Source organism: Henckelia pumila, chromosome 2 (genome assembly GCF_033568475.1).
Source record: "Henckelia pumila isolate YLH828 chromosome 2, ASM3356847v2, whole genome shotgun sequence".
Lineage (NCBI taxonomy): Eukaryota > Viridiplantae > Streptophyta > Magnoliopsida > Lamiales > Gesneriaceae > Henckelia > Henckelia pumila.
The window spans coordinates 70,375,423-70,447,511 of record NC_133121.1 but is presented as its reverse complement, the minus strand read 5'-3'; the positions used below and the strand labels follow the sequence as shown (position 1 = coordinate 70,447,511).

The following is a 72,089-nucleotide window of genomic DNA, read 5'->3' as shown; positions in this document are numbered from 1 at the left end:
TTGGTTGGTTCCATGACCCGGTGTACAGTGACACGACCACGGGTGCCTTGTTGCTCAAGCAAAAAGGAACCAAGGTCCTCAGTCATCCAAAGATCCCAAACAACCGTAACTGAGGAAATACCACATATACATCCGGGAGAAATAGTGGAAAGAGGATACATCATTGTCGAACGAGTTTCCCTCTGCAGACAATATCGCAGATCCGCTATACTAAGGCCCATGCCAGGACCCATTGTTTTGACAAACATCCGCGAAGCCCAATGGGTACACGTAGTAAGACTAGTTGGCAATAGTGACAAAGTGGGAGAATGATAAGAGTGGGGTGCCCAGTGAGCCAACTGTGTGGCTATGGGCACTTGATGAACACTTTGTCTAAAAACAATTACTTTTGTTTAAAATTAATTTACACACATTTATAAATGGCAATGACTTTAAAACTTACTTTTCATAGTTGGTTATAATTGTGATATACTAATTGTTGTTTTGATAAAGACCTAGAATAAACTAACAAGAGCAGATCCGCATATTACCCCCATGGGGATTTCTATCATGACACACCATCCCACCCACAACACACCCCATACACTAAAACGACCCCCCCGATCACACTACACCTCTATTGAGTCTCCGTCCGATAACCACCGGCACATTCACGCTCGAGTTAAATGCGAGCAAGCAATTCGCTGTCTGCGAACCACACAAATCATTGGTAGTTGGGCGAAACATGGAGATGTTCGAAGCACCTGCAAATGTGATATTCAATAGGATTAATAAATCGAAACTACCCTAATCCGGACTTTCCAAGTGGTTAACCACTTATCGCGTGGATAAAGTCCGCGGTTTTGGTTTGTACACCATTAGTCCTTACGACATGAAAACATCATGGAGACTCTATATGCTAGTGCTGTGCTTTGACTCGATTACCCCCCCCGACTCTATGGGGGTCCAATCAGTGGGTCCGAGATTGGGTACAGTTACGACAACATATAGAGGGGTCAATGCATTGATAGTCAAGGATTCACCACATACTTGCGAGTGTGGATATCCTATGCGATCTGAGGAGATATTAGTGTGACAAAATTTCTTGCCAGAGTAAATTATGTTATTTAAAGAAATGGTTACTTAGTAGCACAATGTCATTTCCACTAATTTTGATCTTCAAGATGTATTGCAAAATATAGTTATCGCGAATCTTGAGCGACTCCATCGAATTATACCAAATGGTTGTTGATTTCGATCGGGATATATGGATGAAGGGAACCCGTACTGGTACGTCAAACCCAAAATCTACTGGTTTCCTTGTAGGAACTATATCAGTGATACCTTAGGGAATCAAAAATGGGGCGATTTAGCTATGCGCTTTAACCATGGATTCTGTTGGGCAAAGTCGGAAAGTGTTGTAATTCCGAGTCTACAAGAGGAGTTGTGAGCCCACGGGCTAGCTGTATCCCACCTGAACCATTGAGGGTCACACAGTGTAATGGAGTTTTTAATACCCCGTTGAGATAGTATAAAGTTTAAAGAGTTAAATATAATGAACTAAGGAGTTGGACCATTTTACTTAAATAAGAGTTAAGGGAGTAGTATTACCTAAAATGACATAGGGATGGACAATTTTGGAAACCACTGAATTCGGATCCTCTCAGATGAAAATTTATTTTGACTTTAAAATGTGCCAGAAATGGTTTCATGTTGCACAATTGGGTGAAAATCATTACACTCAATCGCGAGTCACGATGAACTTTTATATAAATTACTGAGGACGAGCAGTAGGGCTTTGCTTGTTCGGGCCCCAGCTTTAATATGACTAATGGGCCCTAAGGTGGTTAGTGGCCCTGCATTTATAAATAAGTTATTTCAAGTACAGAAATTACAACACAACAAGGTCCTATAATTTTTTTTTTTGATTGAAGAGCAAAAATCGAAAACCCTAGTTCCTCTCAAAGATTGTTTTTCGGCCCGAACCCTCCCCATACTCTGCCCGAGATTTTCCGGTCTGTGATTTTGAATCGCAGTAAGGAATAACGAATCAGATTCGTTTATTCTCTTCGCAGAAAACTTCTGATAGATTTTCTAGTGCAATCTATCAGAGGGATTAAACCTCTGTTCGTGGACCTGATTGAAGGAGTTCATCGGTTCCAGGGAGAGACAACAAGAGCAGATAAAATCTGTTGGTGTCCAGTAATCTCGTTGCGAGATTGAAGGTAAAATTTAATAACTGTTATTTGAATTTTACACACACAATAATTCAATCGTTGAACGGTTGATACCCACACCATGGAATCGTTCCATGAGAAAATTTTTAAACTTCCGCTGCACCGGGTATCAATCGTGATTGATCTGACCGCCAGCCAGTTTTTCCAACACTGCGTCCATCGTCAGTCTGCTTATGAAAATTGCCTCAAAAACTAGGCCACAAGCTCCGCCTTGACGCTTGGATCGCTATGCCACTTCCGGATTCCCAATAGGATGCCTAGAACTCACTAGATCTGAGTTAGAAGGCTTAGGAATCAGAGAAGAAGAGAGGAAAAGGTGCACTTGAAAATGAAATTTCGGCCCCCTATTTATAGACGGAGTTCGGAGCCTCCGAACTCGGTTCGGAACGTCCGAACACGATCGGATCCTCCGATCCCATCTTCGGAGCATCCGATCGCCCAATATTACGTCAGTCATGACGTCACCTTGCTGACGTCAACGATGACTGATGAAACTTAAAATTTGTAATTATTTATATGTTTAAAAGTGTGTTTTAAAATTAAAGTTTCATTAAAATTATGATGTTGTATTATTTTGTGTTATGTGTTTATATTTAAATATTTTACTAAAAATGTTGTATTTTATGTTTTGCGCAGGTTTGGTAAAAATAAAATTACTCAAGATACAAAGGTCATATTGGAGTAATCTCAAATCCTGTAGAATTACAAAAGAGGCATCTTCAACTTTGTAGAAGACAAGAAATTCCAAAAACCTCATTAAGATGATCAAAATAATCAAAAATCAAAATGGAGACAGATTTACTTTTACTATGACCAGCTTATAGTAAAAATATCATAACTATTTCACCTTTTAACCCAAAAAGAGGTGAATTATATGTCCAAACACATCTTCAACAAAATATCCTACGTGTTATATGTTGAAAAGAAAGGCTGAATCTGTAAGGCCCGGGATTAATTAGAGATTAATCCGAAATTTAATTTGGTTTTAATCCGTGTATATTTAATTTGGAAATTTTAGAGTTTTGATTAAATTTTAATATTCTTAAATTATTTTATGATTGAAATTGAATTAAAAAGAGAATCGAGGGCTTAATTGTAATTTACGAAGTTGTCAGGGACTAAATTGCAATTTTATCTATAGCTATCTGATTTTTGCTATTTTTAGAAGCATGGATACGTGTACTTCATTCAGAAATCAGAATTAGAATACAGAGTGCCCGACTATCTTCAAATTTCTTTGAAATTGTGATTTTCGATTTGCTATATCTTTCGCTACGGTTGTCCGATTTCGATTCCGAAAAGTGTTCTGGAATCCTTACGACGAGGATTCGATCTCGTGTAAGTTTTTATGTTATGTTTTATGGATTTCGAAATTGATATGTGGCAAAGATCAGATCTGAAATTTTGGAATTGTGCTTGGTGTTTCTAATCGTTTGAATATGCATCACCGAAATTGATGAGCTTATGTTATTGTGTCCAATTATGATCTCCAGCTTATGATTGTAGATTATAGCTATTTCAATGAAGATTTGAATGAGTTATATCAGCTGGTTTGTGAAATATATCTGAAAGAGTGGGTGCCCGGATAGCCAACTTGTGGCTAAGGGCTTTTATGACTTTTTGTGTAAACAATCTTTGTTTAATATAATTTACACTTTTATTAATGGCAATGACTTTATCTTTCTTCATATTGTTATATTGTGATATACTATTGTTGTTTTTGATAAAGACCTTGAATATACTATAGTGTAATATGTGGTAGAACATGGAGATGTCTATCATGAAACACATCTTATAGTCACTGTATATTCTAAACTGTTCCTAGTCGATTGAGCCATCCAATAATAAGGATAAGAATCGCTCGAGTTTGAGACTAGCATTTGCGATGCAGAGTACCACGTTTCATTGGTAAGGAACATAGAGATGTTCGAAGCATGCAAATGGATATTCATATGATGAATGATCGAACTAACCCTAATCCGGACTTTCCAAGTGGTTATCACTTATCGAGTGGATATAGTCCGCAGTTTTGGTTGTACAACCATTAGTCCTTACTACTTGAGACATCATTGAGACTCTATATGCTAGTACTGTGCTTTGACTCGTTTACCGACTCTATTGGGGTCATCAGGTGTCGGGATTGGGTACAGTTACAACACATATAGGAGTCGATGCTTTGTTGTCAAGGATTCACCCATATACTTGCGAGTGTGGATATCCTATGCGATCTGAGGAGATATTAGTGTGACGAATCTCTGGCCAGAGTACATGATGTGATTTAAGAAATGGTTTCTTAGTAGCACATGCGATGTCACTATTTGATCTTCAAGATGTATTGCATAGTTATCGAATCTCAAGCGACTCTCGATATACCAATGGTTGTTGATTCGATCGGATATATGGATGAAGGGACCGTACTGTACGCTAACCAAAATCTACTGGTTCTTGTAGGCACTATCAGTGATACCTAGGGAATCATGGGGCGATGTTGCTAGGCGCTCATACATGATTCGATGGGCAAGTCGGAAATTGTTGTTCCGAGTCACAAGGAGTTTGTGAGCCCACGGCTAGCGGTATCCCTGAACCATTGAGGGTCACACAGAGTAATGGATTTTTAATCCCCGTTGAGATAGTTAAATTTAAAGAGTTAAATTTAATGAACAAAGAAGTTGGACTTCTTATTTAAGAGTAGAGGAGTAAGATTTCCTAAAATGACATAGGGATGGCATTTTTTGGAAACCACTGAATTCGGATTCAGAAAAATTTATCTTGACTTTAAAAGGTGCAGAAATGGTTTCTGTGCACATTGGTGAAATCGGTTTATCAATCAGAGTCACGATGAATTTTATATTAATTTCTGAACATGCGGCCTTTGCTTGTCGGGCTTGAACTTATGACTAATGGGCCCTAAGCTGTTAGCGGCCTGCATTATAAATATTATTGCAGTACAGAAATTACACACAACAGGTCACAAGGATTTTTCTAAAACCCCAGCTAATTTTTAAAGGGGGCCGGCCCCCCCCCCCCCCCCCCTCTCCCTCTGCTCGAGAAAAATACAGCCTGTGATTTTGAATTACAATCTGGTTTAACGGATCAAATTCGTTAATCTCTTCGTAGAAACTTCTGATAGATTTTCTAGTGCAATCTATCAGAGGGATTGAATATCCGTTCGTGGACCTGATTGAAGAACAGTTCGTCCATCAGTTCCAGGGATATAGAACAAGAGCAGAGAAATCTGTTGGTGTCCAAAATCTCGATTCGAGATTAAAGGTAAAAATTTTATAATTGTTATTTAATTTTTACACACACAATTTAATCGTAAGGTTGATACCCATTATGGAATCGTTCCATACAAAAATTTTAAACTTCCGCTGCACCGGGTATCAATCATAATTGATCTGAACACCGCGTTCTCCAACAATATCTATAAGTTTGAATGATATTGAAAAGAGAAATGATTTCGAAGTCGGGATTACGTCGGTTACCGATTTGGAATCGCTACGTCGTTTAATCGAGTTTTGGAACTGTTTTGATAGCCGAATTCTGAGTTGAAGTTGTTATTGAGATGTTATCAATGTTATAGTATTTTTATTGTTCAGTTTCAGTCAAGTTTGGAAGGCCAACAACACGAGACGCCGACTTTGAACAAACGAAGAAAGAGTTGAGGTTTGAAATGCGATTGATTGATGAATTCTTGATGGTTTTGACTCGTTTCTGAAATGATAGATTGGTATGAAGTTTGATATATGTATTTTGATTATATCTCGCAGATTTGAAGAGTTCAAAACCGAGATAAACGAAGGTATAATGACGACATCGCAAAGTAGGGACTTTGAAACTCAAGAACAATTATCTTTGAGTTGTCCCGCAAAAATCACATACTTGTTTATGTTTTGAATTAATTGTGGTGTTGTTGATCCATCTCAGGTAGTGGATCTTTATATTCGAGTTGATATGATGTTATATTGAATTGATTCTATGCCAAGGTTGCTGTTAACCTTATTTGCGAGTCGGTTACGAACTCGTTAGATGGATATCCATGTCAAGATCATTTATGAATCTTGATGGCTTCGAAGTTATGTGAATCAATTCGTATTTAAAGCGTTTGAGTACTCTATTTGTTGAGTCGAGTTTGAAATAGAGTTAATATGGTTTATTTAACGCTTTCGATATGTTGGTTATACTGAGAATTATATCTCACCGGAGTTTATCCGGCTGTTGTCTTGTTTTGTGTGTGTGCATGACAACAGAGAGGGCAGGAGCTGATCATCGACGTCATTGACAGCTGGGAGAGAGTCTAGCACGTGAGGGCTCGGGTTGAAGATGAGGTCTTAAACTTTAGAAGCATGAAACTTTGGTTTAGTTGGTTTTGGAATACATGTATCAAACTTGAGATAGTTTGTGTCGTTGTCGTTTATCGTTTCTTTAGTGACTTGTACGATGTAATAAATACATGTATAGATGCTTGAGACCTTGTTTATATTAATATGCATCATTGGATCTTTTATATCATGTTTTAGACTTGAGTTTGATGAATTGGAAGGAGTTGAAGGGATCAGATTTGTGGACAAAGAACAGGGTAAGTTTCTGCTCCAGGAGGCGCCCCGCGGTAGTTTTTGACGGCTCGCACGCAGCCTGGAGATTAGCCTACTGTTTTGGAAAAAAACAGGGGCGCCCCCGCGGTAGTTTTTGGCGGCGGGGGCGCACCCCTTTTTGAAAAAAAAAAAATTTTTTTTTTTTTAGATCCTTTCTTTCCTTATTAGTTTAATGATGCTTATTCATTAAATGCCCTTAAGATTTGAGATTAGCAACCCGAGGCCCCACAACAGGTGGTATCAGAGCGTTAAGTTTCTCGGACTAAGAATAGATGAGCGGGGTAGATCGAGTCTTTTACTCTGATTTAAGTATTCTTGAAGCATGTTTATTATCTGACTTGATTTACAGCTTTAAGAATTGCATGCTATCCGTTATCTGATATTATTGAAAGCATGTAATAATACGACTGAATCAGATTCGATCTTTTGAGAAGGCATTGAGGAACTGAAATATAAATGTGTTATGATATGATGAACTGTACACTAATCTGTTTGATTATCAGATATGCCTCCCCGACCAGCACCGAGAGTTAGGCAGACATTGGCTATGAATCAGCCTGAACAGACAAATGCTGCACAGGTCCCAGTGACAGTGTCTAAACATGGACAGGGTAGTACGTCTACTGATGAGTTCAGTGATGCTAATCCGATGGAGAAACTTTTGAAACGATTCCAGTCATTCAAACCACCGAAGTTGCAAGGAACGGAGAATGCTATAGAGCGTGAGAACTGGCTGGAAGATATTGAGCAGTTATTTGAGTCCATTGATTATACAGATGATCGTCGTGTGAGACTGGTAATTCATCAATTGCATGGCCTTGCCAAGAGTTGGTGGATAGCGATGAAGAGAGCACTGGAAAACCAAGGTACTGTTATTACCTGGTCTGTATTTCGAACTGCTTTCTATCAGCGTTTCTTTCTTGTGTCTTATCGCAAGGAAAAAGGAGCAGAGTTTGCAAGTTTGCAACAGGGACAGTTGAATATTGAAGAATATGTTGCCAAATTCACTAGCTTGTTGAAGTTTGCACCACATATCGCTGTTAGTGACGAAGCTCAAGCCGATCAATTTATCAATGGCTTGAATCCTGATGTGTTTACACTGGTGAATTCGGGAAGACCGAATACCTTTGCTGATGCTCTGAATCGAGCAAAGGGTGCAGAAGCAGGAATACTGAAACAACGAGGAGCACAGTTTGTGCCACAGCCAGTGAGACAACCACAAGAACAGCAACAGATTCCACAGCCACCTCGATTTGAAGCTGGAGGTAGCGGCAGTGGAAAGAAAAATTTCTTCAAGGGTAAGAGCAAACAGTTCAAGAGATCAGGTAGTGGTAGCTCTTCTAGTTCTAGTGAATCCCGACAGTCTAGAGCTGGACAGAAGTCTGATGTATATTGCACCAAATGTGGAGGTCGCCATACTGATGAACAATGTAGAGGGGTGTTTGGAAGCTGCCACATTTGCAACAAGATGGGACACTTTGCAAGAGTGTGTCCACAATGAGGATCTGAAGGTGCACAAGGTGCAGGAGCATCGAGACCGGTGGGTCAATCTACATCTTCTGTTCACTCTTTTCAACCACAGCCTGCAGCACCGAGTAGAGGAGGAGGTCAGACGGTGAATCAACCTCCAAGGCAACAAGCAAGGGTGTTTGCATTGACTGAGGAGCAAGCACAAGCGGCACCAGATGATGTGATTGCAGGTAACTGTTCTCTTTATGATTATCCTACTTATGTCTTATTCGATACTGGTGCGTCGCATACTTTTATATCTGAGCAGTTTGTTGCATTGCATTCATTACCTGTTGAGCCCTTAGCTACTGTTGTATCTATTTTATCACCTCTGGGTCGAGGTATTGTATCAGTGAAGTCTGTACGAAATTGTATATTACAGTGTGAGGGGCATGAGATTGAGCTTGATTGTATTGTACTCGTTTGTCTGATTTTGATTGCATAATCGGTATTGATATGCTAACCAAGTACAGAGCTACAGTAGACTGTTTTCAGAAGATTGTGAAGTTCAGACCTGATATGACTGATGAATGGAAATTTTATGGTTAGGGATCACGAGCTAGAATATCCTTTGATATCTGTTCTTTCTATGACTGACTTGTTACAGAAAGGGGCAGAAGGATTCCTTATTTATGCAGTCGATATACTGAAGACTAGTCCGAAATTGACTGATATACCGGTGGTGAGCGAGTTTGCAGATTTATTCCCTGATGAGATTCCAGGATTGCCACCATACAGAGAGGTAGATTTCAGTATTGAATTGATGCCAGGTACACAGCCGATATCAAAAGCACCTTACCGTATGGCACCGATTGAATTGAAAGAACTGAAAGACCAACTCAAAGATTTGTTGGCCAAGGGTTATATCAGACCGAGCGTCTCTCCTTGGAGTGCTCCAGTATTGTTTGCTAGAAAGAAGGACGGATCGATGAGACTATGTATTGACTACCGGCAATTGAACAAAGTAACGGTAAAGAATCGCTATCCTTTACCTCGTATCGATGATTTATTTGATCAATTGCAGGGATCGTTAGTATATTCAAAGATTGATTTGCGATCCGGATATCATCAACTGAGGGTTAGAGATGAAGATATTCCTAAGGCTGCATTTAGAACCAGGTATGGCCATTATGAATTCATAGTCATGCCTTTTGGTCTAACGAATGCACCAGCAGTTTTTATGGGATTGATGAATAGGGTATTTCAAAGATATCTAGATGATTTCGTGATCATATTTATCGATGATATCTTGATTTATTCTAAGAATATGTGTGAACATGCTAATCATCTCCGAATTGTATTGAGAACGTTACGGGAAGAAAAATTATATGCCAAGTTATCCAAATGTGAGTTTTGGTTGCAGCGAGTCGTGTTTCTTGGCCATATAATTTCAGGAGATGGTATATCAGTGGATCCAAGCAAAGTAGAAGCTGTGATCAGTTGGCAAAGACCGACGTCTGTGCCAGAAATTCAAAGTTTTATGGGCTTAGCTGGTTATTAATCGTCGATTCATTCGAGATTTTTCATCTATAGCGAAGCCTATTACACAGCTTACACAGAAGAATGCACCATTTGTTTGGTCTGAGGCATGTGAAAGGAGTTTTGTTGAACTGAAAAAGAGATTGACTACTGCGCCAGTGTTGACAATCCCTAAAGGTACTGGGGATTTTGTTGTTTATTGTGATGCTTCTCACCAAGGTTTGGGATGTATTTTAATGCAGAAAGGACATGTTGTTGCTTATGCTTCTCGACAACTGAAACCACATGAGGTTAGGTATCCAATTCATGATCTTGAATTGGCTGCTATCGTTTTTGCATTGAAAATCTGGAGACATTATTTATACGGCGAGAAGTTTGAAATCTTTTCTGATCATAAAAGTCTGAAGTATCTATTCTCACAGTCTGAATTGAATATGAGACAACGACGATGGCTTGATTTATTGAAAGATTTTGATTGTGAAATCAAATACTATCCGGGAAAATCTAACGCAGCAGCAGATGCCCTGAGTAGAAAAGTATGTGCTCTATCTTTATCTACTATAGGTGTATCTAATTTGATTGAGAATTGTTGTGTTTCTGGATATGTATTTGAGACAGATAGAAGGCCTATGAGAGTTTATGCAATCAGTGCTGAGCCAGAGTTGTTGATTCGTATCAAAGAAGCACAGAAAGCTGATCAGAATGTACAGAAATCGATTGAAATGATCAGATCAGGACATCAGTCTGAGTACAAGCTTAGTGACGATGATATCTTTTATGTGAATAACCGAATAGTTGTTCCCAATATTGCAGACTTGAGACAGAATATTCGGAAAGAAGCCCATTGTAGTCGCTTTAGTGTTCACCCTGGAGGCAGAAAGATGTACAACGACTTGAAAGAGTCAGTACTGGTGGAAACAAATGAAGTCTGATGTGACTGAATTTGTATCCAAATGTTTAAATTGCCAACAGGTGAAGGCTGAAAGAAAGAAACCGGGTGGCTTATTACAGAGTTTATCAATTCCTGAATGGAAATGGGATCACATTTCCATGGACTTTGTAACGAAGTTGCCACGATCATCTCGAGGATGCGATGCTGTTTGGGTGATCATTGACAGATTGACAAAATCTGCGTTCTTTATTCCTTATCGAATGACTTATCGTCATGATCAAATGGCGGATCTTTATATTCGAGAAGTGGTAAGACTTCATGGTGTGCCAAAGTCGATTGTATCTGACCGAGATCCGAGGTTTACTTCGCACTTTTGGCATAGCCTACAGGAAGCTCTAGGTACGCGTTTACATTTGAGTACTGCTTACCATCCTCAAACCGACGGTCAATCTGAATGAACTATTCAGACGCTTGAGGATATGCTTAGAGCTGTAGTACTTGATTTTGGTGTTACATGGCAAAATTCTATACCACTCGTGGAATTTTCTTATAACAACAGTTATCAGACGAGTATAGAGATGGCACCATTCGAAGCGTTATATGGAAAGAAGTGTCGATCACCTTTGTATTGGGATGATGTTTCTGAGGTACCTGAGTTAGGGCCAGATATGATCAGACAGATGACTGAAAAGGTGAAACTGAATACAGCAGAGAATGAGAACAGCACAGCACAGACAGACCAGATATGCGAATGTACGACGACGGCCGTTATCTTTTGATCAGGGAGATAGAGTGTTTCTGAAGATTTCACCGTTCAGAGGCACCGTTCGATTTGGTAAACGAGGGCAAATTATCTCCGAGGTATATTGGGCCGTATGAGATTCTCGAGAAGATAGGCAATCTAGCTTATCGACTCGCTCTTCCTATGTCTTTATCTGGAATACATGATGTCTTTCATGTATCGATGTTGAGAAAGTACATATCTGATGCATCTCATGTGATTCACTCCGATGAAGCTGAGTTGGATGATACTCTTAGCTATTTCGAGCAACCTATTCAAGTTCTTGATAGAAAGACGAAGCAACTCCGAACGAAAACCATTCCATTGGTGAAGATTCAATGGAGTAGACACGGAGTTGAAGAGGCAACTTGGGAAGTCGAAGAAGATATGAAGCAACGATTTCCTTACTTATTTCATTGATGTGAGTTCTTATTCAGTTTTCAGTTATTCTTTATTCTTATGAGCATGCGGACTGCATATCTATACTGTTTATGAATTCGAGGACGAACTCATGTCTTAGTGGGGGAGAAATGTAAGGCCCGGGATTAATTAGAGATTAATCCAAAATTTAATTTGATTTTAATCCGTGTATATTTAATTTGGGAATATTTAGAGTTTTGATTAAATTCTAATATTCTTAAATTATTTATGATTGAAATTGAATTAAAAAGAGAATCGAGGACTGAATTGCAATTTACGAGGTTGTCAGGGACTAAATTGAAATTTATCTATAGCTATCTGATTTTTGCTATTTTTAGAAGCATGGATACGTGTACTTCATTCAGAAATCAGAATTAGAATACAGAGTGCCCGACTTCTTCAAATTTCTTTGAAATTGTGATTTTCGATTTGCTATATCTTTCGCTACAGTTGTCCGATTTCGATTCCGAAAAGTGTTCTGAAATCCTTACGACGAGGGCTTCGATCTCGTGTAAGTTTTATGTTATGTTTTATGGATTTCGAAATTGATATGTGGCAAAGATCAGATTCTGAAATTTTGGAATTGTGCTTGGTGTTCTATCGTTTGAATATGCAACACCGGAATTGATGAGCTTATGTTATTGTGTCCAATTATGATCTCCAGCTTATGATTGTAGATTATAGCTATTTCAATGAAGATTTGAATGAGTTATATCAGCTGGTTTGTGAAATATATCTATAAGTTTGAATGATATTGAAAAGAGAAATGATTTCAAAGTCGGGATTACGTCGGTTACCGATTTGGAATCGCTACGTCGTTTAATCGAGTTTTGGAACTGTTTTGATAGCCGAATTCTGAGTTGAAGTTGTTATTGAGATGTTATCAATGTTATAGTATTTTTATTGTTCAGTTTCAGTCAAGTTTGGAAGGCCAACGACACGAGACGCCGACTTTGAACGAACGAAGAAAGAGTTGAGGTTTGAAATGCGATTGATTGATGAATTCTTGATGGTTTTGACTCGTTTCTGAAATGATAGATTGGTATGAAGTTTGATATATGTATTTTGATTATATCTCGCAGATTTGAAGAGTTCAGAACCGAGATAAATGAAGGTATAATGACGACATCGCGAAGTAGGGACTTTGAAACTCAAGAACGATTATCTTTGAGTTGGCCCGCAAAAATCACATACTTGTTTATGTTTTGAATTAATTGTGGTGTTGTTGATCCATCTCAGGTAGTGGATCTTTATATTCGAGTTGATATGATGTTATATTGAATTGATTCTATGCCAAGGTTGCTGTTAACCTTATTTGCGAGTCGGTTACGAACTCGTTAGATGGATATCCATGTCAAGATCATTTATGAATCTTGATGGCTTCGAAGTTATGTGAATCAATTCGTATTTAAAGTGTTTGAGTACTCTATTTGTTGAGTCGAGTTTGAAATAGAGTTAATATGATTTATTTAACGCTTTCGATATGTTGGTTATACTGAGAATTATATCTCACCGGAGTTTATCCGGCTGTTGTCTTGTTTTGTGTGTGTGCATGACAACAGAGAGGGCAGGAGCTGATCATCGACGTCATTGACAGCTGGGAGAGAGTCTAGCACGTGAGGGCTCGGGTTGTAGATGAGGTCTTAAACTTTAGAAGAATGAAACTTTGGTTTAGTTGGTTTTGGAATACATGTATCAAACTTGAGATAGTTTGTGTCGTTGTCGTTTATCGTTTCTTTAGTGACTTGTACGATGTAATAAATACATGTATAGATGCTTGAGACCTTGTTTATATTAATATGCATCATTGGATCTTTTATATCATGTTTTAGACTTGAGTTTGATGAATTGGAAGGAGTTGAAGGGATCAGATTTGTGGACAAAGAACAGGGTAAGTTTCTGCTCCAGGAGGCGCCCCGCGGTAGTTTTTGACGGCTCGCGCGCAGCCTGGAGATTAGCCTACTGTTTTGGAAAAAAACAGGGGCGCCCCCGCGGTAGTTTTTGGCGGCGGGGGCGCACCCCTTTTTGAAAAAAAAAAAAAAAAATTTTTTTTTTTAGATCCTTTCTTTCCTTATTAGTTTAATGATGCTTATTCATTAAATGCCCTTAAGATTTGAGATTAGCAACCCGAGGCCCCACAGAATCGGTGGTCTAAGGCATCAAACATGCCAATTAAAGTTGGGTCATGGTATTGACATTCAAGGAGACAAGCACCCACCAACTTTACTATTTCACATTTAATGAGCCTTGGACTCTTGCTCTCATTTGGCCTATAAATAGATGTGTTGTATAAGCTTTGTAGTATGCAAGAGTGTAGAGAATTCCTCATTTGTAAAATAAATATTGTGAGAATAAAAGTTTGAATGTGAATATTTCTCAAGTTCAAGTATGAAATTTATTTTGTCCTTATTCTTGAGTTTCATGTTCATGGCAAGCTAAATTTTTTTATGTCAAGGTGAAAAGGTTTCATTTTTGGTCAAGTATAATTTGGAAGATTTATTGTTATCTATTTACATCAAATACTTGGTACCTTGAATGTGGTTACCTTGATTTGTTGTCTAATATGATACAATAAATACTACAATAATTATATACTATAAATATATGTATTTATTTATAATAAAGTCATATATATTATTTAGACGATAGCGTGACACTGTTGGTTATTCTAAATAATATATTGTGATTTGAACTAACATTTATTTTCTCGCATCTAACTTTTACTTTCCGCAATTAACATTTACTTTCCGCTACTAACATTTACATTTTCGCAACTAACATAAAAAGTCATATATTTTATTTAGACGATAGCGTGGCTCTGCCGGTTGTTCTAAATGAAATATGGTGATTTGATCTAACATTTACTTTTATGTCAATTTATATTTATGCACTTATATATATATTATGGGTACCATATATTAATTATCGGTTAATCTGATATTAATATAGTGGGAACTATATTATATGATATATTTGTTTAAATATTTAATTGTTCTTTTATGTTTATTTTTATTTTAGTTTCTTTTATTTATTTTTGTTAAGCAATCTTAAATAAACCAACAATGAACCTTTGAAGCCTTGACAATTTTAAAATTTGTGAATTTGAAAGTTTATAATAATATTTCCATCTATAATATATCATTGCTAAAATTAAACTTACAGCATCCTCTCCGTGGATCGATCTCGTACTCACGAGTATATTACTTGCAGACAACCTACACTTGGGTGAATTAAAATTTAAGTTGTAGCAAGTTTTTGGCGCCGTTGCCGGGGAGGTATAAATTAAGTTTAATTTTTGTTATTAATGTTACTTATGTGAATAGTATGTTGTTTTTAATTGTATGATTTTTTGGAGTCGTAAACAAAGTGGTAGACTTGTTCGAGTATCTGAAAATATTTTAAACATGGAGGATAATTCTAATAATCAAGATGATAATAATAATAATAATAATAATAATAATCAAGAACATGAACAACCAAGAACACTTAGGCACCACATGAATCCAATAAGAACTAGTACACCATCTTGTTTAGTTTTTCCTCCTGCTGCGTCTAATTTCAATTTTAAACCTCAAATCATTCAACTTTTACCAAATTTTCATGGCCTAGATTCTGAAAATCCATATTTGCATTTAAGGGAATTTGAGGAGGTTTGCAACACTTGTAATGATCAAAATTGTAGCATGGATATTGTTCGATTAAAGCTTTTCCCTTTTTCTTTAAAAGATAAAGCTAAAACATGGTTACAAAATTTGAGATCAAGTTCAATAACATCATGGGAAGAAATGCAACAACAATTTCTAAAAAAGTTTTTCCCTTCCCATAGAACAAACTCTTTTAAAAGACAAATTACAACTTTTTCTCAAAAACAAGGGGAAACATTTTATCAATGTTGGGATAGATATAAAGAGTTACTTAATACATGCCCACATCATGGTTTTGAAATATGGAGAATAGTTTCTCACTTTTATGAAGGTTTAATACCTAAAGATAGGCAAATAATAGAATTCATGTGTAATGGAACTTTTGAAGATAAAAACCCAAATGAAGCTATGGAATATTTGGAGTCATTAGCAGAAAATGCTCAAAATTGGGATAATATAGGCTCAATTGAACCACCAAGTAAAACCAATAATTCAACAAATGGGGTTGGTATTTATCATCTTAAAGAAGATGTAGATATTCAAGCTAAACTTGCATCCTTAGCAAGAAAAATAGAGTCATTAGAAATGAAAAAGAGTGATCAATTAAAAAGTTTTCAAGAAATTGTCTGTCATATATGTGATACACATAGTCATCTCACAAAAAATTGTCCAACTTTGCCTTCATTTAAAGAATGTCTCCATGAACAAGCCAATTATGTTAACAATTTTAAAAAACCAACATTAGATCCTTTTTCACAAACATATAATCCTGGTTGGAGAAATTATCCTAATTTTAGTTGAAGGAACGATAATAATGCACAACCTTCACAACAACCTTTTCAAAATAACCAAAATCATCAAGGTTATGCTCCTTATATTCCACCTCCAAGAAAACATTTTGAAGATGAAATTCATGCATACATTCAAAAGCAAGAGTCTATCAATATTCAAAACATTCAATCTATGAATGATTTGAAAGAAACTCTTGCAAAATTTGCGTCTGCACTTAATATTCATGAAAAAGGAAAATTTTCATCTCAACCAAAACCTAATCCTATAAATCAAAATCAAGAAAAATTTGATCAAGTAAAATCTGTTATTACTCTTAGAAGTGGTAAAATAGTTAAAGATCCATATAGTGATGAAAACAAAGATCAGTCAAACTCAAAGATTAAGGATGAAAATCTTGACACTTTCGAGAAAGATGATACTTTGAGTCCTAAAATTAAGAAAGTTGATGATAATGTAATATGTGAGTCAAATAAACATGTTTCTTTTCCTCATGCATTAGTAAATAATAAAAAACAAAAAAATGATTCTGATATTTATGAAGTTTTTAAACAAGTAAAAATAAATATTCCATTATTAGATGCTATTAAACAAGTGCCTTCTTATGGAAAGTTTTTAAAAGATTTATGTACTGTGAAAAGACAATTGCATGTAAAGAAGAAAGCATTCTTAGCTGAACAAGTAAGTTCTATTATTCAAAATAATTCTACTTTGAAATATAAAGATCCAGGTTGTCCAACAATTTCATGTATTATTGGAAAAAATAAAATTAAAAAAGCTTTGTTAGATTTGGGAGCAAGTGTGAATTTACTTCCTTATTCAGTTTATGAAAAACTTAAGTTGGGAGATTTAAAGCCTACATCTGTCACTCTTTTACTAGCCGATAGATCAATCAAGATACCTAGAGGTATCGTAGAAGATGTGTTAGTTCAAGTCGATAAATTCATATATCCTGTGGATTTTATTGTCTTGGATACACAACCAATAGAAGTGCATAATGAAATTTCAGTAATATTAGGACGTCCATTTCTTGCAACTTCAAATGCTTTAATTAATTGTCGAAATGGAATAATGAAATTATCTTTTGGAAATATGACTTTAGAACTTAATGTGTTCAACTTATGTAAACAACCAAATTATTAATGAAGATGAAGATGATAATGCAATAGAAACAATCGTGGAAGAAAATATACACCAAGAAAACTTAAATCAACAATCTGAAGTTTGTTTAGTGGAAAGTGTTTTTAAATCAAAGTCATTTGAAGAAATTAATGAACTTGAAGAAGTAAAAGAAGATAATCATCCAAAACTTGAATTAAAAACTTTTACAAATAGAACTAAAATATGCTTTTCTTGGTGAAAATCAAACATATCCTATTGTAATATCTTCTACCCTCTTACCAAAACAAGAAGAAGATTTAATAACATTACTTAAAAAACACAAAAATGCAATTGGATGGACTTTGCAAGATATAAAAGGTATAAATCCTTTAATCTGTACGCATAGAATTCACTTGGAAAAAAATGCTAAAACATATCAACAACCACAAAGACGATTAAATCCACACATGAAAGAAGTTGTTAAAAATGAAGTTTTAAAACTATTAGATGCCGGAATTATTTATCCAATTTCGGATAGCAAATGGGTAAGTCCAACACAAGTAGTACCAAAAAAATCAGGCATTACTGTTATAAAAAATGAAAAGGAAGAATTATTACAAGCTAGGATTCCATCTAGTTGACGTATGTGCATTGATTATAGAAAATTAAATGATTCAACTAGAAAATATCACTTTCCGCTACCATTCTTAGATCAAATTTTAGAGAAAGTGGCAGGTAATCCTTATTATTGTTTTCTTGATGGGTATTCGGGGTATTATCAAATACCAATATCATTAGAAGATCAAGAAAAAACTACTTTCACTTGTCCTTTTGGAACTTTTGCTTTTAAAAGAATGTCATTTGATTTATGTAATGCTCCGGATACTTTTCAAAGATGCATGCTAAGTATTTTTAGTGACATGATTGAAGAATTTGTGAAAGTTTTTATGGATGATATAACTGTTTTTGGAAACTCATTTGAAAACTGTCTTAAAAATTTGGAAAAAGTTTAAAAAGATGTGAAGAAAAAAATCTTGTTTTAAATTGGGAAAAATGTCATTACATGGTTAAATCCGAAATTGTGTTAGGGCATGTCATATCCGAAAAAGGAATTAAAGTTGATAAAGCTAAGGTTGATGTTATTGCTAATTTACCATCACCAAACACGATCAAAGAAATTCGATCATTTTTGGGTCATACGGGATTTTATAGAAGATTTATAAAAAATTTTAGCATAATATCAAAACCAATTTCAAATCTTTTAACAAAAGATGCACAATTTGAATGGACTCAAGAATGTAAAACTGCTTTTAAAAAGATAATTAATCTTTTAAACTACATCACCCATTTTACAACCTCCTGATTGGTCTTTACCATTTGAGTTAATGTGTGATGCAAGTGATTACGCTGTAGGAGCCGTGTTAGGACAAAGAAAAGAAGGTAAACCTCATGTGATCTACTATGCTAGTAGAACCTTAAATAGTGCTCAAATCAATTATTCAACAACTGAAAAAGAATTACTTTCAGTAGTGTTTGCATTAGATAAAATTTTGATCATATTTAATTGGTTCTACTACTATTGTTTATACTGATCATTCTGTCATAAAATATTTATCAAATAAACAAGATGCTAAGCCGAGATTAATAAGATGGATTTTGTTGTTACAAGAATTTGATCTTGTAATAAAAGATGAAAAAGGAAAAGAAAATGTAGTAGCCGATCATTTATCAAGAATAATTTCTGAATCATCTCAAAACGAAATACCAATAAATGAAAATTTTCCGGATGATCAACTATTTTATGCTACTACTATGCCTTGGTTTGCTAATATTGTAAATTTTATTGTGACAAATAAAATGTCTTCTCATTGGAGTTCACAAGATAAAAATAAATTCTTGAAAGAGGTCAAAAAAATTTTATTGGGATGATCCTTATTTGTTTAAGTATTGTCCTGATCAAATTTTTCGACGATGCATACCCGACAATGAAGTAAGTAGTGTCATTAAATTTTGTCATTCTGAGGCATGTGGAGGTCATTTTTCGTCAAAGAAAACAGCTGCAAAAATCTTTCAATGTAGATTTTATTGGCCTTCTTTATTCAAAGATACGCATTCATTTTGCAAATCTTGTGAAAATTGTCAGAAAATGGGTTCAATTTCAAAATGAAACATGATGCCTTTAAATTCAATCATGATTATTGAAATATTTGACAGTTGGGGAATAGATTTTATGGGTCCACTTCCATTATCTTTTGGATTCACTTATATTTTAGTGGCTGTCGATTATGTTTCAAAATGGATTGAAGCAATTGCATGTAGAACTAATGATCATAAAGTTGTGATAAAATTTGTGAAAGAAAATATTTTTAGTCGATTTGGAATACCAAAAGCTATAATCATTGATGGGGGAAGTCATTTTATAAATAAATCATTTTCTTTGTTGTTAAGAAAATATGGTATTACACATAAAGTTTCTACTCCATATCATCCTCAAACGAATGGTCAGGTTGAACTTGCAAATAAAGAAATAAAACAAATTTTGGAAAAAACTGTTAATCCAAATCGAAAAGATTGGTCTTTAAGATTAAGTGATGCATTATGAGCATATAGAACTGCATTTAAAACATCATTGGGGATGTCACCATATAGATTAGTTTTTGGTAAGCATTGTCATCTACCTGTTGAAATTGAACATAAAGCTTATTGGGCTATTAAAGCATTTAATACTAATTTAGATGATGCATCTAAATTAAGAAAATTGCAAATAAATGAACTAGAAGAATTAAGAAATGATGCATAAGAAAATGCAAAGATTTATAAAGATAAAACAAAAGCCTTTCATGATAAAAATATGAGAAAATCGTTTGAAATTGGACAAAAAGTTTTACTTTATAATTCTCGCTTGCATTTGTTTCCAGGAAAACTTAGATCACGATGGATAGGTCCCTATGTTGTAAAAAATATTTATCCTCATGGTGCTGTTGATGTTGAAAATCCTAAAAATAATAATGTGTTTAAAGTTAATGGACAAAGACTTAAACCATTTTTAGAAAATGAAATTCTTAATGATGAGTTTATGCCTTTATATGATCCAAATTAATTGTTACTTATATTTTTATTTTATTTTTGCAGAATTGAGTTCACTTCCCGGTTAAGTGGCGGATAACGGTGTTGGAAACGCGGCTCTCAGATCAATCACGATTGATACCCGGTGCAGCGGAAGTTTAAAAATTTTATCATGGAACAATTCCATGGTGTGGGTATCAACCGTTTAACGATTAAATTATTGTGTGTGTAAAATTCAAATAACAATTAATTAAATTTTACCTCCAATCTCGCAACGAGATTAATGGACACCAACAGATTTGATCTGCTCTTGTTGTCTCTCCCTGGAACCGATGAACTCCTTCAATCAGGTCCACGAACAGAGGTTTAATCTCTCTGATAGATTGCACTAGAAAATCTATCAGAAGTTTTCTGCGAAGAGAATATAAACGAATCTGATTCGCTATTCCAGACTGCAATTCAAAATCACAGACCGGAAAATCTCGGGCAGAGGGGGAGGGGTCGGCCGAACAGAGAGAGAGAGAGCTAGGGTTCGAAAAATTTTCTCTGTCTCAAAAATTATGACCTGTTGTGTGTAATTTCTGTACTGCAATAACTTATTTATAATGCAGGCCACTAACACCTTAGGGCCCATTAGTCATAAGTTAGGGCCCGACAAGCAAAGCCCGCATGTTCAGAAATTAATATAAAATTCATCGTGACTCCGATTGATAAACCGATTTTACCAATGTGCACAGAAACCATTTCTGCACATTTTAAAGTCAAGATAAATTTTCCTGAATCCGAATTCAGTGGTTTCCAAAAATGTCCATCCCTATGTCATTTTAGGAAATCCTACTCCCTTACTCTTATTTAAGAAGTCCAACTCCTTAGTTCATTAAATTTAACTCTTTAAATTTAACTATCTCAACGGGGATTAAAACTCCATTACACTGTGTGACCCTCAATGGTTCAGGGATACAGCTAGCCGTGGGCTCACAACTCCTTGTGACTCGGAACAACACTTTCCGACTTGCCCAACGAATCATGGTAAAGCGCCTAGCAACATCGCCCCATGATTCCCTAGGTATCACTGATAGTGCCTACAAGAACCAGTAGATTTTGGTTAGCGTACAGTACGGTCCCTTCATCCATATATCCCGATCGAATCAACAACCATTGGTATATCGAGAGTCGCTCAAGATTCGATAACTATGCAATGCATCTTGAAGATCAAATTAGTGACATCGCATGTGCTACTAAGAAACCATTTCTTAAATCACATCAAGTACTCTGGCCAGAGATTTGTCACACTAATATCTCCTCAGATCGCATAGGATATCCACACTCGCAAGTATGTGGTGAATCCTTGACAACAATGCATTGACTCCTATATGTGTCGTAACTGTACCCAATCTCGACACCTGATGACCCCCATAGAGTCGGTAAACGAGTCAAAGCACAGCACTAGCATATAGAGTCTCCATGATGTTTCAAGTCGTAAGGACTAATGGTGTACAACCAAAACCGCGGACTTTATCCACTCGATAAGTGATAACCACTTGGAAAGTCCGGATAGGGTAGTTCGATTATTCATCCTATGAATATCCATTTGCATGCTTCGAACATCTCTATGTTCCCTACCAATGAAACGTGGTACTCCGCATCGCAAATGCTAGTCTCAAACTCGAGCGATCCTTATCCTTATTATCGGACGGCTCAATCGACTAGGAACAGTTTAGAATATACAGTGACTATAAGATGTATTTCATGATAGACATCTCCATGTTCTACCACATCTTACATACACTATGGTATATTCAAGGTCTTTATCAAAACAACAATAGTATATCACAATATAACAATATGAAGTAATATAAAGTCATTGCCATTAATAAAAGTGTAAATTACATTAAACAAAAGATTGTTTTTACAAAGAGTCATCAAAGCCCATAGCCACAAGTTGGCTCACTGGGCACCCACTCTTTCAATCTCCCACTTGCCCTATAGCCAACTAGTCATACTACGTAGACCCATTGCTTCGCGATGTTTGTCAAACAATGGTCCTGGCAAGGGCTTAGTAAGCGGATCAGCGATATTGTCTGCAGAGGCCACTCGTTCGACAGTGATGTCTCCTCTTTCCACAATCTCCCGGATGATGTGGTATTTCCTCAGTACGTGTTTGGATCTTTTATGAGACCTTGGTTCCTTTGCTTGAGCAACGGCACCCGTGTTGTCGCAGTACACCGGGACTGGACCAACAAATTCAGGAATGACGCCCAACTCTTGGACGAAATTCCTCATCCAAACGGCCTCTTTAGCAGCAGCTGATGCTGCAATGTATTCAGCCTCAGTGGTGGAATCCGCTGTGGTGTCCTGCTTGGAACTCTTCCAAGAGACAGCACCGCCATTGAGCATGAACACAAATCCAGAGGTTGACTTCGAGTCATCCACGTCACTTTGGAAGCTAGAGTCGGTATAGCCTTCCAATTTGAGTTCTCGTCCTCCATAAACCATGAACATATTCTTAGTCCTTCGCAAGTACTTAAGAATGTCCTTCACGGCTTTCCAATGCATTTGACCAGGATTAGACTGATATCTGCTCGTGACACTCAGAGCAAATGCTACATCCGGTCTAGTAGATATCATCCCATACATGATACTACCTATAGCTGACGCATATGGTACATGTGTCATATTCTCTATCTCTGCATCAGTCTTGGGACACATAGACTTGGATAGAGAAACTCCATGACACATGGGTAGATGTCCTCTCTTGGACCCATCCATTGAAAACCGTTTCAATATGGTGTCGATGTAGGTTGATTGTGTGAGTCCTATCATTCTCTTAGATCTATCTCTATAGATCTGTATCCCAAGAATGTAGGATGCCTCACCCAAATCCTTCATCGAGAATCTACCTGATAACCATATCTTTGTTGACTGCAACATCCCTACATCATTCCCAATGAGTAGGATGTCATCAACATAAAGTACTAAGAATGTCACAGCATCCTTAACTACTTTCTTGTACACGCACGGTTCCTCCGGGTTCTTGATGAAACCAAAATCTTTTATTGTTTCATCAAATTTCTGGTTCCAACTTCTTGATGCTTGTTTTAGACCATAAATTGATCTCTGAAGCTTGCATACCTTATGCTCGCTTCCCATGGATGTGTACCCCTCAGGCTGCTTCATATAGATTTCCTCCTTAATGTCTCCATTAAGAAAAGCAGTCTTCACATCCATTTGCCATATCTCATAGTCATACCATGCAGCTATGGCAATTAGGATTCTTATGGACTTGAACATTGCAACTGGTGAAAAGGTTTCGTCATAGTCAACTCCTTGCCTTTGAGTATAACCTTTAGCCACCAATCGCGCCTTGTAGGTCAATACCTTGCCATCAGGCCCAAGCTTTCTTTTGTAGATCCATTTACACCCTATCGGAACAATTCCATCGGGAGGATCTACTAAAGACCAAACTTGGTTTGTATGCATCGAATCCAATTCTGACTGCATAGCTTCAAGCCATAAATTCGAATCCGCATCAGAAATTGCTTCCTTGAAGTTTCTTGGATCACATCCAATGTCGGGTTCATCTTGATCCCCTTCAAGAAGAAGACCATATCGAACTGGAGGTCTAGAAGTCCTTTCGGATCTTCTAGGTGCAGGCGTGTCCAGCAATGGTTCCTGAGGTGTAGGATCGTTATTTTGTATTTCGGGTTCTTCTCGAACTTCTTCGAGTTCCATCATCTCGCCTTTCTTATCCAATAAGAATTCCTTCTCCAAGAAGGTGGCATTCCTAGAAACAAACACCTTTGTTTCAGCAGGATAATAGAAATAATATCCGATTGAATTCTTCGGATACCCTACAAAATAACATAAACTGGATCGACTATCCAATTTATCTCCCACTGTCCGCTTCACGTAAGCAGGACATCCCCAAATCCTCAAGTACGAATACTTAGGAGCTTTGCCATTCCATAACTCGTATGGTGTTTTGTCCACTGCTTTAGTGTGGACGTTGTTCAACAACAATACCGCCGTTTCAAGCGCATAGCCCCAAAACGAAGGTGGAAGCTCAGTGAAGCTCATCATGGATCGAACCATGTCCAACAAAGTTCGATTACGACGCTCCGATACACCATTCAGCTGTGGTGTCATAGGAGGAGTCCACTGAGAGAGAATCCCATTCTCTTTTAGATAGTCCAAAAACTCGGTACTTAAGTATTCTCCACCTCGATCCGATCGAAGTGCTTTAATACTTTTACCTAGCTTGTTTTCTACTTCAGCCTTGAATTCTTTGAACTTTTCAAATGCTTCAGACTTATATTTCATTAAATATAAATACCCATACCTTGAATAATCGTCAGTAAAGGTAATGAAGTAGGTGTGGCCATATTGAGTCCCAACTCTAAATGGTCCACAAACATCTGTATGGATCAAATCCAACAGATTTTGACTACGCTCAGGTTTCCCCTTAAAAGGAGATTTAGTCATTTTCCCTTTTAGGCAGGATTCACAAGTAGGTAGAGAGTTAATATCAGACATATCAAACATGCCCTCTCCCACTAGCTTGTTCATCCTCCTTGAGGAAATATGACCTAGTCTAGCGTGCCAAAGGTTTGCCGGGTTTTGACTATCGATTTTCCTTTTGTTTGTTGTCGCCGGTTTATCAATATAATTTATTGGAACGTCTTTTAGTTTTAAGTTGTATAGATCGTTTTCAAGTTGTCCATTTCCAATCAAACATTCATTCTTGTAAATATTGCAAATCCCATTCACAAAATTGCAAGAATAACCATCTCTATCAAGCATAGAAATAGAAATAATGTTTTTAATTAAATCTGGAACAAATAAAACATCTCTTAATAATAACTTAAAACCGTTCTGCAAAATTAAACAAACGTCTCCTACGGCTGTAGCTTCAACTCTGGAACCATTCCCGAGCCTCAGCTGGGTCTCACCCATTCTAAGCCTCCGACTTCTTGTCATCACCTGCAAATCATTGCAAATGTGAGATCCACATCCGGTATCCAATACCCAAGAAGTAGTGTTAAGCGAAACGTTAATTTCAATATAGAACATACCCTTTGCAGTTCGCAACTGCTCTAGATATTCCTTGCAGTTACGCTTCCAATGTCCCGGCTTCTTGCAGTAATGGCAAACATCCTTGGATTTTCCATTGTTTGAAGCCTTTGTCTTTTGCTTCTTCTCGGGTTCCACTTTCTTGGGTGGGGCAGAACGTTTCTTGCCCTTCATACTTGGCCCCTTCTTAGCAGAAGATGAGGAGCCCACCAAGAAAGCTGGCTTATCCTTCTTAAGTGTGGATTCATATGTAACGAGCATATTGACCATCTCTTCAAGGGTGGCCTCTATCTTGTTCATATTAAAATTTATCACGAATCCATCAAATGAAGAAGGAAGAGATAGAAGCAGCAAGTCCACATTGAGTTCATGCTCCAACACCAAATCAAGGGTCGCTAACTTCTGTATGAGCCAAATCACTCGTACCCCATGATCACGGACCGAAGTCCCTTCACGCATGCGGCACGTCATCAACTCCTTAACAGTAGAGAACCTTTCAGCCCTCGACTGAGCCCCAAAAAGTTCCTTGAGTTGCGCGTGAATGTCAGCAGCATTCACCGTGTCCTCAAATCGCCTCTGGAGTTCATCAGACATCGAGGCTTGCATATAGCATTTGGTCTTGATGTCATGGTCCCACCATGCATCAAGCTTGGCCAATTCCTCCGGACTAACATCAGCTGGTGCTTCCTTCGGAGGTGCTTTCTCTAACACATAGAGCATTTTCTCCGAAGTTAAGACAATCTTCAACTTCCGGAACCATTCCGTATAGTTGGCGCCAGTCAGCTTGTTTTGTTCGAGGATCGAGAATAAAGGATTTCGCGAATTCATTGTATGAAATACTGAAAAGGAAAACAGACATATATCAATGATTGTTTAACAATTTACTAAGACATAAAATTGGCGAATTTTATTTTATGAATCTCACTCCCACTATTTTAACGATTTCACCACCCTCTAGTGAAAACGGGAAACTTTTTCCTTAGTGAGAACATGGAGTCCAATTGACAAACTTATGGTCCCGAATAATATCAGCCAACCATAATTCTCAAAAGGTAGAGCCCAATTGCTTCCTAAGCAACCCCCATGTATTTACCTCATGTCCAATAAGGGCCCAATAATATGACGCCGTTTAAAGTGACATGTCAAGATGACCCATCAATATTAAGTTGTGATGGACGGTCGCCATGTGGATCCCCCAATAATATGAGCCGATCCCATGGGAGTTCCACCCAACTTACAACATTTGTCGATCCAATGTACAGCTTTCCGACGGACGGGCCCCCCCAATAATATGAGCCGGACCGTATCCGCGGGTAGCATCACATACATTGACCGTTGATGGAAGGTAAGAACATTTAAACAATATTTAAATTTCCTTTATTTATCTTGATATAAATTTTAAATCATATTTAAAATGAGGGATTTTATTTATAAAAATATTTGTCTCATCATATTTAATTTATTGCATGCATTGCCGGATTCACGCAATTTATGTCTAAACATGCATACAATCATAATATCACATATTATATAGGATGATCGATTCCATTTCTAATTGACCCGTGGTTGCCAATCACGGGTCTTAGTCCAATCCTAGGTAATATGCAGTATGCAAATGCAATCCTATTACATATGCTTCCAATTTACATTTCTTCAGTCTTCATTGTCTGCTGGGCCCACCATCTTCAAATCTTGATCTCCCACTAAATCTAATGTATTTACAATAAATAACAATGACAAGTAGGGGATACATTTTTAGGGGGTGGGAACGGGCTATAAACCAAGCCCACTTTTATTACATATGACATTCATATCGGGCCATAAACCAGGCCCATTAATAAAACCAACAATAATAAAGACAAAATGTAAATTCCTAACATACACCTACAAAATTGGTCATGGCAATCGATCATCCTTATCCAATAACATTTAATTCAAAATTAATTTATTGGATAACATGCTGTGGCAATTCAAATTTAAACAAGATAAAATCATATTTTATATATAAAATCTCATTTCACATATAAAATCATATTTTATCTCTATATCAAATAAAATCATATTTTATCTATAAAATCCAATTTTACAAATAAAATCATATTTTACTTAATATATCATAAGATCATATCTTATCATCAATTGTACCAAAATAATTGATTTCAAAATTCAATTTACGGATAAAATATTAAAATTTTCCAAAAATTCAAATTTATCCAAAATCAATTTTAAAATTTACGGACTCGAACAATTCGATCCGAAATCTCGTGAACCAATCAAAAACAATTTTTGACCGGACCAAAATTAAAATTTTAAATATTAAAATTAATTTTTAAATAAAAATATAATTTTTCCCGCGGGCCGCCCGGGACACTCCCGGGCCGGCCCGCACCCGGGGCGCGGGCCGGGGGGCGCTGCGCTGGGCAGCGCACAGCGCTGCCCTGGGCGGCGACGGTCGCCGCCCTGGGCGGCGACGTGCGCCCCTTTTGGGCGGCGCCGTGCGCCTCCCCCGGGGGCAGCGACCATCGCCGCCCCCTCCGGGCAGCGATCCAATCGCTGCCCGGGTTTTGCCCCGAAAAATTTTTTTTTTTTTATTTAAAAATATTTATTTTGTTTCAAAAACCGAGACTCAAAAATTTTGTACAATTGATTAATTCAATCGTTTGATCTGAGCAACCTGGCTTTGATACCACTGTTGGAAACGCGGCTCTCAGATCAATCACGATTGATCTGAGAGCCGCGTTTCCAACAGTGGTATCAAAGCCAGGTTGCTCAGATCAAACGATTGAATTAATCAATTGTACAAAATTTTTGAGTCTCGGTTTTTGAAACAAAATAAATATTTTTAAATAAAAAAAAAAAAAATTTCGGGGCAAAACCCGGGCAGCGATTGGATCGCTGCCCGGAGGGGGCGGCGATGGTCGCTGCCCCCGGGGGAGGCGCACGGCGCCGCCCAATAATTTAATTAATTGTTATTTGAATTTTACACACACAATAATTTAATCTGCTCTTGTTGTCTCTCCCTGGAACCGATGAACTCCTTCAATCAGGTCCACGAACAGAGGTTTAATCCCTCTGATAGATTGCACTAGAAAATCTATCAGAAGTTTTCTGCGAAGAGAATAAACGAATCTGATTCGCTATTCCAGACTGCAATTCAAAATCACAGACCGGAAAATCTCGGGCAGAGGGGGAGGGGTCGGCCGAACAGAGAGAGAGAGAGCTAGGGTTCGAAAATTTTCTCTGTCTCAAAAATTATGACCTGTTGTGTGTAATTTCTGTACTGCAATAACTTATTTATAATGCAGGCCACTAACACCTTAGGGCCCATTAGTCATAAGTTAGGGCCCGACAAGCAAAGCCCGCATGTTCAGAAATTAATATAAAATTCATCGTGACTCCGATTGATAAACCGATTTTACCAATATGCACAGAAACCATTTCTGCACATTTTAAAGTCAAGATAAATTTTCCTGAATCCGAATTCAGTGGTTTCCAAAAATGTCCATCCCTATGTCATTTTAGGAAATCCTACTCCCTTACTCTTATTTAAGAAGTCCAACTCCTTAGTTCATTAAATTTAACTCTTTAAATTTAACTATCTCAACGGGGATTAAAACTCCATTACACTGTGTGACCCTCAATGGTTCAGGGATACAGCTAGCCGTGGGCTCACAACTCCTTGTGACTCGGAACAACACTTTCCGACTTGCCCAACGAATCATGGTAAAGCGCCTAGCAACATCGCCCCATGATTCCCTAGGTATCACTGATAGTGCCTACAAGAACCAGTAGATTTTGGTTAGCGTACAGTACGGTCCCTTCATCCATATATCCCGATCGAATCAACAACCATTGGTATATCGAGAGTCGCTCAAGATTCGATAACTATGCAATGCATCTTGAAGATCAAATTAGTGACATCGCATGTGCTACTAAGAAACCATTTCTTAAATCACATCAAGTACTCTGGCCAGAGATTTGTCACACTAATATCTCCTCAGATCGCATAGGATATCCACACTCGCAAGTATGTGGTGAATCCTTGACAACAATGCATTGACTCCTATATGTGTCGTAACTGTACCCAATCTCGACACCTGATGACCCCCATAGAGTCGGTAAACGAGTCAAAGCACAGCACTAGCATATAGAGTCTCCATGATGTTTCAAGTCGTAAGGACTAATGGTGTACAACCAAAACCGCGGACTTTATCCACTCGATAAGTGATAACCACTTGGAAAGTCCGGATAGGGTAGTTCGATTATTCATCCTATGAATATCCATTTGCATGCTTCGAACATCTCTATGTTCCCTACCAATGAAACGTGGTACTCCGCATCGCAAATGCTAGTCTCAAACTCGAGCGATCCTTATCCTTATTATCGGACGGCTCAATCGACTAGGAACAGTTTAGAATATACAGTGACTATAAGATGTATTTCATGATAGACATCTCCATGTTCTACCACATCTTACATACACTATGGTATATTCAAGGTCTTTATCAAAACAACAATAGTATATCACAATATAACAATATGAAGTAATATAAAGTCATTGCCATTAATAAAAGTGTAAATTACATTAAACAAAAGATTGTTTTTACAAAGAGTCATCAAAGCCCATAGCCACAAGTTGGCTCACTGGGCACCCACTCTTTCAAACGGTACTCCGTGACTACTTTTAGTCGGTTTTATTTCAATTTCCCAAAATAATTAACTATATATTAATATATATATATATATATATATATTAATATGGATGTTTGTATTTTTAATCTTCGTACATATTTTCGTGGTATAGCTGATAATAAGTTGAAAAATATTTATAAAGCTAGATGCGAGAGATTACGTTTACTTATATCGTATAATATTCCTGATGATATTCGCTTTATTATTGAAGAAAAGGTTCGACTTGATGGGAAAGCAAGTAAGATCATTATCAAACAAATGCCTGGATTTGGAAAAAATACTTATGCTAAAAAACGTAGAGCTAAAAATATAGGTGGATGTTACAAATGTGCTAGGTGGACTTGTCACGGACATTGTAGGAGTGTTGGAATGACATCCGCAAACAGAGAAGATAAAATATTATTCATTAGGAATGGGCTGAGTAAAGAACCATTGGATCCACTTCCAATGTCTCTTGAGACGCATTCTAGTGGATACGTGCAAAATGAACTTCTTAAACTGTGGAAAAAATTTCTTTATGAGAGGGATCATTATATAGATTGTCTTGCATTTAATGTGGATCCCGTATGTCGTCTATCAGAAGAATTGGGTATTTCAACTCCAACGAGAAGAGATAGATGGTACTACCCCCGATGGTAACGTATATATTTCACTTTTTATGTGTGATTGTTTTATACTATTCATATTTTGACTTTTCGTACAATTGCTTTTCTATAAATGCATGCTTGAATTTTCTTTACATATTAAAAAAAAATAGTGTGAGAGAAAAATTGTGAAAAAAAAATGGCAGGATCTTCTTCACAAAAATTGAAAAATATTTGTGTATTTTGTGGTTCTAACACTGGAAAGAGTGAAATATTTGTTGATGCAGCAATTAATCTTGGAAAAAAGTTAGCAGAGAGAAAAATTCACTTGGTATACGGAGGAGGCAATATTGGGTTAATGGGATCTATTTCAACAGCAGCTCATCTTGGAGGTAGTCAGGTTTTGGGTATTATTCCTACAGCTTTAGCTGAAGGAAATATTACAGGTGTTACGGTTGGGGAAGAGTTGAAAGTTTCATCAATGTACGAGAGAATAACAAAAATGATAGAAAATTCTGATGCTTTTATTGCCTTACCTGGTGATTTTGGTACTTTAGAAGAAATTTTTCATGTTGTTTCTTGGGCACAACTTAATATCCATAATAAACCTGTTGGCTTATTAAATATCAATAACTATTATGATGGTTTGTTGACTTTTCTTGATGTAGCTATGGAACAAAATTTCATTTCAGAAAATTCACGAAGATGCTCATCTCTGCTTCGAATGAAGACCAATTAATTGATGATCTCCAAGCTTTTGTTCATCAACATGATTCAGCTATAACAAAGATCAATTGGTCTCAACCAACCAGTAAGAAAAGAAAACTGGATCATTGATTCAACATGTCATGAAATGGTTTGTGTTTGTTCCTCATCTTCAATAATTCTAGGTGATATCTCTTTCATCATATACTCTTTATTTTTCTTTAAAAAAAAATTAAAAACAATGTCATATTCAGGTTTGGGGGAGGGTTTATCTCTAAAAAAAAATTATTAAAATTTTTAAAAAAAAAAAAAAAGTATTGCTATAATAATATTTATTTTTCTTTTTCAATGACAGAGTAAGGAATCAAAAAATCCTGACACGCAATAGTTTTTATTTATCATATTATCACAATAGATTAGATTTTAATATTCCGTATATATTTAAATTGCAAACTACTAAGAAAATGAAGTCTTTTGTATATATGTTTGTTTACACTTCTTTTTATCAATTTAATAGAAAATATATAATTGATGGGATATAAGTTATAAATAATATATAATTGTGTGTTTTCAAATAACATATTTTCTAAAACTTTTATGATTATATAGTTAAAGTGATATTGATTGAATGAATAATAACATGTATAATTGAAGGAATTAATTTGTAAAAGTGCAATATATACTCACATAAATTTTGTGAGTGAGAGGTGAGAATTGAGAAAACAACTTATAAGCTTTTATTGATTATTAAGAAATGGTTGATTGCTAGATTAAACCCATTTTGAAAAAAAAAATATATAAAAAAATGTGCATACAAAATTGGCTGCAAAGTTGTTTGAAGTTTGATTGTAAAGATGTAGAGTATTAATATCTCTACTATAATTTTCATGGTAAATTCTTAATAGATTTACCTCATAAATAAATAAATAAACTTTGAAAAAAAAGAAAAAAAAGAAAAAAGAAAAAAAAAAGTGTTACATATTTATAGTTTATTGGAGGTATTTGGTCATGTAAAAACAACTTCGCAGCCAAGTGCATAAAAAAAATGAAAAAAAAAAAAGAGAAAAAAAAAATAAGAAGAGAAAAACAAAAATAAAATGAGTTTTCTTTGTAAATTATCCTATCTTATTTTCAATATTAGGTTATTTGATTGTCTGCTTTACATATTAACCATTTTCAATGAGTGTATAATTTTCTTCCAACTCCATGAGTGAAAAACAGCTATATATGAAATACTTTAACCCGAGAGAATATGGAGTTGAGACTTTTACATTAAGATTCGTGATATTATACATGTTATGAAAATGATTTCTATTATCATTTTAATTATATTATTCTCAAAGCTTTTAGAAAATATTTATATAAAAAAATTATATATATTTAATATTTTGATATTATGTGTAATATATATGTATACCTCATCCAATTATATATTAATATATTAGTTGATAATAAGATTTATAAATAAACATATGGTCTCCTCACAAGTGTGTTTTAAAATTCAAAAGTTTGCAAATTTGAATATATATATTAAGGAATAAAAATCTAACTTGTGATTTTATGATATTTTATTACTAAGGGACTAGTAATTAGCCGGTTTGGGGGTGTGATGAAACTTAAAATTTGTAATTATTTATATGTTTAAAAGTGTGTTTTAAAATTAAAGTTTCATTAAAATTATGAAGTTGTATTATTTTTGTGTTATGTGTTTATATTTAAATATTTTACTAAAAATGTTGTATTTTATGTTTTGCGCAGGTTTGGTAAAAATAAAATTACTCAAGCTACAAAGATCATATTGGAGTAATCTCAAATCCTGTAGAATTACAAAAGAGGCATCTTCAACTTTGTAGAAGACAAGAAATTCCAAAAACCTCATTAAGATGATCAAAATAATCAAACATCAAAATGGAGACAGATTTATTTTTACCATGACCAGCTTGTAGTAAAAATATCATAACTATTTCACATTTTACCCAAAAGAGGTGAATTATATATCCAAACACATCTACACAAAATATCCTACGTGTTCTATGTTGAAAAGAAAGGCTGAATCGGTGGTCTAAGGCATCAAACATGCCAATTAAAGTTGAGTCATGGTATTGACATTCAAGGAGATAAGCACCCACCAACTTTACTATTTCACATTTAATGAGCCTTGGACTCTTGCTCTCATTTGGCCTATAAATAGATGTTTTGTATAAACTTTGTAGTATGCAAGAGTGTAGAGAATTCCTCATTTGTAAAATAAATATTCTGAGAATAAAAGTTTGAGTGTGAATATTTCTCAAGTTCAAGTATGAAATTTATTTTGTCCTTATTCTTGAGTTTCATGTTCATGTCAAGCTAAATCTTTTTATGTCAAGGTGAAAAGGTTTCATTTTTGGTCAAGTATAATTTGGAAGATTTATTGTTATCTATTTACATCAAATACTTGGTACCTTGAATGTGGTTACCTTGATTCGTTGTCTAATATGATACAATAAATACTACAATAATTATATACTATAAATATATGTATTTATTTATAATAAAGTCATATATATTATTTAGACGATAGCGTGACACTGTCGGTTGTTCTAAATAATATATTGTGATTTGAACTAACATTTACTTTCTCGCATCTAACTTTTACTTTTCGCAATTAACATTTACTTTCCGCTACTAACATTTACATTTCCGCAACTAACATAAAAAGTTATATATTTTATTTAGATGATAGCGTGGCTCTGCCGGTTTTTCTAAATGAAATATGGTGATTTGATCTAACATTTACTTTTATGTCAATTTATATTTATGCACTTATATATATTATGGGTACCATATATTAATTATCGGTTAATCTGATATTAATATAGTGGGAACTATATTATATGATATATTTGTTTAAATATTTAATTGTTCTTTTATGTTTATTTTTATTTTAGTTTCTTTTATTTATTTTTGTTAAGCAATCTTAAATAAACCAACAATGAACCTTTGAAGCCTTGACAATTTTAAAATTTGTGAATTTGAAAGTTTATAATAATATTTCCATCTATAATATATCATTGCTAAAATTAAACTTACAGCATCCTCTCCGTGGATCGATCTCGTACTCACGAGTATATTACTTGCAGACAACCTACACTTGGGTGAATTACAATTTAATTTGTAGCAATGACACGTGCCCTGGTCCCGATCGAAGCGTCCGATCTTGCCGACGGAGCTTCCGATCAACTTCGGAGCCTCCGATCCTGAGTTCGGATCCTCCGATCCAGTTCGGAGCCTCCTGACTTGGTTCGGAGCTTCTGAACCCTCCGAATCCTCGGGACCTTTTCGGCTATTTTCGAGTTTCCTGAATCCATTTCTGGGATCCGTTAACCCATTTGGAATTTTTTTAATCATGTTTTACTTGATCTAAACATAATTACACGATTAATTACTCATTAATCGTCAATTCTGGATACGGGTTACTACAGAAATCATTCTAGTTTTTTTGGTTTAGTTGATTTTTGAGTTTTTCTGTTTTTGAGTTTCTTATTTCTAAGTTATTTTTGTTTTGCTCTGGTTATAATCAATGCTTATTTTGATTATCTCTTATGGGTTCTTCATTAGTTGTTCTGTTCTATTTACTCTGATAATATTGGTCTTAAGTGTTGTGTAAAGATGTTACCAACATCTCTGCCAACACCTCTTCTTAGACTAAGGGGGAGACTCTCCTGAATTCAGAGGGATTTTTGAAATTTAGCGGGAGTCCTGATTTGAGCTAAAATGTTTATTGGTGTTTTGTCCAAAAAGGCAAAAAGAGAGAGATTGAAAGATATTTGTTTCCTAAAAATCCTTTAGTTTTAAAAAGATTTATTTTAAGTTTTTTTTTGCCTTTCTTGGACTAAAAGTTATTAAATTGATTGAGATGTTTTTATTTTAAAATTATCTTTAACTCAATTAATTTATTTCCTTATTTAGTATATTTGAGATATTATTGTTTTTATCATAATATTTATTTATCTCATATCTTAATGATCTTTTCCTTATCTTTGTAGATGTGATTTGATTAAAAGGAAAGAAGATGAAGCCTTGTGACAAGATTTGCACGCCTACAAGGAAGCAAGAATAAGAAGGATTCTTCTCCATATATTGAAGAGGCGAGTACAAGAGATTGTGATTTATTTTGATCAACAGAGTTTTTCTCAGAGCTTAAAAACGACTTAAGAGAATTTTGGAGAGATTCTGAAGCTCGTGTTGATCAACCTTACTTCATTGCCTCGAAGTCTCGAACATCGCTTGAAGATCAAGGATTGAATAGCGTGTTGTTCTCATTGAGTTTTGACATCAAGGATTCATCTCCTTGTTTTGATTTTTTTTATTCTATTTCGTATAGAATGTTTAGGAGATGCTTTGTTATTTATTTTCTCGCTTACTTTAGAGAAAATTGAATTTATTCATTAGTTTTAGGGTTTGTAAACTCTTTGATCTATTTTTTAGTGAAAGTTTTGCTCTAAGGTATTGCAAGAATATAAAATACTCTTGCTTAAATATCTAAGTATAATTTTTTGGTTGCTAGTTTATTTATTATTTGGTTGCTAGTATATTTTATTCATGCTTTTACAATTTTTCGCTGCATGTTATTAAAGGTGTTGATAACATTCTATGACAACATCTAAATATGTGTTTATGTGGAACCATTTATTCCTTGCAATAACCCATTGCTCGAGCATTTCATGATGTTGAAATTTAAAATCCTTCGATTAATAAAATACCTCAGATATCTAGTCGTGTTTTACTCGATTCGAATCAAGCTCTAGTCAAACTTGATCCAGCCGTTTAGACTCCGGTTCTAGTCATGATTTTGTAGGACTACAAATTAGAAATTTGCTTGAAATTAAATTTAAAATTTGAGATGTTTGGAAACGTAATAATGGCGTCTGATATATCAAATGAGCACTTTTCTCATGTTTAGTGACAGATTTTGACGCCTAAAAACACCCGAGAACAGTGATATAGATATCCATTGAGAATGTTCACAAAGAAAGAGACAAAGCTTGACATGGCTCGAGTACAAGTTCGACGTTCACAACAGACTACAGATCATGGATTTCATTTTTCGATCATGTAGCCAGCCAAACAAGACGATATTCACTACTTCCAAAGCTTCCTCAAGGACATGTTTTTGTCAGTTTCCTTCTTCATGACCTTGGCGACAGCCATTTCAAAGTCTTCTTGAGTAACATGAACCCTCCTCTCTCTCAGAGCAAACATTCCAGCCTCTGTGCAGACGGCCTGCCAATTTAAACAGGTTCTTAGGCAATGCTTGTTCATCTTTAAGGGTTAACAATTCTGCCCGAAAAGTACATTTACCACCATTTTTTCGCTTTCCCTAATGTAATCACTTTTTTATGTTAAAACTTCTTCGTCACCACCAAAACTAATTTCTGTTATATTAAATTGTAGGAAAACATGCTGTATTTTTCAATTTAAAATACCACAAAGTATCCAAAAAACTATATAACAACCCAGTACATCAACCCCTTTAGGGGAAAGAATATCATTCCTAAAACATATGCAACGTACCTTACATTCCCCGATTCATTTCCAAACATACGTCTACTAGTACCACAAAGATAACCAAACGTACCCTTACAAAACTTTTCGCATACGCACATACGAGGAAAAAACTTTACATCCACGTATGGGCAACTTCTCATTATAAGTTTTAACACAAGCATACATGAGATCGGTAAGAACTACAAGAGCAAATAGTACATTTAAACAAGCTTTAATCAAAGAAGTTCCCGCGTGATAGCGCAAGAACAACTTTTATACTCCAATATTTGTAGATGATTTCTCATGCGTAGAAGCCAAAAAAAAAAAGACAGATTTATTGCATCATGGTGTATGTTGTACATAAATAATGAAACACTAGCAAAAGATGCACACGCTATGCGTGTGTGATCAATATGACATAAACCAAATTGATTGCAGTTTCCTTTACTATGTGCAGTTATTAATAATGTCGTAGAATGCAGTTCTCAAAATGCAAGGTAGTTTTTTTTCGTTTTTGTTTTTCACCAATTTTACCCTCTTTTTTTCAATGTAAATATATAAAATTTTAAATAACTACCAAGGGTTAAATGGTAAATATACTTTGGTGTCATCAAAACGTACCAAAATGGTTTTTAAAGGTGGCTCAAGTTTTATAAAATAGTAAAGATGTTTCAGATTCCTTTTACTTTGTATAGCAAATGTGTATCATATTCTAGTTGAAAAACACATGGACAACTCTAATCCTAGAATTTGCAATCATATGACCCAATTGTGTAACAAAAAAGTGTATGACCAAAGAATTTCTTTTAATATTGTTGAGGGTAATTGAGGAAAAAAAGCTATTTATTATTGATGAATTCAAGGGCTTCGAGTATATACTAAGATTAATTTACTAAAAATGTCGGCATACCTTGAGTTCTGCACCAGATGCACCGTTCATTTTCTCAGCAATCTTCTTCAGATCAATTCCACGCATCATGTTCATTTTCCTCGAATGTATCTTCAATATGTCAAACCGGGACTAGAAAAAGAAATTATGTTAGCCATGTAGAGGACACATGGGATTGGCAAAAATGTACCCAAAAGCACCAATAAAAACAAAATCAGCTGTAGAAAGAAACTTGCAATATAAGTTTCACAGATGATCGAAATGTAGAGCAGAAAGCATAAACGAAATATATAATGCGGATTACTGATGACTGAACAAAAGATTTATATGGAGAAGTGCTGAATTTAAAAAACAAACATCTGCATTCGGATTTGGGAACTCAATTTTCCTATCAATTCTTCCAGGCCTAAGTAGAGCTTGGTCCAGAATGTCTATTCTATTAGTAGCCATCAGTACCTGCATAAATCAGCCAAACATAAAAAAATAATGCAAAACTCCTATCATATGATGCAGCTATAACTAACTGACAATAATTTCATTGCATGTCAAAAAAGAAAAAACAACAGGAGGATAAGTATTCAACTGAAAACCACTTTGACTTGGACATACTTTGATCTTATTAGATGCTTCAAAGCCATCAAGCTGGTTGAGTAGCTCCAGCATAGTCCTCTGAACTTCACTATCCCCATTGCCGCTTCCAGATTCCATGCGAGCAGAACCTATGCTATCAATTTCATCCATAAAGATAATAGATGGCGCATGCTCTCTGCCAACAAAGTAAAATAACTAAGTATATGTTAGAGGAAAAGAGTTACAAATATTGTCTATTTATCCACTACACAAACGAAAAAGTAGACAATGTTGACTTTGTAAGGAAATAAGAAAAACGTAAGCAAAAAAGCGTAAATTATGCTTTCCATTTGGACAAACCTGGCCATCACAAATAGTTCTCTCACCATCCTAGAGCCTTCTCCAATATACTTTTGCACTAATTCTGAGCCTGACACTCGGATAAAGGTGCAGTCAGTATGATGAGCCACTGCCCTTGCCAGAAGCGTTTTACCAGTGCCAGGAGGTCCATATAGCAAGACTCCCTGCAGCAATTGAAGGAGATTAAAGATTATACATGCTATTAAAGGAGATAAAAAGATTAAATGATTAATAAATGCATTCGAACGTTGACAGAACTGTAAACCAATTCATAATGGTACCTTAGGCTGAGCAATTCCAAGACTCTCAAACAATTCAGGATGTTTGATAGGGAGTTCAATCACCTACACAAATGAAAGAGGGCAGATGCAGAGGCAGAAAACAACTTAAATATCAGATGCAGTGTCACTTTAAACAATATTTGCAGCAAAAATTCAACAGCCGGAATTCCTATTGAGTACCAGGTCTCACTTGAAATGATCTAGTTTTTCACCTTGGGAATGCAAGTAAGCCTAGTCAGTTTGAATCTACCATTTGAATTTCGATAAATATTCTAAAAACTAACAAAAGAAATGCAACGATGAGAATCTTGCCTCCTTCAAAACACAAATAAGGTTTTGCACATACATTATTCTGCAACCTCTCACCCAAACCAAAACTATTTAGATTCCTATTGAAGGAACAATCAGCCATGAAGCGCTTCCACCACCACCAGCTTATCAGAATATTATCAACTTATATGTATCATTGAAATTTCACTTTTAAAAAGATTTCCTGATTGTGTTCTATGGACCAATTAAATTGTTTCTTATAAAGGAAAAAGATGAAAATAATGAAAGGCAAATATCAATAAAATGACTGAAATCCAAGATGGGACTCACTTGCCTGTTAAAAATGGAGAGAAACACTTTAAAAAATAACTCAAATAAAAATATAAAAACGTAATTCCTCAATCAGGGGTATAGTAAAAAAATTATTTGGCACGATACTGACACTAACAAATGCATAAGATAATACTTTCAATATAAAACAGCCAAAAGAGAATTGAAGAACACCTCCTTTATCTCTTTAATTTGCTGGTCAAGACCACCAATCATGTCATAAGTGGAGTCTGGAACTTTCTCTACTTTCATAAGGTTCACCAACGGATCAACTTTACTTGGAAGAATCAAGTGGAGCACATAGCTATCATTACGTAAAGCAACTCTTGTTGATGGTGTAATCTTAGTGATATCAATGTTCTTGTCAATGTCAACAACATACTTCCCCTCAGGATGAACCTGAGGGGAAAAAAAAGATTTAAGGCATCAGTTATTAATGTAAAACAGGTAGAGACTTGAAAAACAAAAGCACCTTACATCAATTCCTCCACAAATTTCTAATATCATTTTGACGTTGCATAAACCCCATCTAAGACAATAATTATCAACATCTGATGTGGAACAAAAATTCAATAACCGAAACAAAGCTAGATGATCCTCTTTCTAACCTGACAAAAGCACCTTACATCACTTCCTGCACAAATTTCTAATATCATTTTGACGTTGCATAAACCCCATCAAAGACAATAATTATCAACATTGACGTGGAACAAAAATTCAATAACCGAAAGAAAGGTATAAAATAATGGCTTATCTTCTTTTAATTTCATTTATATTTTCTGTCAGAATTCAATAAGCACTTTCCCAACCTGAAGAAAAGAATATAGATTAACTTTTGTGAACTGATGTAAACTTCAAAGCACTCAACAAAAGAGAGGGAGAGAGATTGGAGGTATTCCATTTAAAGAAATTTTCCACTCTCCTCAGTGAAACATCATCTTGGGCACCTCTTGTGCACTTTGGATTCATGAGGAAGGAAATAGATGAGCTTGTTCAAACTTTTTGATAAGAGCTTCAATTCACACCGAACGATGATCATTTTAAAGGTGAAAAATAGGACAAATCACAAAAAAAAAATGCAACCAGACTAAGATCATGTATAAAATAAACATGTTCTGCGTCATTTGGAGTTAGGACATCTGATAGACATAGAAACAGGGCATGTGAGAATGGAACGAGTAATAGGTAAAGCTAATACAAAGCCTAAACACGGATGAAAAGACAACAAACCTTGACAAGAACCTTTGATTTTCCCATGACTTTGACAACTTCACCAACATAAGATCCAGGCTCTTGAAGGAGCTGCAACTCTTCCTTCAGCGATCTCACTAAATACCAAAGACATTTATTTAGAACATCTTCAGCACCATAAAATATCTATGACATAACTCTTGTGCATAAACAATTATTTTCTCCTGTAATCTTGAGTCACCTTTGTAATGCTAATTTAAATTGATTCTATAGCTTTAATTTCCATTAATCAAGACATAAATAAAAACAAGAGGGCATCATGCTAACAATTAGCAGGTATTAAAAAAAAAAATAGGATTCCACATTGTTTCCTGAGAGAGTTGACGAACGCGGGAAAAAAGTAATGCAGAAACAGCTTCTGTCGACAGATTGTGTATCTAATATAATAATATATAACATTGAGGACCGATACCCGTATTTCTTGAATCAATGAGTTATACATAATGCTAAAAAATCTCCCTATCATTCCATCACACAACAACAACCTAACTTCAAAATTCCAATCTTCTACAAACTCCTACTTCATTAGATACTCGCCCTCACACGCATATAATATCTGTTCCATGTCTCCGTCAAATGAGCAAAGATTCCCAGTCCCCGAACTAATTTCCCAAAACACGCGACTAACCAAAACTGAGGCAAATTGACTCAGCCTAAACAAAATTGAACAGCCAAAGAAACCCTAGGCATATATTTGGAAATTGGAATCAATACTGCAATTATAATTTTAAATATCAGGATAATGAAATTATGACACCGTGGGTTCACCCAATCCCATAAATTAAAACAAAGGGGTATCAACCTCCGAGATGCAATAAAGAAGACAAACCCTTGTCAAATTGACAAAGGAGAGGAAAAGAAGACCTCGGGCATTAAGGTCGTTGCGCTGCGCTTCGAGACGCTGGAGATCGTGGTCTTTTTGTCGAACAAGAAGCTGCATATCCTGTATGCGTTGCTGATAGTATTGCCGGAGCCCCTCGCCGCCGCCAGCCCATGTACCAGCTTGCTGGTGATGCTGCTTCGATTTCTCCCCCGTTCGAGTCTCTACCGCCGCCGTCGCCATTCTATATGACGTTCACCTTTTTGGATCGAAGAGTAGCTGTGGATTCTTTACGCCACGAGATTTCCTCTCTTGGACCTCTGCACCGTCGCCGCCTATGGTGTTTGAGTTGTTTTTTTCTTCTTCGTTACAAATAACGGAGAAATGGCAGTAAATTCCGCAATAGCAAATGTATATTAATAAATAAAATAAAAGAATTTAAATGTGCAAAATTTCATAAAATTTTTAATTTTTATTAAAAAAATGCGGAGAATTGCTTTTCACATGTTCTTTCAAATACTATCATAATCTATTTATTTGTTTCACAAATAATTACTCTATTACCTTCAAAAGTATTATGTTTACTCCTCTTATAATGGTCGATTATTCAAGAAAAAATAAAAAAAAAAGTTTTTTTTTTCTTTTTGGATTCTACAAATCTGGAATTGTATTTTCTTTCAACTTTGTGAGTGGGCAGAGTAAAAAAATCGCAGACTAAATCTTTTATTTTTGTCGTTGCTACATCATTGACCATTCTCCTTCCCGGGTTTTCTTTATATCAATTTCTTCCTTTTTCAACTTATTGCCCACTCTATTTTCGAACGCAAAAAAAAAAAAAAAAAAAAAAAACGCAGAGTGTAGTAACTCGAATCATATTTTATGAGCTTAAATGATTAAACAAGATTTTACTATGATTAATCGGACCAAGAAATCAACTCCAGTGTGTCATAAATAGTCCATGATTCAAAGTTGACTCGGATAGTTCAGAAGGTCCAAAGAGATCGGACCAAGCGACGCAGTTCGGAAGCTTAGGGTGAGATCGAAACCACCGAACGTGAGAACGAAATTTTCGAAGAGTTAGGTCATGTGCACTAATGATGTGTCGCCAACATTTTGACACGCAATCGCATGCATGAGAATCGGACGTCCGAAGGGTGGGATTGGAGCTTCCGATAGGACAGTTTGGCACGTGGCAAACATGCGAGTTCGAAGCTTCCAAACCCTTTCCTATAAATAAGGCTGAGATCCTCCCAATTTGTAACCCCCGGAAATTCGTTACGTAAACCCGCATGCATAACTAGGGGATTTAATGATTTTAAAAATTAAGAATAAGAGGTTAAATGATTTTTATGTGCTATTATGTGAATTATGTGCATGTTTTAAAGTTATTATAGAATTTAACCTGATATTATGAAATTTGTAAATTTATTTGAGAAAAGATATTTTTGCGATCGCGTAGACGGGACTGTGAACGAATGAAAAAGAAGTTTCCATCCAAAGATTTTGTCTAGGATTTTTAAGAGTATTAAATTATTATTTTAAGATTTTATTTTCAAAAATTGAAAGTTTTAATGTATATATATGTACAGAAGCCCAGTTTTCACTAAAATAGGTCATTTTATTGGCTTTTAAGATACTTTCAAAAGCCAATAATTATATATTACGAAAATTTAGAGTTTTAAATCTGAATATTTAGTAGGCTTAAAAGTTTTAAACTTGATTTAATTAATTTTAATTTAAAGCATGCTCCAATACAATATACAAATAAATAACTTATTTTGGCTTTCATTATTCTCCATCCATCTTCACGTCAACCTAGCCCTCCCTCAAATCCGATTTGCAGCCGCCTCCCTCACACTCTCACACACTTTTCACGCGAACTTTGTAGAATTGAAGATTTGATTCTCTGTTCGTCTCGAACTACGATCTACGCGACGGTAACGTAAATTTGAGCGTAAATAACGCAAAGGCACGTCTCGAATCCATTCTTGGCCACCATTTAAATCATATACACTGTTTTTAATATGAATGATCTCTTAATGCATGTTTTTTCAGATTTGAATGATATTATTCATGGCTCATGCATGTTATCACGTTTTTTATGCATATGTCTCAAGTTTGATGAGTTTTCTGACCATGGCTTGATCAAAAATGCTGTACTTCGGTTTGTTGTCTTAATTTGGGTCCTTAGGGTCGTGTTTTGATGATGGTCCAATAGCTTTAGTCGTTGGTTTGGGCTAGGATTGAGCTGGACGCAGGTTTGGTCGCAGATTGAGCAGTCTGTGTGTGATGGCTCATTCTTGGTCTACAGGGCGATTTAGGGTCTGTTTCTAGTTGGGTTAGAGCCCCAAGACCTTGGGGAAGGTCCTCCAGGTGGTGTTCGCCGGTGTTGGCCGAAGGTGGGCGGCCGAACGGCCTGAAGTCAGTGCATGTGTTCTGCGCGAGCAGAAACTAGGGCTAGATTGACAAGGCTCGGTTTAAGGTCAAATTTATTGGGTTATAACCGTCTGGATATGGGCTAGGTCTGTCGGTGGTTCTCCGGCCGGTGGTGTCCAGATTCTGACGGCCGCAGTTGTTTTAAGAGGCTAGTTGTGTGCAGATTTCTCCATAAGTTATGTTCTGAGTTTTGGGCTTTAAACGGACAGGAACGGGCTTATGGGTACGGGTCGGGTCTAAAAAATTGATGGGTCAAGTTAGTTGGATCCGGGTTATATTAGTTTGGCTCGGGTATTTTTATTTTAAATTAAATAAGAGATTAAGTTAATAATTAATGGGTTTGGGTTTGGGTTTGGTTAATTAATTAATTGGGCTATTTTAATTATAAATTTGGGCTAAATTAATTAATGAAGTGAGCCCATTAATTTGTCATGCGCCGAGTGACCCATGAGAATTATTGGGCCAAGTTGTGTCTGGTTTAGTAATTTAAATGTGCTAATGTTTAAGTTTAAGTTAATGAACCGGTTTAAGCGTTTATGGGCTAGTTAAGAATTATTGGATTAATTTCGAGCTAATTAATTTAAATGGACTTAAATAATATTTTATGTGATCCCATTAGTTTTCATGGGTCTGGGGTCCATGAGAATTATTGGGTCAGTCTAGAAATTTATGGGTTAAGTCTAAGGGGTCAGCAACTTGAACAAGTCTTTGGAAAAATAAAAGGTCCCTAAATATATGTAGTAGCCCTGTTTCATTTTACAAGATTAAGTGATTTTAAACATGTTAGAAAATGACATATAATTTTAAAAGTGTCAAAACATGATCAAGGAGTCCTTATTTAGTTAAAATAAGTGTAAAATCAGATCCGAAACGTCCGAAAATGGTAGTGTAGGTCCCGGGGGGTCCAAAATGAGTTCGGAAAGACCAAAACAGTTCGGAGCCTGCGGACCAGTTCGGGCCATCCGAACCAGTTCGGGCCGTCCGAACTCAGCAGAGTCCAAGTGTCAAAAGTGGCTCGTACAAGTGGCAGTTCGGACCATCCGAACCCAGTTTGGACCGTCCGAACTCACCGCCGGATTGAGGTGTCAAAATGCACTCTACATGTGGAAATCATGCCCGGTTCGGAGCCTCCAAACCCAGTTCGGACTGTCCGTACCAAGGCCTATAAAAAGGGGTCTGAGACTCTCATTTTGAATGTCCAATTCCCTCTCCTCTCCCGGTAATGGCTCTATTTTATGGGCTTCGGAACTCTTTCTTTAAGAGTTGGAGTAGGAAATAGTATTTTTATAGCGGACGGTGTCCGCATTAGCAGCCAGGTGGTGGAGCTCTGGCGAGGCATCCAGGGGTCGTAGCTAGGCTATGCCCAGGCTCTGGGGCATACGACATCAGCGGGCTGACGACGGATAAAGGTATGGCTTTGGTTACCTATAGTAAATAGGGAGTAGGCTATAGTTTAATTAAGGATTTTAGAGCCTAGTAGATGATGTTTGACATGATAGGTAATGCATGGTTATTTATGTTATAGTGTTGCATGCTAGGCTTGGACCTAGATGGGAGCTTCTAGGATCTGTCTTAGTAAGGTACGAAAGTATTATTCGAGATATCCAAATTGAGTATGCATGTATTATGTGTTTGCATGGATTATGTGATTGCATGTTTTATATGTCTTTATATACCGCATGTCATGACTGTATGTTGCATACATAAACATATTGATCCTGTATCCTTGTGATATCCGGTATTGGGATATTTACCTTGTCAGTAGATGGTTGGACACATAGGCTCGTGTTAGGTGTAGTGACCCTTACCGAGATCACCTACTATACAGAACTTAGACATGCAATTAACTTAATTAAACAGTAATTAGAACTAAGCTACGAAAATCATAAATATTATACAATCCCAAGAAAAGGAATTTGTAAATACCTAAATAATTTATACAACCAAATCGAATACTGTGTCAACCCAATATAATAAAATAAAACCCTAGTCAAAGCTCCAGCTGGCCATCCTCTGCCTAGCCCCTCTTGGATCCACCCGCTTCATCCAATCGCAAACATGCCCCATGGAATAGGGTGTCCAGATACACAAAGTACGAGACGTGAGCATAAAACGCTCAGCACGAGAGTATGAGTATACATGAATGCAAGTGTACCGCCTACTGACTAGAGGTAAAAATCAGATAACAAAGACAGACCAAACCCTGGTATGTAGCACGATGTGCCGTCGCTTCAGGAGGTGGCTCACATACCGAAAACCAGTGGATACTCCAGACCCAAATCGATGAAAGTCCATCCACTAAAAGGATAGGGTAAAATCCTACTAACAGACATCTCAAAAGAGATCGCTCAAGATGCAAATGTATGCAGCATATAATCATGTCATATAAATCATGCAGTCACATAATACATGCATACTCAGTCAGGATATCTCGAAAAGTACTTTCGTACCTCAAATACTAGGCAAACTCTACCAGCTCTAGGTCCACGCCTATAATCCGCACTACACTGCCAAATGATACTAATATCATTATAGTGCTCTAAAAGCCTTAACTAAGCTATTGCATACTCCTAAATAGTTTTAGGAAGAAAAAGCTATACATGCGTCCTTCGTGAACCCGTTGTTGTCGCTTGCCTCAAAACTAGGCCAAAGCTCCGCTACAACGCCTGGATCGCTACGCCACTTCTGGATTTCCAGTGGAACGCCTAGAATTCCCTAGATCTAAGCTAGAAGACCAAGGAATCGAGAGAAGAGAAGTGATTGGTGCGCTCAAATGTGAGACTCGGCACCCCTATTTATAGACGGAGTTTGGGCCGTCCGAACTGGCTTCGGAGCCTCCGAACACGTTTGGGCCATCCGAACTCAAATTCGGGGCGTCCGAAGTCCCATCAATACGTTAGCCATGGCGTCACTTTGCTGACGTAATCAATGACGTAATACTGGACGCCGATCGGGCCGTCCGAACCTGTTGATGGAGCGTTCGAACACGTTCGGAGCCTCCGATCCTGGCTTCGGATCGTCCGATCACGTTCGGAGCGTCTGAACTCAAGGTCCCTAATTGCGATTATTTCCCTTAATTACCTAATTTGGTTACGGGCTACAACATTCTCCCCCACTTAATATATTTCGTCCTCGAAATTAAATCTTAAGTACTGAAATCGAAACAACGTGCAGAAACATTCTTTATTCAAATCAAACATTTACAGAGTTCACAACTGAATACAACACGACAATAAAATCAAAATAACTCAGGATGTTCTGAACGCATCCTGCTTTCCAGCTCCCAAGTGGATTCTTCAGTGCCTCGGCTCTGCCACTGAACTAAAACCAGAGGAATGACTTTATTCCGCAAGACCTTATCCTTACGATCCAGGATACGAATAAGTCTCTCTACATAAGTCAAATCTGTATCCACCTGAACTTCAGACGGCTGCAGAATATGAGACTGATCCGTCACATACCGTCGCAACAGAGATACAAAGAACACGTCGTGAATACTGGACAGATACGGTGACAAGTCCAGACGATAAGCCAAATCGCCAATGCTCTCCAGGATCTCAAACGAACCGATAAATCTAGGAGACAACTTGCACTTGAGGCCAAATCTGATAATCCTGCGGAAAGGTGAAACTCTCAGAAAAAATTTCTTCCCAACATCAAACTGCAAAGGCCTACGCTTAGTATTAGCATAGATGGCCTGACGATCCTGTGCAGTCTTAATTTGTTTCTTGATCTGATCAACAACATCTGCTATCTGCTGAACTAACTCCGGTCCCTCAGCCTGTCTCTCCCCCACTTCTTCCCAAAAGAGTGGAGTACGACAACATCGCCCGTACAACGCCTCAAAAGGTGTCATCCCAATGCTAGTATGATAGCTGTTGTTGTACGCAAACTCAATCAATGGCAAATGATCCTGGCAGGCTGAACCAAAATCCATAGTGCACGCTCGAAGCATATCCTCCAAAGTATGGATAGTACGCTCTGACTGTCCATCTGTCTCCGGATGATAGGCCGTACTCAAACTGAGAGTAGTGTCCATCACACGCTGAACACTCCCCCAGAACCTAGAGGTAAACCTGGGGTCTCGATCGTTGATAATGCTCACAGGCACAATGAAGTCGATAGATCTCCTGAATGTACAATCGCGCCATACGATCCACAGAGTACACTCGGCTATAGGCAATGAAATGCGCTGACTTGGTGAGTCGGTCCACCACTACCCAGATAGCATCATAATTCCTCGAGGATATCGGCAAATGGGTCACAAAATCCATCGTGATAAGCTCCCATTTCCACTCAGGAATAGGCAGACTGTGAAGCAAACCTCCAGGTTGTTGGTGTTCTGCCTTGACCTGCTGACAAACCAAGCATCTCGAAACATACTGATACACGCTGCGTTTCATCCCCTTCCACCAAAACCGAGTACGTAGATCCTTGTATATCTTGTTGCTCCCTGGATGAATACTCAACTTAGCGCGATGTGCCTGAGACAAGATCTCCTCTCTCAATTCTTCATCCTCCGGAATCACAAGCCTACCAGACAAACACAGAAATCCATCTGACTGATAGTGAAATCCAGACGTACTACCTTCGTTGGCTAGACGAGCCAAACGCTGGGTCTTTGAATCATACATCTGAGCATCCCGAATCCGCGAATACAAAGCTGGCTCAGATAATATCGCAAACATTTGGATGCTCTGCATACCTTTCTTGTGCTTGAAGGTATACCCTGAAGAACAACAATCCCCGATCGCACTAGACATCGAACAAGTCTGAAGTGCGGATAGTCGCACTTTGCAACTCAATGCATCAGCGGTGAGATTAGCAGCTCCTGGGTGGTACTTAATCTTGCAATCATAGTCCTTAAGCAAGTACATCCAACGTCTCTGCCTCATGTTCAACTCCGCCTGAGTGAACAAATACTTGAGACTCTTGTGGTTGTTGAAGATCTCAAATTTCTCACCATACAAATAATGACGCAAGATCTTCAAAGCAAACAAAATAGCTGCCGACTCCAAATCATGAACTGGATAATTGTCTTCTTGCAACTTCAACTGTCTAGAAACGTATGCGATCACATGCCCATTCTGAGTCAAAAATAACCTAACCCCTGAAGAGAAGCATCTGTGTACACCACATACCCTCCAGATCCTGATGGTAATGCCAACACTGGCGCAAAAGTCAACCGCCGTCGAAGCTCACAAAAATTCTCCTCGCACTCTGAGAACCACTCGAAATCAACACCCTTGCGGGTAAGCTGCGTCAAAGGTCGAGCTAGCTGCGAGAAGTTCAGAATGAAGCGACGATAATATCATGCTAGACCCAGAAAACTACGGATCTCAGCAACCGTCGTTGGGCGCGACAAATTAAGCACAACCTCGATCTTGCTCGGATCAACAGAAATCCCCTCCTTGGAGATGAAGTGGCCAAGAAATACCACTCGATCCATCCAGAATTCGCACTTACTCAGTTTGGCGTACAACTGCTCATCCCGAAGAGTCTGCAGTACCAACCGCAAGTGAGAAACATGCTCGTCCACATCACGCGAATACACCAGAATGTCGTCAATGAAAACCACGACAAACTTATCCAAAAAATACCTGAAAATGCGGTTCATCATATCCATAAATATATCTGGCGCATTAGTCCAACCGAAAGGCATCACTAAAAACTCGTAATGCCCATAGCGAGTACGGAATGCAGTCTTGGCTACGTCCTGATCTCGGACTCTCATCTGATGATACCCAGATCTCAAGTAAATCTTGGAGTAAATCGAAGTACCCTGCAACTGATCACACAAGTCATGAATACGAGGCAAGGGATACTTGTTCTTCACATAGAGTTCTACTTGAGTCGAGCTACTACCCGAAAATGCTCTATAAGGTGGGTTAAGTCAACTTCCTCGGTTCAGCTGCCGATAGTCAATGCACAACTGCATAGACTCATCATTTTTCTTCACAAAAAGAACAGGAGCTCCCCAAGGAGATACGATAGGAAGATGTTGGAACACGGTCGTTCTCCGGATCAAAAAAGAAAGTGATAACCGGTGCAGCGAAAGTTTTAAAATTTTATATGGAACGATTCCATATGGGTATCAAATTCCTACGATTAAAATTGATAACATAAAATTTAAACAATATAAATTTTACCTTAAAATCTCGAAGAGAGATTATGGACACCAACAGATTAATCTGCTCTTGTTGTATATCCCAGGAACTAATGAACGAACGTTTTTTCAATCAGGTCCACGAACAGAAATTTAATCCCTCTAACAGACTGCACTAGAAAGTCTATCAGAAGTTTCTACGAAGAGAAATAATAGATTTGATCTGTTAAACTAGACTGCAAATTCGAAATTCACAGGCTGGAATTTTCGAACAGAGAGAGGAGAGGGGGCGGCCACACCTAGAGAGAAAAACTAGGGTTTTCGAAAATTTTGTGACCTATGTTGTGTAATTTCTGCACTGCAATAACTTATTTATAATGTGGGCTGCTAACAGCTTAGGGCCCATTAGTCATAAGTTCAAGCCTGACAAGCAAAGCCCGCATGTTCAGAAATTAATATAAAATTCATCGTGACTCAGATTGACATACCAATTTCACCAATGTGCACAGAAACCATTTCTGCATCTTTTAAAGTCAAGATAAATTTTCTGAATCCGAATTCAGTGGTTTCCAAAAATGTCAATCACTATGTCATTTTAGGAAATCTTACTCCCTCTAATTTTAAATAAGAAGTCCCACTTCTTTATTCACTAAATTTAACTCTTTAAATTTAATTATCTCAACGGGGATTAGAAATCCATTACTTGTGTGACCCTCAATGGTTCAGGGATATAGCTAGCCGTGGGCTCACAACTCCTTGTGACTCGGAACAACAATTTTCGACTTGCCCATCGAATCATGGTAAGAGCGCCTAGCAACATCGCCCCATGATTCCCTAGGTATCACTGATAGTGCCTGCAAGAACCAGTAGATTTTGGTTAGCGTACAGTACGGTCCCTTCATCCATATATCCCGATCGAATCAACAACCATTGGTAAATCGAGAGTCGTTCGAGATTCGATAACTATGCAATGCATCTTGAAGATCAAATAGTGACATCGCATGTGCTACTAAGAAACCATTTCTTAAAACACATCATGTACTCTGGCCAGAGATTCGTCACACTAATATCTCCTCAGATTGCATAGGATATCCACACTCGCAAGTATGTGGTGAATCTTTGACAACAAAGCATCGATTCCTATATGTGTCGTAACTGTACCCAATCCCGACACCTGATGACCCCAATAGAGTCGGTAAACGAGTCAAAGTACAGTACTAGCATATAGAGTCTCAATGATGTTTCAAGTAGTAAGGACTAATGGTGTACAACCAAAACAACGGACTTTATCCACTCGATAAGTGATAACCACTTGGAAAGTCCGGATAGGGTAGTTCGATCATTCATCATATGAATATCCATTTGCATGCTTTGAACATCTCTATGTTCCATACCAATGAAACATGGTACTCGGCATCGCAAATGCTAGTCTCAATCTCGAGCGATCCTTATCCTTATTAATGGACGGCTCAATCGACTAGGTACTGTTTAGAATATACAGTGACTATAAGATGTGTTCATGATAGCCATCCCCATGTGCTACCACATCTTACATACACTATAGTATATTCAAGGTCTTCATCTAAACATCTTATAGTATGTCACAACATAATAATATGATAAAAGATAAAGTAAATGCCATTATAAAAGTGTAAATTATATTAATCAAAAGATTGTTTATACATAGAGTCATAAAAGCCCTTAGCCACAAGTTGGCTCACCGGGCACCCACTCTTTCAATCTCCCACTTGCACTAAAGCCAACTAGTCATACTACGTAGTCCCATTGCTTCGCGATGTTTGTCAAATAATGGTCCTGGCAAGGGCTTAGTAAGTGGATCAGCGATATTGTCTGCAGAGGCCACTCTCTCGACAGTGATGTCTCCTCTTTCCACGATCTCCCGAATGATGTGGTATTTCCTCAGTACGTGTTTGGATCTTTGATGAGACCTTGGTTCCTTTGCCTGAGCAACGACACCCGTGTTGTCACAGTACACCGGGACTGGACCAACGGCTTCAGGAATAATGCCCAACTCTTGGACGAAATTCCACATCCAAACAGCCTCTTTAGCAGCAGCTGATGCCGCAATGTATTCTGCCTCAGTGGTGGAATCCGCTGTGGTGTCCTGCTTGGAACTCTTCCAAGAGACAGCACCACCATTGAGCATGAACACAAATCCAGAGGTTGACTTCGAGTCATCCACGTCACTTTGGAAGCTAGAGTCGGTATAGCCTTCCAATTTCAGTTCTCTTCCTTCATAAACCATGAATACTTTCTTAGTTCTTCTCAAGTACTTAAGAATATCCTTCACGGCTTTTCAATGCATTTGACCGGGATTGGCTTGATATCTGCTCGTGACACTCAGAGCAAATGCCACATCCGGTCTGGTAGATATCATCCCATACATGATACTCCCTATGGCTGACGCATATGGTATGTGTGTCATTTTCTCTATCTCCTCGTCAGTCTTGGGACACATAGACTTGGATAGAGAGACTCCATAACACATAGGTAGATGTCCTCTCTTGGACTCATCCATTGAAAACTTTTTCAATATAGTGTCGATGTAGGTAGCTTGAGTAAGTCCTATCATTCTCTTAGATCTATCTCTATAGATCTGTATCCCTAGAATATAGGACGCCTCACCCAAATCCTTCATCGAGAATCTACCTGATAACCATATCTTTGTTGATTGCAACATCCCTACATCATTCCCAATGAGTAAGATGTCATCAACATAAAGTACTAAGAATGTCACAGCATCCTTAACTACTTTCTTGTACACGCACGGTTCCTCCGGGTTCTTGATGAAACCAAAATATTTTATTGTTTCATCAAATTTCTGGTTCCAACTTTTTGATGCTTGTTTGAGACCATAGATCGATCTCTGAAGCTTGCATACCTTATGCTCGCTTCCCATGGATGTGAATCCCTCGGGCTGCATCATATAGATTTTTTCCTTAATGTTTCCATTAAGAAATGCAGTCTTCATATCCATTTGCCATATCTCATAGTCATACCACGCTGCTATGGCAATAAGGATTCTTATGGACTTGAACATTGCGACTGGTGAAAAAGTTTCATCATAGTCAACTCCTTGTCTTTGAGTATAACCTTTTGCCACCAATCGTGCCTTGTAGGTCAGTACTTTTCCATCAGGCCCAAGTTTTCTCTTATAGATCCATTTACACCTTATTGGAACAATTCCATCGGGAGGATCTACTAAAGTCCAAACTTGGTTTGTATGCATCGAATCTATTTCCGACTGCATAGCTACAAGCCATAAATTCGAATCCGCATCAGAAATTGCTTCCTTGAAGTTTCTTGGATCACATCCAATGTCGGGTTCACTTTGATCCCCGTCAAGAAGAAAACCATATCTAATAGGAGGCCTAGAAGTCCTCTCGGATCTTCTAGTAATAGGCGTGTCAATCAATGGTTCCTGAGGTGTAGGATCATTATTTTGTATCTCGGGTTCTTCTCGAATTTCTTCGAGTTCCATCATCTTGCCTTTCTTATCCAATAAGAACTCCTTCTCCAAGAAGGTGGCATTTCTTGAAACAAACACTTTTGTTTCAGTAGGATGATAGAAATAATATCCGATTGAATTCTTCGGATACCCTACAAAATAACATAAGGTAGATCGACTATCCAACTTATCTCCCACTGTCTGCTTCACGTAAGCAGGACATCCCCAAATCCTCAAGTACGAATACTTAGGAGCTTTGCCATTCCATAACTCGTATGGTGTTTTATTTACTGCTTTAGTGTGGACGTTGTTTAACAAAAATACCGCCGTTTCAAGCGCGTAGCCCCAAAACGAAGGTGGGAGCTCAGTGAAGCTCATCATGGATCGAACCATGTCCAACAAAGTTCGATTGCGACGCTCCAAAATACCATTAAGCTGAGGTGTCATAGGAGGAGTCCACTGAGAGAGAATCCCATTCTCTTTTAGATAGCTCAAAAACTCGGTACTCAAGTATTCTCCACCTCGATCTTATCGAAGTGCTTTAATACTCTTACCTAGTTTGTTTTCTACTTCAGCCTTGAATTCTTTGAACTTTTCAATTATATTTCATCAAATATAAGTACCCATACCTAGAATAATCATCAGTAAAGGTAATGAAGTAGGTGTGACCAAATTTTGTACCAATACTAAATGGTCCGCAAACATCTGTATGGATCAAATCCAATAGATTTTGACTACGCTCAGGTTTTCCTTTGAAAGGAGATTTAGTCATTTTTCCTTTCAGGCAGGACTCACAAGTAGGTAGAGAGTTAATATCAGACATATCAAACATGCCCTCTCCCACTAGCTTGTTCATCCTCCTTGAGGAAATATGACCTAGCCTAGCATACCAAAGGTTTGCCGGGTTTTGACTATCGATTTTCCTTTTGTTCGTTGTTACCGGTTTATCAACATAATTTATTGGAACGTCTTTTAATTTTAAGTTATATAGATCGTTTTCAAGTTGTCCATTTCCAATCAAACATTCATTCTTGTAAATATTGCAAATCCCATTCACAAAATTGCAAGAAAAACCATCTCTATCAAGCATAGAAACAGAAATAATATTTTTAATCAAGTCTGGAACAAATAAAACATCTCTCAAAAGCAACTTAAAATCGTTCTGCAAAATTAAATAAACGTCTCCCACAGCTTTGGCTTCAACTCTAGAACCATTTCCGAGCCTCAGCTGGGTCTCACCCATTCTAAGCTTGCGACTTCTTGTCATCACCTGCAAATCATTGCAAATGTGAGATCCACATCCGGTATCCAATACCCAAGAAGTAGTATTAAGTGAAACATTTATTTTAATATAAAACATACCCTTCGCAGTTCACAACTGCTCTAGATATTCCTTGCAGTTACGTTTCCAATGACCGAGTTTCTTGCAGTGATGGCAAACATCCTTGGATTTTTCCATGTTTGAAGCCTTTGTCTTGTTCTTCTTCTCGGGTCCGGTTTTCTTGGATGGGGCAGAACGTTTCTTACCCTTTGTACTTGGCCCTTTCTTAGCAGAAGAAGAGGAGCCCACCAAGAGAACCGGTTTATCCTTCTTTAAAGTGGCTTCATAAGTTACAAGCATATTGACCATCTCTTCAAGGGAGGCCTCTATCTTGTTCATATTGAAATTCACCACAAAACCGTCAAACGACGAAGGAAGAGAGAGAAGTAATAAGTCCACATTGAGTTCATGCTCCAATACCAATTCAAGCATTACCAACTTCTGAATGAGCCAAATTACGCGTACCCCATGATCACGGACCGAAGTCCCTTCACGCATGCGACACGTCATTAACTCTTTTACAGTAGCAAACCTCTCAGCTCTCGATTGAGCCCCAAAAAGTTCCTTGAGTTGTGTGTGAATGTCAGCAGCATTCACGGTATCCTCAAATCGCCTTTGGAGTTCATCAGACATCGAAGCTTGCATATAGCATTTGGCCTTGATATCATGGTCCCACCATTTATCAAGTTTGCCCAACTCTTCCGGACTTATATCAGCTGGTGCTTCCTTCGGAGGAGATTTTTCTAACACGTAGAATATCTTCTCCGAGGTCAAGAAAATCTTCAACTTACGGAACCATTCCGTATAGTTTGCGCCAGTCAGTTTGTTTTTTTTTAGAATAGAGAATAGTGGATTGCGCGAATTCATCTTAATGAAATACTGAAAAGAAACAGACAATAATCAGTGATTGTTTAATTAATTTACTAAGACATAAAATAAGGCGAAATTTATTTTATGAATCTCACTCCCACTATTTTAACGATTTCACTACCCTCTAGTGAAAATGAGAAACATTTTCTTTAGTGGGAACATGAAGTCCAATTGACAAACTATAGTCCCGAATAATATCAGCCAACCATAATTTTCAAAAGGTAGAGCCAAATTGCTTCCAAAGCAACCTCCATGTTTTTACCTCATGTCCAATAAGGGCCCAATAATATGACGCCGTTTATTGTGACACGTCAAGATGACCCATCAATATTAAGTTGTGATGGACGGTCGCCATGTGGATCCCCAATAATATGAGCCAATCCCATGGGAGTTCCATCCAACTTACAACATGTGTCGATCCAATGTACAGCTTTCCGACGAACGGACCCCCCCAATAATATGAGCCGGACCGTATCCGCGGGTAGCATCTCATACATTGATCGTTGATGGAAGGTAGGAACATTTAAACAATATTTAAATTTCCTTTATTTATCTTGATATCAATTTTAAATCATATTTAAAATGAGGGATTTTTAATTTTGAAAATTTGTCTCATCATTTAAAATTTGTATGCTTGCGGGATTCATACAATTTAGTCTAAACATGCATACATCGATAATATCATATATTATATTTTAGGATGATCGATTCCATTACTAATCGACCCGTGGTTGCCAATCACGAGTCTAAGTCCAATCCTAGGTGATGTGTAAGTATGCAATGCAATCCTATTACATTGTGCTTCCAATTTATATTTCTTCAGTCTTTATCATTGCTTGCTGGTCCCACCTCCATCTTCAAAATCTTCCACTATTTCTAGTGAATTTACAATAAATTACTATGACAAATAAAGGGATACATTGTAGGGGTGGGAACGGGCCATAAACCAGGCCCACTTTTATTACAAATGATAAAATCAAATTTGGGCCATAAACCAGACCCATTAATAAAACCCAACAATCAATAATAAAGTCAAATGTAAAAAACCTAACATACACCTATAATATTGGTCATGGCAATCGGTCATCCTTATCCAATAATATTTAATTCAAAAATTAATTTATTGGATATCATGCAATGACAATAAATATAAATAGATAAAATCATATTTCATACATAAAATCTTATTTTATATATAAAATCATATTTTATCTAGTTTATCCATAAAATCATATTTTACATATAAAATCCAATTTTATACATAAAATCATATTTTATTATCAATTGTACCAAAATTAATAATTAAATATTTAATTTATTGGATTAAATTTATAAATTTCCAAAATTTAAAATTTATCCAAAATTAATTTTCTTAAAAATTTTGGGCTCAAACAATTTTGACCCATTGCCTCGTGGACCAACTGAAACAATTTTCAATCGGGCCAAAAACTGGGCCCGATAACAATTAACGGGCTGAAATTCAAAATTTCAAAAAAAAAATAAAATTTTAATTTTTCTGGGCTGCCCGGGACGATCCTGGGCAATCCCCGACAATCGGGCCGGGGCCCCAGCCCTTCGCTGGGCCGCTCGGCGCGGCCCAGCTATGCGCTGGGCTGCTCGGCGCGGCCCAGCTGCGCGCAGGCACCCTGTCTGCGCGCAGGGCAGCGGCCGCCCGCTGCCCGAAAGGCAGTCCCCCGGAAAATTAATTTTTTTTTTCGTTTTATTTTTTTGAAAAATCGAGGCTTGTACAATTGAACAATATTTTAATCGTAAAATCCGAGAACAGCCTGGCTCTGATACCACTGTTGGAACACGGTCGTTCTCCAGATCGAAAAAGAAAGTGATACCCGGTGCAGCGGAAGTTTTAATATTTTATATGTAACGATTCCATATGGGTATCAAATTCCTACGATTAAAATTGATAACATAAAATTTAAACAATATAAATTTTACCTTAAAATCTCGAAGCGAGATTATGGACACCAACAGATTAATCTGCTCTTGTTGTATATCCCAGGAACTGATGAACGAACGTTTCTTCAATCAGGTCCACGAACAGAAATTTAATCCCTCTGACAGACTGCACTATAAAGTCTATCAGAAGTTTCTACGAAGAGAAATAACAGATTTGATCTGTCAAACCAGACTGCAAATTCGAAATTCACAGGCTGGAATTTTCGAACAGAGAGAGGAGAGGGGGCGGCCACACCTATAGAGAAAAACTAGGGTTTTCGAAAATTTTGTGACCTATGTTGTGTAATTTCTGCACTGCAATAACTTATTTATAATGTGGGCTGCTAACAGTTTAGGGCCCATTAGTCATAAGTTCAAGCCTGACAAGCAAAGCCCGCATGTTCAGAAATTAATATAAAATTCATCGTGACTCAGATTGACAAATCAATTTCACCAATGTGCACAGAAAACATTTCTGCATCTTTTAAAGTCAAGATAAATTTTCTGAATCCGAATTCAGTGGTTTCCAAAAATGTCCATCACTATGTCATTTTAGGAAATTTTACTCCCTCTAATTTTAAATAAGAAGTCCCACTTCTTTATTCACTAAATTTAACTCTTTAAATTTAATTACCTCAATGGGGATTAGAAATCCATTACTTGTGTGACCCTCAATGGTTCAGGGATACAGCTAGCCGTGGGCTCACAACTCCTTGTGACTCGGAACAACAATTTTCGACTTGCCCATCGAATCATGGTAAGAGCGCCTAGCAACATCGCCCCATGATTCCCTAGGTATCACTGATAGTGTCTGCAAGAACCAATAGATTTTGGTTAGCGTACAGTACGGTCCTTTCATCCATATATCCCGATCGAATCAACAACCATTGGTAAATCGAGAGTCGTTCGAGATTCGATAACTATGCAATGCATCTTGAAGATCAAATAGTGACATCGCATGTGCTACTAAGAAACCATTTATTAAAACACATCATGTACTCTGGCCAGAGATTCGTCATACTAATATCTCCTCAGATTGCATAGGATATCCACACTCGCAAGTATGTGGTGAATCTTTGACAACAAAGCATCGACTCCTATATGTGTCGTAACTGTACCTAATCCCGACACCTGATGACCCCAATAGAGTCGGTAAATGAGTCAAAGTACAGTACTAGCATATAGAGTCTCAATGATGTTTCAAGTAATAAGGACTAATGGTGTACAACCAAAACAACGGACTTTATCCACTCGATAAGTGATAACCACTTGGAAAGTTCAGATAGGGTAGTTCGATCATTCATCATAGTAATATCCATTTGCATGCTTTGAACATCTCTATGTTCCATACCAATGAAACGTGGTACTCGGCATCGCAAATGCTAGTCTCAATCTCGAGCGATCCTTATCCTTATTAACGGACGGCTCAATCGACTATGAACTGTTTAGAATATACAGTGACTATAAGATGTGTTTCATGATAGCCATCCCCATGTGCTACCACATCTTACATACACTATAGTATATTCAAGGTCTTCATCTAAACATCTTATAGTATGTCACAACATAATAATATGATAAAAGATAAAGTAAATACCATTATAAAAGTGTAAATTATATTAAACAAAAGATTGTTTATACATAGAGTCATAAAAGACCTTAGCCACATGTAGTAGCCCGTGCCCTAATTGAGTAATTAAAGGATTAATGCTAATTAATTGAATTAGGTATCGGACGGATCGGAAGCTCTGAAGGCACGATCGGAAGCTCCGAACAGGATCGGAAGCTCCGATGAGCGATCGGAGGCACCGATGTTATTACGTCAGGCATGACGTGTGGTTGGATCGGAAGCTCCGATCAGGACCGGAAGCTCCGATCACCCCTATCCGGAATCAACAAGTGATATTTTGACACGTGGAAGATCAGGATCTTCGGAAGCTCCGATGACAGGATCGGACGTTCCGATCGAGGTTCGGACGTTCCGATCAAGGATCGGAAGTTCCGATCGTTGTCTATAAATAGAAGGCCGAGACTTCACTTTCATTTGCCAATTCCGAGTTCTCCTTTCCTTTCTAGTCCTTTTGGAGCTGTTCTAGTCTTCTTAGGCTTGGTCCGGAGGTCGGAGAGGCGTTCGGTAGTCGTAGCGGAGTTGTGCCCAAGTTCTGGAGGCATCGACATCAAAGGGCTAACGACGGACGAAGGTATAGCTTTTGCTCCCTATAAATATTTAGGAGTATGCAATAGCTTAGTTAAGGCTTTTAGAGCACTTTGATGATAGTAGTATCATTTGGCAGTGTAGAGCAGACTATAGGCGTGGACCTAGAGTTGGTAGAGCTTTCACTGTATTGAGGTACGAAAGTACTGTTCGAGATATCCTGACTGAGTATGCATGTATTATGTGACTGCATGATTTATATGTCATGATATTATGCTGCATTCATTTGCATCTTGCTGTATCTCCTTCGAGATGTCTGTTAGTAGGGTTGTACCCTATCCTGTTAGTGGATTGGACTTCCATCGATTTGGGTCCGGCGTATCCACGGTTATCTCGGTATGGGAGCCACCTCCTGAAGCGACGGCACAGCGTGCTACATACCAGGGCCCGGTCTGTCTCTGTTATCTGATCCTTGACCTCGAGTCTATAGGGAGTTCACTTTGCATGCATGTATACTCATACTCTCGTACTGAGCGTTGTATGCTCACGTATCGTACTCTGTATTTTCTGGACACCCTATTCCATGGGGCAGGTTTGCGATTGGACGAGGAGGGTGGATCCAGGAGGGGCTAGTCAGTGGTTGGCCAGCTGGAGCTTCGTCTAGGTTTTATTACTGTTGTTTGGGTTTATACAGCTATTCGATTTGGTTGTATATTATTGGATAATTACAGATTCCTTTACTTGGGATTGTATAATGTTTATGGTTTCCGCAGTTTTATTCTGATATCTGTTTTATTAAGTTAATTGCATGCATAAGTTCTGTTTAGTAGGTGATCCGGGTAAGGGTCACTACATTTATGGTATCAGAGCATGCAAAAGATTTCTTGGGATTTAGTCTCATCTTGAGGTATTTTTGTAGATGTCAAATCGTGACGACCAGAGTTCTCATGGCAGTGTTGGTGGGCGTTGGGGTGATGCCGACCGGGAGCCTCGTCGAGAACGGCGTCATCGTCATCATGACGACGAGCGTTTCACTGTGCGTCGATTTTTAGCTATGGGTCCTAAGCCCTTAGTTGGAGGTGAGTCTCCGGAGGATGCGGAGAACTGGTTAGACCGCATGGAGACGACTTTTCAGACTTTCCAATGCACCGATGAGCAGAAGGTGGAGACCCTTGGCTATCTTCTAGATGGGCGTGCGCGCAGGTGGTGGAGGTTTACTTCTGCACCTTTTGTTGCGGCGAGAGGAGTGGCCACCTGGGCCGAGTTTCGCACAGCTTTCCAAAAGCGGTATTTTCCTCCTGCACTCCGACAGTCGAAGGCAGGCGAGCTACTGAGTCTGCGACAGGGAACCATGTCTATCGATGAGTATCAGCAGAGGTTCTTTGATCTGCTATCCTATTGCCCCGAGATTGCTGATAGCTCAGAGATGAAGTATAATCTGTTCCTTCAGGGCCTTAACCCTGAGATCCATGACCGTGTGGCGGTTGGCGACGACATGTCCTACGAGGTTTGGTGAGCCGTTGTCACCAGGCGGAGGACAGCATTCGGCGGAACAGGTCTTTCTCTCAGTCGAGACCTGCTAGTTCTTTGGGTCCCCGTGCCCAAACTTTCAAGAAGTCTGGATCTTCTTCTTCCTCTGGTTCTGGAGGTGTTGTCCGTTTCGGTAAGAAGGACAAGTGTGATCACTGTGGAAAGAACCATCCATCCGACAAGTGCCGTAGAGCTTCTGGAGCTTGTTTCCGTTGTGGAGAGACTGGTCATATCCGGAGAGATTGTCCAATGTCTGGGGGAGGTGGTTCTGGTTCTGGTTCAGGATCGGGTTCTCAGGCTACCGTACAGCAGAGGTCACAAGGACAGTCTGCTGGGAGTTCTCATTTGAGGCCACGAGCTTCTGGCCAGGTGTTTGCCCTGAGACATGATCAGGCTGTGGAGGAGAATGAGAAAGTCATCGCAGGTACATTTTTGCTTTATGGTATACCTGCTCTTGTACTTATTGACACTGGTGCATCTCATTCCTTCATTTCTGCATGTTTTGTTAAGAGGCATAAGTTACCATGCATTGCACTAGACGTAGTGATGTCTGTTTCTACTCCGACGAGCCAATCTGCTTTGGCTAAGCGTCTAGTGATGGGTTGCCCTTTAGAGTTCGAAGGGAACATTCTGTTAGCGAATCTCATGGTCCTGGCGATGGACGACTTTGATTGCATTCTGGGAATAGATGTGCTGACTACCTATCGAGCTTCAGTGGACTGCTATCAGAGATTAGTACGCTTTCATCCGGAAGGGAGTGAGAGTTGGTTTTTCTATGGTGAGGGAGCGCGACCCCCGATGCCTTTGGTATCAGCTTTGAGAGCCTGTCGAGCTCTAGAGTCTGGCGGGGAAGGCTACCTTATCTATGCAGTTGATTTGTCCGCTGAGAGTATTGGGATAGAGAGCATTCCTGTTGTGGATGAATTTCCAGATGTGTTTCCTGATGAGATTCCGGGTTTTCCTCCTGCTAGGGAAGTCGAGTTTGGCATAGAGTTGTTGCCGGGTACTTAGCCTATTTCTAGAGCACCGTATCGTCTGGCTCCGTCAGAGATGCGTGAGTTAAAGAATCAGCTACAGGACCTTTTAGACAAGGGGTACATTCATCCTAGTGTATCTCCTTGGGGAGCTCCTGTTCTCTTCGTGAAGAAGAAGGATGGGTCGATGCGGCTGTGCATTGACTATCGGCAGCTGAATCGAGTGACTGTGAAGAACAAGTATCCGTTGCCTCGTATTGATGACTTGTTCGATCAGCTGCAGGGCACGTCAATTTACTCCAAGATTGACTTGAGATCTGGGTATCATCAGTTGAGAGTCCGTGATCAGGACGTAGCCAAGACTGCATTCCGTACTCGCTATGGGCATTACGAGATCCTAGTGATGCCATTTGGTTTGACTAATGCGCCGGCTATATTCATGGATCTGATGAACCGTGTCTTCAGGGAGTATTTGGACAAGTTTGTCGTGGTCTTTATTGACGACATCCTGGTTTATTCGCGTAATACGTAAGAGCATGTTTCTCACTTGCGGTTAGTACTGCAGACTCTTCGAGATGAGCAATTGTACGCCAAGCTGAGCAAGTGTGAGTTCTGGATGGATAGAGTGGTCTTTCTTGGCCATATCATATCCAGGGAGGGGATTTCTGTTGATCCAAGCAAGATTGAAGCGGTACTTAATTGGTCGCGTCCGACGACAGTTGCTGAGATCCGTAGTTTTCTGGGTCTAGCAGGGTATTATCGTCGCTTCATTCTGAACTTCTCTCAGTTAGCTCGACCGTTGACGCAGCTTACCCGCAAGGGTGTGGATTTTGAGTGGTCCTCCGAGTGTGAGGAGAATTTCCGTGAGCTTCGACGGCGGTTGACTTCTGCGCCGGTGTTAGCATTACCGTCAGGATCTGGAGGGTATGTAGTTTACACGGATGCTTCTCTTCAGGGGTTAGGTTGTGTCCTGACTCAGAATGGGCATGTGATCGCATACGCTTCTAGACAGCTGAAGCTTCACGAGGACAACTACCCAGTCCATGATTTGGAATTGGCAGCCATTGTGTTCGCTTTGAAGATCTGGCGTCATTATCTTTATGGCGAGAAATTTGAGATCTTCACCGACCATAAGAGTCTCAAGTATTTGTTCACTCAGGCAGAATTGAACATGAGACAGAGACGTTGGATGGACTTGCTTAAGGACTATGATTGCGAGATTAAGTACCATCCATGAGCTGCTAATCTCACCGCTGATGCTTTGAGTCGCAAGGTGCGACTATCCGCACTTCAGACTTGTTCGATGTCTAGTGCGATCAGTGACTGTTGTACTTCAGGTTTTACCTTCAAGCATAAGAAAGGTATGCAGAGTATCCAGATGTTTGCGATATTATCTGAGCCAGCTTTGTACTCGCGGATCCGAGATGCTCAGATGTCTGATTCGAAGACCCAGCGTTTAGCTCGTCTAGCTAACGAGGGTAGCTCGTCTGGATTTCATTATCAGTCAGATGGCTTTCTGTGTTTGTCTGTTAGGCTTGTGATTCCACAGGATGAATAGTTGCGAGAGGAGATTTTATCTCAGGCACATCGCACTAAGTTGAGTATTCATCCTGGGAGCAACAAGATGTACAAGGATCTACGTACTCGTTTCTGGTGGAAGGGAATGAAACGCAGTGTTTATCAGTTTGTTTCGAGATGTTTGGTGTGTCAACAGGTCAAGGCAGAGCACCGACGACCTGGAGGATTGCTTCACAGTCTGCCTATTCCTGAATGGAAATGGGAGTTTATCACTATGGACTTTGTGACCCATTTGCCGGTATCCCCGAGGAACTGTGATGCTATCTGGGTTGTGGTGGACCGACTCACCAAGTCAGCGCATTTTATTGCCTATAGCCGAGAGTACTCTGTGGATCGCATGGCACGGATGTACATTCAGGAGATCGTTCGACTTCATGGAGTGCCTGTGAGCATTGTCAGCGATCGGGACCCCAGGTTTACTTCTAGATTCTGGGGGAGTGTTCAGCGTGCGATGGGTACTACTCTCAGTTTGAGTACAGCCTATCATCCGGAGACTGATGGTCAGTCAGAGCGCACTATCCGTACGTTAGAAGATATGCTTAGAGCGTGCGTCATGGATTTTGGTTCAGCCTGGCAGGATCATTTGCCGTTGATCGAGTTCGCTTACAACAACAGCTATCACACTAGTATTGGGATGGCACCTTTTGAGGCGTTGTATGGGCGACGTTGTCGTACTCCACTCTTCTGGAAAGAAGTGGGGGAGAGACAGGCTGAAGGACCGGAGTTTATCCAGCAGGCGATAGACATTGTTGATCAGATCAAGAAATGGATTAAGACTGCACAGGATCGTCAGGCCAGCTATGCTAATATCAAGCGTAGGCCTTTGCAGTTCGAGGTCGGGGAGAAAGTGTTTCTGAGAGTGTCACCTTTCCGCAAGATTCTCAGATTTGGCCTTAAGGGCAAGTTGTCTCCCAGATTTATCGGTCCGTTTGAGATCTTGGAGAGTATTGGCGATTTGGCTTATCGACTAGCATTGCCACCGCATCTATCCAGCATTCACGACGTGTTCCACGTATCTCTGTTGCGACGGTATGTGGCGGATGAATCTCATATTCTGCAGCGATCTGAGGTTCAGGTAGACAAGGATTTGACTTATGTTGAGAAACCTCTTCGCATCCTTGATTATAAGGATAAGGTTTTATGGAACAAAGTCATTCCTTTGGTTTTAGTTCAGTGGCAGCGCCGAGGCACTGAGGAAGCTACTTGGGAGCTTGAGGACAGGATGCGTAAAGACCATCCTGAGTTGTTTTGGTTTCATTCTTTAAGTTGTATTCAGTTGCAAACTCTGTAAACGTTTGATTTGAATAAAGAATGTTTCTGATTTCTGTATTTGCATTCGGTACTTAAGATCTGTTTTCGAGGACAAAAATATCTTAAGTGGGGGAGAATGTAGTAGCCCGTGCCCTAATTGAGTAATTAAAGGATTAATGCTAATTAATTGAATTAGGTATCAGACGGATCAGAAGCTCCGAAGGCACGATCGGAAGCTCCGAACAGGATCGGAAGCTCCGATGAGCGATCGGAGGCACCGATGTTATTACGTCAGGCATGACGTGTGGTTGGATCGGAAGCTCCGATCAGGACCGGAAGCTCCGATCACCCCTATCCGGAATCAACAAGTGATATTTTGACACGTGGCAGATCAGGATCTTCGGAAGCTCCGATGACAGGATCGGACGTTCCGATCGAGGTTCGGACGTTCCGATCAAGGATCGGAAGTTCCGATCGTTGTCTATAAATAGAAGGCCGAGACTTCACTTTCATTTGCCAATTCCGAGTTCTCCTTTCCTTTCTAGTCCTTTTGGAGCTGTTCTAGTCTTCTTAGGCTTGGTCCGTAGGTCGGAGAGGCGTTCGGTAGTCGTAGCGGAGTTGTGCCCAAGTTCTGGAGGCATCGACATCAAAGGGCTAACGACGGACGAAGGTATAGCTTTTGCTCCCTATAAATATTTAGGAGTATGCAATAGCTTAGTTAAGGCTTTTAGAGCACTTTGATGATAGTAGTATCATTTGGCAGTGTAGAGCAGACTATAGGCGTGGACCTAGAGTTGGTAGAGCTTTCACTGTATTGAGGTACGAAAGTACTGTTCGAGATATCCTGACTGAGTATGCATGTATTATGTGACTGCATGATTTATATGTCATGATATTATGCTGCATTCATTTGCATCTTGCTGTATCTCCTTCGAGATGTCTGTTAGTAGGGTTGTACCCTATCCTGTTAGTGGATTGGACTTCCATCGATTTGGGTCCAGCGTATCCACGGTTATCTCGGTATGGGAGCCACCTCCTGAAGCGACGGCACAGCGTGCTACATACCAGGGCCCGGTCTGTCTCTGTTATCTGATCCTTGACCTCGAGTCTATAGGGAGTTCACTTTGCATGCATGTATACTCATACTCTCGTACTGAGCATTGTATGCTCATGTCTCGTACTCTGTATTTTCTGGACACCCTATTCCATGGGGTAGGTTTGCGATTGGACGAGGAGGGTGGATCCAGGAGGGGCTAGTCAGTGGTTGGCCAGCTGAAGCTTCGTCTAGGTTTTATTACTGTTGTTTGGGTTTATACAGCTATTCGATTTGGTTGTATATTATTGGATAATTACAGATTCCTTTACTTGGGATTGTATAATGTTTATGGTTTCCGCAGTTTTATTCTGATATCTGTTTTATTAAGTTAATTGCATGCATAAGTTCTGTTTAGTAGGTGATCCGGGTAAGGGTCACTACATCACAAGTTGGCTCACCGGGCACCCACTCTTTCAGAAGAATGTACCCCTTGTCCAAAAGATCCTGTAACTGATTCTTCAACTCTCGCATCTCTGACGGAGCCAGATGATACGGTGCTTGAGAAATAGGCGAAGTACTCGGCATTAATTCTATGCCAAACTCGACTTCCCTAGCAGGAGGAAAACCCAGAATCTCATCAGGAAATACATCTGGGAATTCATTCACAACCAGAATAATTTCTATCTCAACGCTCCCAGTGGAAAAATCAACTGCATAGATGAGGTAACCTCCCCCGCCAGACTCCAGAGCTCGACAGGCTCTCAAAGCTGATACCAACGGCATCGGGGGTCGCGCTCCCTCACCATAGAAAAACCAGCTATCACTCCCATCCGGATGAAAGCGTACTAATCTCTGATAGCAGTCCACTGAAGCTCGATAGGTAGTCAACATGTCTATCCCCAGAGTACAATCGAAGTCATCCATCGCAAGAACCATGAAATTCGCTATCAGAATGTTCCCTTCGAACTCTAAAGAGCAACCCATCACTAGACGTTTAGCCAAAGAAGATTGACGGAGTATAAACAGAAACCACTACGTCTAGTGCAATGCATGGTAACTTATGCCTCTTAACAAAATGTGCAGAAATGAAGGAATGAGTGAAAGAGTAGGTGCCCGGTGAGCCAACTTGTGGCTAAGGGCTTTGATGACTCTTTGTATAAACAATCTTTTGTTTAATATAATTTACACTTTTATTAATGGCAATGACTTTATCTTTCTTCATATTGTTATATTGTGATATACTATTGTTGTTTTGATAAAGACCTTGAATATACTATAGTGTATGTAAGATGTGGTAGAACATGGAGATGTCTATCATGAAACACATCTTATAGTCACTGTATATTCTAAATTGTTCCTAGTCGATTGAGCCGTCCGATAATAAGGATAAGGATCACTCGAGTTTGAGACTAGCATTTGCGATGCAGAGTACCACGTTTCATTGGTAAGGAACATAGAGATGTTCGAAGCATGCAAATGGATATTCATACGATGAATGATCGAACTACCCTATCCGGACTTTCCAAGTGGTTATCACTTATCGAGTGGATATAGTCCGCGGTTTTGGTTGTACACCATTAGTCCTTACTACTTGAAACATCATTGAGACTCTATATGCTAGTACTGTACTCTGACTCATTTACCGACTCTATTGGGGTCATCAGGTGTTGGGATTGGGTACAGTTACAACACATATAGGAGTCGATGCTTTGTTGTCAAGGATTCACCACATACTTGCGAGTGTGGATATCCTATGCGATCTGAGGAGATATTAGTGTGACGAATCTCTGGCCAGAGTACATGATGTGTTTTAAGAAATGGTTTCTTAGTAACACATGCGATGTCACTATTTGATCTTCAAGATGTATTGCATAGTTATCGAATCTCGAACGACTCTCGATATACCAATGGTTGTTGATTCGATCGGGATATTTGGATGAAGGGACCGTACTGTACGCTAACCAAAATCTATTGGTTCTTGTAGGCACTATCAGTGATACCTAGGGAATCATGGGGCGATGTTGCTAGACGCTCTTATCATGATTCGATGGGCAAGTCGGAAATTGTTGTTCCGAGTCACAAGGAGTTGTGAGCCCACGGCTAGCTGTATCCCTGAACCATTGAGGGTCACACAGAGTAATGGATTTTTAATCCCCGTTGAGATAGTTAAATTTAAAGAGTTAAATTTAATGAACAAAAAAGTTGGACTTCTTAATTAAGAGTAGAGGAGTAAGATTTCCTAAAATGACATAGGGATGGGCATTTTTGGAAATCACTGAATTCGAATTCAGAAAAATTTATCTTGACTTTAAAAGGTGCAGAAATGGTTTCTGTGCACATTGGTGAAATCGGTTCATCAATCGGAGTCATGATGAATTTTATATTAATTTCTGAACATGTGGGCTTTGATTGTCGGGCTTGAACTTATGACTAATGGGCCCTAAGCTGTTAGCGGCCTGCATTATAAATAAGTTATTGCAGTACAGAAATTACACACAACAGGTCACAATTTTCGAAAACCCTAGTATTTTTCTCTCAATAGTGGCTGCCCCTTTCTCCCCTCTGCTCGGAAAATCCAGTCTGTGAATTTTGATTTACATTCTGGTTTAACGGATCAAATTCGTTAATCTATTCGTAGAAAATTTTGATAGATTTTCTAGTGCAATCTATCAGAGGGATTAAATATCCGTTCGTGGACCTGATTGAAGAACAGTTCGTCCATCAGTTCCAGGGATATACAACAAGAGCAGAGCAATCTGTTGGTGTCCAAAATCTCGATTCGAGATTGGAGATAAAAATTTATAATCGTTATTTAATTTTTACACACACATAATTTAATCGTAAGGTTGATACCCATTATGGAATCGTTCCATATAAAAATTTTAAACTTCCGCTGCACCGGGTATCAATCCTGATTGATCTGATCGCCGAGTTCTCCAACAGTGGTATCAGAGCCAGGTTGCTCAGATCAAGCGATTAAATTAATCGATTGTACAAAAATTTTTAAGCCTCGGTTTTTGAAACAAAATAAATATTTTAAAAATAAATTTTTTTTTTCCTGGCAAAAACCCGGGCAGCGATTGGATCGCTGCCCGGGGGGGGGGGGGGGGTCAGCGATGGTCGCTGCCCCGGGCAGCGCACGGCGCTGCCCTGCACAACGCTAGGCCCTGCACAGGGCGGCGCACGGCGCTGCCCGGCCCGAGCCCTATGGGGCGCGGGCAGCCCGAGAATGTCCCGGGCGGCCCGCGAAAAAATTAATTTTTAATTTTTAAATTAAATTTTAATATGTTAAAATTCTATTTTTGGTCCGATCGAAAATTGTTTTTGATTGGTCCACGAGGCATCGGATCGAATTGTTCGAGTCCGAAAATTTTAAAATTGATTTTTGGATAAATTTGAATTTTTGGAAAATTTAAATATTTTATCCGTTAAATTGAATTTTGAAATTAATTATTTTTGGTACAATTGATGATAAGATATGATCTTTTGGAAATATTGAGTAAAATATGATTTTATGTATAAAATTGGATTTTATAGATAAAATATGATTTTATTTGATAAAAAGATAAAATATGATTTTGTATGTAAAATAAGATTTTATATATGAAATATGATTTTATCCTTTTAAATTTAAATTTCCATTGCATGTTATCCAATAAATTAATTTTGAATTAAATGTTATTGGATAAGGATGATCGATTGCCATGACCAATTTTGTAGGTGTATGTTAGGAATTTACATTTGTTTTTATTGTTGTTGGATTTATTAATGGGCCTGGTTTATGGCCCAATATGAATTGTCATATGTAATAAAAGTGGGCTTGGTTTATGGCCCGTTCCCACCCCTTAAAAATGTATCCCCTACTTGTCATTGTTATTTATTGTAAATACATTAGATTTAGTGGGAGATCAAGATTTGAAGATGGAGGTGGGCCCAGCAGACAATAAAGACAGAAGAAATGTAAATTGGAAGCTCAATGTAATAGGATTGCATTGCATACTGCATATTACCTAGGATTGGACTAAGACTCGTGATTGGCAACCACGGGTCGATTAGAAATGGAATCGATCATCCTATATAATATGTGATATTATTGTTGTATGCATGTTTTAGACAAAATTGTGTGAATCCGGCAAGCATACAAAATTTTAAAAATGATGAGACAAATTTTCATAATTAAAATCCCTCATTTTAAATATGATTTAAAATTGATATCAAGATAAATAAAGGAAATTTAAATTTGTTTAAATGTTCCTACCTTACATCAACGATCAATGTATGAGATGCTACCCGCGGATACGGTCCGGCTCATATTATTGGGGGGGCCCGTTCGTCGGAAAGCTGTACATTGGATCGACACATGTTGTAAGTTGGGTGAAACTCCCATGGGATCGGCTCATATTATTGGGGGATCCACATGGCGACCGTCCATCACAACTTAATATTGATGGGTCATCTTGACATGTCACAATAAACGGCGTCATATTATTGGGCCCTTATTGGACATGAGGTAAAAACGTGGAGGTTGCTTTGGAAGCAATTGGGCTCTACCTTTTGAAAATTATGGTTGGCTGATATTATTCGGGACCATAGTTTGTCAATTGGACTCCATGTTCTCACTAAAGAAAACAGTTTCCCGTTTTCACTAGAGGGTAGTGAAATCGTTAAAATAGTGGGAGTGAGATTCATAAAATAAATTTCGCCTATTTTATGTCTTAGTAAATTGCTTAAACAATCTCTGATATTTGTCTGTTTCCTTTCAGTATTTCATAAAGATGAATTCGCGTAATCCACTTTTCTCGATCCTCGAACAAAATAAATTGACTGGCGCAAACTATACGGAATGGTTCCGTAAGTTGAAGATTGTCTTGACTTCGGAGAAGATGCTCTACGTGTTAGAAAAATCTCCTCCGAAGGAAGCACTAGCTGACATAAGTCCGGAAGAGTTAGCCAAACTTGATACATGGTGGGACCATGATATCAAGGCCAAATGCTATATACAAGCCTCGATGTCTGATGAACTCCAGAGGCGATTTGAGGACACCGTGAATGCTACTGACATTCACGTACAACTCAAGGAACTTTTTGGGGCTCAATCGAGGGCTGAAAGGTTCGCTACTGTAAAGGAGCTAATGACGTGTCGCATGCGTGAAGGGACTTCGGTCCGTGATCATGGGGTACGAGTGATTTGGCTCATACAGAAGTTGGTAACCCTTGATTTGGTGTTGGAGCATGAACTCAACGTGGACTTACTACTTCTGTCTCTTCCTTCTTCGTTTGACGGATTTGTGGTGAATTTCAATATGAACAAGATAGAGGCCTCCCTTGAAGAGATGGTCAATATGCTTGTGACATATGAATCCACTTTAAAGAAGGATAAACCGGCTTTCTTGGTGGGCTCCTCTTCTTCTGCTAAGAAGGGGCCAAGTACAAAGGGTAAGAAACGTTCTGCCCCACCCAAGAAAATCGAACCCGAGAAGAAGTACAAGACAAAGGCTTCAAACATGGAAAAATTCAAGGATGTTTGCCATTACTGCAAGAAGCCCGGTCATTGGAAGCGTAACTGCAAG

The 72,089-nt window shown here is 38.2% G+C and overlaps 1 protein-coding gene and 1 non-coding gene across 4 annotated transcripts; both read right to left on the bottom strand.

The window, feature by feature from the left end:
* Positions 1–15,721: 15,721 nt before the first annotated feature.
* On the bottom strand, positions 15,722–15,832 carry LOC140885785 (small nucleolar RNA R71). Its single transcript, XR_012151201.1, has one exon. It is a non-coding gene; the product is annotated as a small nucleolar RNA R71 (small nucleolar RNA).
* A 20,594-nt stretch (positions 15,833–36,426) lies between these two features.
* LOC140879085 (26S proteasome regulatory subunit 8 homolog A) lies at positions 36,427–42,230 on the bottom strand. Of its 3 annotated transcripts, XM_073282729.1 has the most exons (9): positions 41,885–42,230; positions 41,000–41,097; positions 39,944–40,168; positions 39,170–39,232; positions 38,889–39,052; positions 38,568–38,724; positions 38,316–38,414; positions 37,980–38,090; positions 36,427–36,805 (listed from the first exon to the last, which is right to left on the bottom strand). In XM_073282729.1, exons 1-9 carry the CDS (start codon positions 42,081–42,083, stop codon positions 36,665–36,667), a joined length of 1,257 nt encoding a protein of 418 aa, XP_073138830.1. In that variant the 5' UTR covers positions 42,084–42,230; the 3' UTR covers positions 36,427–36,664. The 3 variants fall into 3 exon arrangements, with proteins under 3 accessions (XP_073138830.1, XP_073138831.1, XP_073138832.1); XM_073282730.1 differs by lacking the exon at positions 38,316–38,414; XM_073282731.1 differs by lacking the exon at positions 39,944–40,168.
* Positions 42,231–72,089: the final 29,859 nt, after the last annotated feature.

Bases quoted from the DNA above. Each gene is read 5' to 3' on its own strand.
- LOC140879085 (XM_073282729.1), bottom strand. From the start codon at position 42,083: ATGGCGACGGCGGCGGTAGAGACTCGAACGGGGGAGAAATCGAAGCAG. The intron at 41,098-41,884 runs GTCTTCTTTTCC...TTTGGTATTTAG, and splicing joins CAACGACCTTAATGCCCGAG to TGAGATCGCTGAAGGAAGAG. The intron at 36,806-37,979 runs GTATGCCGACAT...TTAAATTGGCAG, and splicing joins CATCTGGTGCAGAACTCAAG to GCCGTCTGCACAGAGGCTGG.